The sequence below is a fragment of the Psittacula echo genome, assembly GCF_963264785.1.
Source record: "Psittacula echo genome assembly, chromosome: 16".
Lineage (NCBI taxonomy): Eukaryota > Metazoa > Chordata > Aves > Psittaciformes > Psittacidae > Psittacula > Psittacula echo.
This window is the reverse complement of record NC_137752.1, coordinates 1,077,184-1,148,867: the sequence shown is the minus strand read 5'-3', so window position 1 is coordinate 1,148,867 and position 71,684 is coordinate 1,077,184. Positions and strand designations below refer to the sequence as shown.

The window sequence follows — 71,684 nt, the reverse complement described above, 5'->3', positions numbered from 1 at the left end:
TGTCAGAGGCATAAATGTTTAATCAATTCTTGCTTAACTCGGCAAGCCTTTCTTGGAGAGAAAGTTTGCAATTATTACCTGGATCAAGACAGCTTAATTAAGCCATTAGGATGGAGACTTAAGAGCCCTTGCAGAGTGAGTTGCAGGGGTTTAATTTCAGAGTTACTCATGCATGTAGGAGTATAACGGCTCAGGAAAAGACAACTTCTTTCCTCCTTCTCCCCACGACCATGAGATGAAGAGGTTGGGCCACATCCCCAGCTGCTGACAGGAGTTTTGCCTGGATTGGGATGCAGTAAATCACTGAATAAATCCCTGTTCTCAGCCTTCACCAGCCAGAGACCATGGCTCCATGGCGAGCTCACTGAAGATGGGACATCTCTCAGACCATCCTGTGGCTTCCTGGGAGCCACACAAGTGAACAAGCCAGTGTCTGGCTCCAGGGAGTGCTGCTCCGCCTCCAAAATCCACTGAAATGGGGCTGCAGCTCTTTAGTGATTTTCAGCCAGCACCAAAGTACATTCAGAAGGGGCAGCCAGGGTTGGCATGCGGAGTCAAGGGGCACAGGACACAAGCACTGGACCTCTGCATAATTTGGATGCTTTCTCCATCTGTTTGGGGAGATTGTGGACATTTTGGCAGCAGAAACACCCTCCATCACAGCATCATGAAATACTATTGGAAGAGAAATGTCATTGCGAGTTCCCTACCTCCACCTTGATGGACTTGACTCAGTGTCCTATGAGTAAACCATCTCAGTGTCATGGCCAGCAGTGCTACACAGCACCGCTCCTCTTGCTGCTGCTTTGGGGAAAGCCTGCCTTTCACAGGATAAACCTACCAGGTTTGTAAGCTCCTTAACCTCCATCTCCAGTGACCTAGAAACACCACAGCTCCTTTGGTGTCCCATGTGCTCACATCCTCCCCTGCCCACGGATGGATTTGACAGCTCCTGATGCTCAGAAGGTAGGCTAAGCCCGAGGCTGAGCTGAAGGAGTGTAACATGTCTGAGGAAAGTATAAAGCTGAGTGATTTTTGACTTGGGTCATAAAATCTTTATGGTAAGTAAGACAAAACCCTTGAGGCTTGAAATTGTAAAATTCTGGTTCTGGGCTGCTGGTCCTGGAAATTAAATTCCCATTCTGCAGTCTCAGATGTGCCTTACACAATATTCAGTGATACCATCCATGAGCTAGAAGTGATGCTCACCAGCCTACATCCCACTATGACTACCAGGAGGTAACAACAGGGGTTTGCGTGGTCCAGCATTCGTTGGTCCAGAGCAAACACAACAGAAATGATGGGTTTGGAGCTCACAGTAAGAATGATCAGGGAAGCGCTGCACTCTGAGAATAAGGATGTTTCTCCCCTATTTCCACTCCTGCAGTTAATAGCATGAATCCTCCAACAATCCATCTAAATGTGTCTGACAGAGAGGGCTCCAGCTTGGACCCTGGCCAGTGCTAGTGGTGCTTTCGTTGCCTGGATGGCTTTTGAGGTTGCCCTCTGCCTTCTGGGGTCTGATTGAATGGCAGCTGAAGTCAATGGGGCTCTTACTAAGGACAATTCCGCACACAAGAGATGAGCAGAAGAACGAGGAAGGAAGTGGGTTTCCATTTCAGAGTATTCATTTAAACCACTCCCTTGGGGCTGCTCCTTTAAGGGAAGCTAGAATCGTATTTAAAGACTGCAGGCACAAAACACAGCTTTTTCTTAATATCTTTGGGTAATTAAAACCTGGCAGTGGGGGAGGACGAGCACAGGTTATATATAGCATTGCAATTTAAACTTCTCCTGTCCCTTGAAGTTTCTCCTTATTATTTTTTTAACAAACTTTAATCTAGCTACCATAGAGCTGCAAATTAGACTTAGTGAGGCCCAGCTCATGTGAGACACTGCTGACATGTTTGATTTGGAAGATGATGGGTTGATGGAATAACCTGAGCTGTGTGGGCTGGCCGGAAAACCACAGATGTGGGAAAACCAATCTTGACTGGAATTAATGCTTTGAAAGCAGTGAAAATAAGGCTGAATTAGCTGAGATTTCCAGCCAGAGATGCTCAGACTTGGTCTTGCCTCCCTCATGTGCCCAAAAGCCATCTTCAAACCATGCCCAGTGCATGGTCTAGACCTGAAGCAGGGTTGTGCTTCCCTGTTGTGGGCAGCGAGCAAAGTGGCTGTCCCAGGGCTTGACCATCAGAAAGCTGAGAGATTCAGACAGGGGGGAGACAGAGGGTTTAAGCAGAAAATTGAGGACTTACTTCAGTAAATAACAGCACAGCTCAGAAGCATGAGCAAGAGCTCATGAAGCGACCACCGCAAGAGCAAACAGAGGAGGCTGGTTCCCAGTCACACTGCAGTGGATGCACTCCCAAGGGATTCCCAGAGACTTGTGTGCTCCAGGAGGGGATGATGCAGGAGCTTCCCTACCTCAGTCCCTCCGTTTCCTCTGGCCTGACTCACATGGGAAAGACCAGCACCGAATTCAGCAGATAATGAAGCCTCTTTAGGCTCCCCTGACAGGAACCCGCTTGAATAATCTATGAGACATGGTCGATTCAATAAGGGAAAAGGCAATAACAGCGCAGCAGCTCAAATCAATGCTCAGTGGCTGCCTATTGTTTGTTTCCTTCAACAGTCCTACAGGACAACCCCTTCCTCATGGCTCCATCTCACCTTGAAAACCCCACAGACCTTGTCTACAGGGAAATCTGAAAGAGAACACTCCGACGCCCATTGACTACCTTGCGGGGACACCATCACACCCGTGTATTTATCGTTGGACATTCCGACTGGAAATAAACTATCAACTGTAATTTGTCAGGCTGAAAATACAGCAGCGCTTTTTATTCTCCTTTCCCCCTCCTTCCACTGACAACAAAAGTGGGTGGAAGTCAGAATTGCTGAGCAAAAATATAATGTATGGACAGAAGGAGAGGAAGCAACCGGCCGGGATCACAATTTATTGCAGACACCGTAGGCGGCGGATGCGGCTGCACACGAGGAAGCTGCCAGGGATGCAGCTACTGCGCCGAGCTTCTCATTTACTTTCCTTTTCACTTTGTAAGTAAATAAGCTATTCAGTAAGAGTTGGCAATTTTCTCACATGCAGCCTCCGAACAGCATTTTTGATGATGAGTAGTAATTCCAACGTTCGCCTTGAAAAACACTGCACACAAAACCACCCAATCTTCCACACTTTATATATGACTAATGGAAAAGGTTTATTCTTGTAAGAAATTGCCCTTAAAAATCACTCCTGCACATGCTGAGCTGTACTGAAGTGGGCATTGTATTGCTGAAACACCCTGGTTCATTTTGAGATCACTTGGGTATTGATATAAGCCAGATGACATCAATGAGTCGGAGAGCTCGGGAGAACTGTGAAATCTCCATCCCATTGGCATTTGTCTTCCTAATCTGCATTTACTGGAAATATCAGATGCAACTTCAAGAGGTGGTCTGGAATGACAATGTGGAGGGAGGGGAGGTGGTGAGAGGGGTGAGATGTGAACCCAGCCATGTGGATTGCTGCAGGAGAGGGTTGTGAAGCATGGGCATCCCTCCCAAACTGCTGCTCAGGGATCAAAACCCTTTGCAACATACGATTTCCAGATGGTATAGAAGCAGGACACAACCAGCACAACCCACTGTGGTGTGTTAGCAATGAATATAGATGGTGCTGAGCATCACGTTACCAAGAGGAGCATTTATCCTCATAACCAGTGGCATGTTTTGTCCTCTCTCCTCCTTGGAAGAGACCTCTAAGGAAGTGTCTGAAATGCTTCCGCATCTGCAGACAGCTTTTGTATGGTCCCAGCTTTGGTGATGGGGGGCAAATCCAAAAGCCTGCATCTCATTCATTCATTCATTCATTTATTTCAGGTATGTAACTGCCATTGGAAATCAATGGTCATTGGGCTGTGAGTGCCAGCTTCCAACCTGCCCCTCAGCTGAGGGAAAGGCTGCAGGAGCCAAGTGACCGATCCTGTGTTGCAGTTTGAAGGATGGCTACATGTAGGAAGGGGAGACGCAGGGAGAAGGGAGACCTTTGAGAGCAGGTATGAGACAAATGAACAGCTTCACTCCTGCACCTTAATAGTTTTAGCCTAACAGAAGGAGGCTTGCATGACAGTGGCAGGTACATGTGAATGTGTGCATTCACACGCTTTTCCTTTTCCTCTCCAACATTTGAGAGGCATAGAATCACAGAATACCAGGTTGGAAGGGGCCTCAAGGGTGGTCTGGTCCAGCCTTTCTTGGCAAAACATGATAAGCATTTGAACCCGTGGTTGCTATCAGCTGATGCTGACAGAAGCTGAAAAGCTCCAAGGTATTTAAAGTTCCTGAAAGTTCTGGCAAAATAAGCAACACGTCTGGATTTTGGGACATCTACAGGGGATGCTTAAGTCCATTCATGGCCTCATGGACAGAGATTCCCGAAGTTCCCTGCACACTATCAAAACCCAGGTCATTTACGTGGATGTGCTGCCATCAGACATGTCCCGGGTACCACTTCCCATCTGTGACCAAAAAGCCCAGGCAGCAGAAGGATGGGTGTTGAAAGCAGTGGTGTTAAACACGTGCAGAGGAGCACATGGCTCAGCTAGCGAGGGTGGGAGGCTGGAGCCAGCCCGCACGATGCAGAGGTGGAAGCGTGCTGAGGCTGTGCCTTGCGGCATGGAAAACTCTTGGGAAGATGCATCTCACACACTGAATTTGCTCCCTGCAGCTTAAAAAGGAGTGAATAATGTAGACAGGAAAACAAGCACAGGACAATCTGGCTGGCATCCAGTTTATCCAAATATTGCTATTTTGGGCTTTGTTTGAGTTTCTTTGCAGCTCAGAGGCACATCCCAACATCCCAATGCTTTTGATCTGGAATGTACTGAATAATTCCCTTTAAACAATAATAGAAGAGGAATTTTTGACACCGCTGTCATAGCAACAACTGATGTCATTGGTGTGGGTGCGTGACTTCATGGCAGGACCTGAGGTCACAAGGAGCTTCTGCTCAAGAGCAGATATCACCCTCACTAGAGTGGGGAATACAGAAAACTGAGTAAACAACACATCATTGTGTTGCATAAATGTCCTTTTACCTGCTGAGGATGACCCCCATTTCCGAGGCATCCAATGGGTCATTACAAGTAGAGCTCTCTTCTCACAGACAGCGCTTGGAGAAGCGGTTCTGCAGGTGCTAAACCCCATTCCCAGCCTTCCCTTGGGCAAGCCTCCAGCACTGCACTGCACAAGCTGTGAGATCGCTAATAATTCCAATGAGAGAGAAGATCCCTCTAGTTTGTCTTGGTGCTCACAGCACAACAGAGCTGTGTTGAGCCTGGATCTGAGATTGCCACCCAGCCCCTGCTCCCCAGGACATCCCACCTGGCTATGGGAAAAGATCTTCTTTTAGGAGGTGCTGGGTCATGCTGGGTAACTACAAGCTATCTAAGTAAATACAAGCCATTGTGGGTGAATACAAGCCATCCCAGTGAATACAAGCCATCACTAATGGCTGCTGCAGCAAAAGGTTCTGCTGGAAGAGCCTCTTCCGCATCGTGGGGACCGCTCGCTGCTGCTGAGCCGAGTGTCCTGGGTTCAGCAGTAGCAGTCAGTTTTTCTCCTTTTTAGTAGCTGTTGCAGCACTGTGTTTTTGACTTTCAGCCTCGGAACAAAGCTGATAACAACTGATGTTTAGACTGACCAAAGATTTTGTGAGTCTCATGCTCTGCCAGGGAGGAGGAGGGGCCGGGAGGAAGCAGGGACAGGACGCCTGACCCAAACTAGCCAAAGAGGTATTCCATACCACAGCACGTAATGCCCGGGGATGTAACTGGGAGCTACCCGGAAGGGCACGTTCTCTTTTCGGTCGGGCTCTTTTCCGGCGAGCGGTATCATATTTTCTTCCCTTGTTATTTCTCTTATCATTATTATTATTGGTGGCAGCAGTAGTGATTTGTGTTATACCTGAGTTACTGGACTGTTCTTATCTCAACCCTTCGGGCCCCACGTTGGGCGCCAAAAAGAACTGTCGTGGTTTAAGCCCCGGCTGTAAATTAGAACCACGCAGTCTACTTCCCCCCCCCACTCCCCAGAGGGATGGGGAGGAGAATCGAAAGAATGTAACTCCCACGGGTTGAGATAAGAACAGTCCAGTAACTCAGGTATAACACAAATCACTACTGCTGCCACCAATAATAATAATGATAAGAGAAATAACAAGGGAAGAAAATATGATACCGCTCGCCGGAAAAGAGCCCGACCGAAAAGAGAACGTGCCCTTCCGGGTAGCTCCCAGTTACATCCCCGGGCATTACGTGCTGTGGTATGGAATACCTCTTTGGCTAGTTTGGGTCAGGCGTCCTGTCCCTGCTTCCTCCCGGCCCCTCCTCCTCCCTGGCAGAGCATGAGACTCACAAAATCTTTGGTCAGTCTAAACATCAGTTGTTATCAGCTTTGTTCCGAGGCTGAAAGTCAAAAACACAGTGCTGCAACAGCTACTAAAAAGGAGAAAAACTGACTGCTACTGCTGAACCCAGGACACCGAGTGGCTCTTAAAAGGCATTCTGGACAAAAATAAAATGTACTGAGGCATTTTCAATTCAGCCTGGAGGCAATCTGTGTCTGCAGCCCTTGGTTCACATCACCATCTGGCAGGAGGAGCTCAAATCCGTTTCCAGGAGAGTTTGCCAGCAAGCAGAATAAAGCGAAGGTGGGAGCTTGTTTCTCAAGCAGCAAGGACTCTTTCAGAGCTCCCGCTGCCTGGCAGCCTCAGACCAATGTCTGGGGAAGGAACCGTGTTGTCATTGCCTAAATCTGCAGTGAAAAGCAGACCCAGAGATGTTTTTTGTCTCTCCAAGTCCATGATACATGGTCTGGAGCACTGTCCAAGGCTCAGGAAATGCAGCTGCTCCTGAAGTAGCTTGTCAAAGGGGCCTTTCTTCTGGTTTGTACTTGTATAAAACAAACAGCTTCTTGGGAGGGTCACTTATGAATAACTTGAGGTGTGAGGGTGATGACCAAATCCCAGCATCCCACTGCAGCGCCCTGTGCTTGCTGTTTGCAGACCTGGCATCCAGGGACAAGAAGAACCAGGAACACGCCTGGGCATCCTGGGTGTGCTTTAGCCAAAATCAGGCAGGTCAGGTGAGCCTCAGTTCTCTGAGAGTGTTGCATGTCTATGCACATATTCCAAGTGATATTTGGTCAGCCAGCACCATACAGCAGAGAGGACTGTGTGTGGAGGGGTCTGGTTTGCCTGCCTGTGATGGCTCCTGCCTGCCAATAACAAATAGATCCATTTACAAAATCTCTGTCATTGTCACCAGGCAAGTTTCTCCAGGGCTACCAAGACACAAGCCTCAGGCCAAGCGCTGCTGCTCGCTTCATCATCCCACATTGTTGCGTTGCCTGCACCAATTATTCACATCAGCCTGGGGGGGTTGAGAAAACAGGTTTCCAATAGTTTGCAAACATCATATTCAGAGCAAAACCCATTTCCCTTCTGCAGGAAAACCAAAGGAACGCGCACCCGAGGCCTCAGCAATTCTGCTGCTTTGGGAGTTCTCCAGTCTGAAATCTTGCCAACTTCTCCCCACACCCTGCAAGTGAACTCAGGAGGAGCTGGGTCCTCTGCAGGGGCAGGGCTGGAGGGCTCAGCACGCTCCCCTCACAGCCATGGATTTGCTGATGGTTTCCCTTCTTCAAAGACATTTCCATTCCACGAGCCAGCACTCCTGCTCCCTCCCTGGTAATAACAGTGCTTCAGCCACTGAAGTGGGACCCACGGCCCGAGGGTGGTTTCATATTTATTTGTTGTCCTCGAGATTAAACATTCTTAAACAATAGCACCAAAGGCTTAGGGCAACAGAGGAAATTCGTCTGATTCCACACAGCGAAGAGACAGGAGATTAAAGGGGGGGCTCTGCCCATGGGAAGGGGCAGGATTTGTGTTTCCTGGAACCACGGGGTTTTCCTGAACCGGTGCCTCCATGGTTTCGCATAGAAGCTTAAAGTCTAGGGAATGTTAATCTGCCTTTACGGTCGTTGCCTTTAATCAAAGGCTGTTGTAATTAACGTGCACTCTAATAACTATAACTGTGGGCAGATTTAGTGACAAGAGTTTGCACAAGAGGAATCACAACCAGGAAATGAAGTCCAGGCTGTTTCTGGCTGTGGGTTCAACCCGGATGAAGAGCACCCAGCAACTTGCCTTCACCAGGGTATATGTGCCCTTGCAAAGCCGGTTTGCCAGAGCCCTGCCTGGCCATTAGGTATTAAATACTTTCCTCGAGAACAAAGCCTTTGGTTACTGGGCAGAGAGGAAGAGGGAAACTTGTTGAATTAATCCAGAGATTTAATGTCCAGCTGTTGTGGAGTTTACAGGCATAAAAGATTGTTGTGCTTGGAGGTCCTGTGCTACAGAGACCAACAATTCGTGCTGCAATGGGACTATCAAGAATTGGGTTTGTGTTTTATGGGGCTGATATATAACTCCATAAACAAGAGACAAGATCTCTCTCTGTTCTCTTTGAGTAGTTAGTGATTCACGCTACAAAGCTACAATAAACTTAATTGGAACATTCAGGGATTCCAATGCAGCAATGCCACAGTCTTTGTTTTATTACTATTAATTATTACTATTATTACATTAATTTCTAAGGCATCAATCCCCACACTATCTTGGTACCGTGACACAAATTTAGAACAAAATTAGCATACATTATCTAAATTAATGTAACGTACCATATGTGGCAAAACCCAATGTAACATAATGTGGAATAAATTACAATAATTTAGCATTGACTCTCAGGACTTGATGAGACTGTAAATCTTCCCTAAGAACAAAGATTAAAACAAGAAACATTAAAAAGTAGATTCATTTTACAAAGGAAGAGCCTTTGCAAATGCAGTGTTTTGAAACACAGTTCATTTAGTGAAAGGTTTCATCCAATTTGCCACTTAATAGCATTGCTCTGCAATTACAACCTTCCCTTTCACCCAAAGCACCTGCAGCACTTCACGGGTAATAATTCACTTGCACTGTGCCTTGGGAAGCCAAAGAGTGCCTGTCACCCTCCCAGCTTCACACAGGGGGAAAACCAGTCGTGGACAAATGAAACCCATGGCCAAGTGTGGCAGAGGTGGGATCCCCGCTCAGAAACCCTGACTTGCAGTTCTTTGCCCTGGTCATCCATCAGCATCCTGCTGCTGCTGCTGCTCGTGGCAGTGATGGAGCCTTTTCCCAGCTCTTCCCCATCCAGCTCCACAGGGTACCAGCCAATAACTGCACAACACTGGGAAACTCTCCCTATTCCTTCATCCTCATGAGGTCTGCGCCTTGCTCAGCTGATCAGAGGAACACAAGCAGCACATGGAGCTTTACTGCAACTTGGGTCTGCTGGGAGGAAAATCTACTGCAATTTCCCCTCCGTGTAAAGCAGTTTGCTGCTGTTAGCTCTGGAGAGCCGTGCTCCTCTGTGCCTCGAGGGGAGGAAGAGAGAGGGGAGAGTCAGGACATTGCCCTTGAAGAATGCAGGAGCAAGTATATTAGTCATAGAAAATCCATTACTCAAGCTGATGAATGCCCTTCCCTCCTGTGTTGCTGTCAGTTTCCAGAACTAAATCCCAGACACATGGTGCAGCTCATAAAGACACAAATTTGCATGACAAGAGCACAGAGCACACAACAGGGGGTTTCACTGGATTGCAAAGCTGGTCTGGCCATGGGAGAATTGCCCCTTTACAGCTTCCACCATCAGGAATCCCACCAAAGAACCCTAAATCCCCCATGGCACATGATGGGCCATGAGCAAGGCTAGTGCACATCTTCAGCCCCTTCCTCTCTGCAAAGCCTGTATTGCCCCATCTGCACAGGCCAAGGGAAGGGGGTGCATCTAGGAGAGCATTGGGGGGTACCTGTGAGCAGAGCAGAGATTTGTTCATCAGAGACAGCTCAGGGGTGGCCACAAGATCGAGAGAGATGCTTAAGGGGAAGATGAAGGGTCCGTGGGAAGCAGCAGCCATGGCTGGCAGTGCTGCACTGGAATGATATTCCCATGGAAATTGCCATCTTCATAAAGGCAAAAGAGACAGAAAGGAGATTTAAGCTGGGCAGAAGGATGACGAATGGCTCAAGGTCCCGGTCACCACCCTTGGCAGGAACCTGCTGATGGAGGGGAATGTTATTTTTCAATATGAAACCAATCTCAAACTGCTTCAGAACCTGGTGACAGAGGAGCAATTTAATCAAGTGCTCCCAGACATTTCACCCTTGGAGTGAGCAAACATGCTAGTGGAGAAAAATCAAACCAAATGTTCCAAAATGGTTGTTTCTTACACGCCATCCCCTGAGATGTCATCACCCGGTGCCAAAGCATGGAAACACAGGGGCTTTCTGAGGAACAAACACTCCGGATTGGGCTCATTCCTGGCTGGCTGAGAGTTCAATATTGTGAAGCAGGGTTTAAAGCTGTGGAGAAGATGATGAAAGAATGTTAATGATATTCTTAGATGAGCAGTAAAACACACTGATGCTGCTAATAAATTGTGGCTGCTCTTTTCCCCGCTGGGATATCGGGTGGATACAAGATGATCTGAGACAGTTTCTGTTGTGCTTTGCAGCAATGCGTAGGGGAGAAGGGTTAAAATCTGGCTGTACCAGCAGGACACTACGAAACCTGATGGTGCTTCATCACCTCAGGACACAGACCACGACTGAAGGAACCATTATGAACCTCCAGACTATTCACCAGTCCCCAACCCAGGGCTCTGCTTGTGCTTTTTGTGTTACAAATACGATGTCAGCTCTCAGGAGGTGTAATTCAGTCTCTGCTTCCCCAATTTGGTGGACCATCCATAACGATTTGCCATTAAATATCCCACGTTCCCACATTTCTACATTTATTGGCTTCATTTTAAACCATCGTGGCTATCTTTTTATGTCAGCAGAAGCTATGACAGAGCTCTTTGATGAAGAGAACTGACTATAAAAGGTGCTAATAAAGAAATCAATCTAACATTATAGCACATATTTAGAATTAATTCTACCTATTCTCTCCCCCTCCCCCAAGCAACAGACAGCACCTAATAACAGCAGGATCATCTGAAAAGGTCCATCCCTTGATTTAAAGACTGATGTGTGTCAAGGTAATGGGATTAAAAATGAATTGCAGTTTCTAATAGCTTCCCACCAGCATTTATCTCACTGTCAGGGCTTCCCAAACAACAGACCATGAATACGCAGCCTGGAATTAGCCCATCACATTTTAAGACTCTTCCTAATGATCTTCTGAATGAATTCCTGCTATTTGGCAACATAATTTCAGAGTTAAATATCAGCTAATTATTTTCTTTTTTACATACTGATAGCACATGATGGTTCTTCAATTAACAACAGTGCTTTGCAGAATAAAACAAAGTGAATTATTGGGTGGGGGATTGGTGCTTTGGATGCTCTGCTAACAAGGAAGATGAGGAGCTCCTCTCCCTGCTCCCAGGCACGGGGCAGAGCCCAGCCTCAAAGAGTTGGTATGGGCTTGATTGGTAGAAAATGAAGCTCCCACTGGGAGACCATCCAGTTTCTACCCTTGGAGAGGGTACAAGAAGGGCTGGAGCAGAGGCAGGGGCAGGGATAGGGTTGTTGCTCAGGCAGGCAGTGCCAGGCCCAGATTTATCTTCCTGTGCATCCTGACAATTGCCAGCCGTGTCCCGGTTTTAACTGCAGCCCTGACACCGCTCTGGTTCCTGGGTGTACAAATCTGTCAAGGGCGCCAGCTGAGGGAGTACATAAAAGCAGGTTGGTTTTTTCTCCCTTCCACTGCTCGAGTCTCAGAGTTTTACACATCCAAAGAGACATAAACCGATGACAAGTCTTTGATATTCCACGGAACATCTCGTGCAGAGATCACGGAGTGTCTCCGTGGTGTCACCACCCAGCTCACGCTATTCCGCCTCCCTGGAGCAGATGCCTGGCAAAAGGTGTGGGGGGCAAACAGACTCATACATGCAGGGCTTTTCTTTATCTCTTGCAGGACAGGCTTACAGCACACAGAGAGCTCAGGCGCAGGGTAAAAGCGTTCATACATGGAGGTGGACACCTCGCAGGTACCAATGGCTGAATCTCCCCATGCAGCATCTCTTCACCAGCAGATTCAGCTGGTGAAGCGGATCTAACTTGGTTCCAGCTCTGGGAAAATCCAGTGGGGATTCTTGCAACTGTGAGGACCATCCCTCTGGGTGCCAGAGAAGACATTAAAGAAGTTGATTTCAATTTCCATCTTCTAAGGGGTTTATTAATAAACAGAGCAGGTAAATATCCTCCTTCCAATTATGACAAATACCTTGAAGGTATAGTGTCCTTTTAAACAAACATTAGGTGCCTTATTAAATCCAAATTAAATGCTCGCTAAGGGCCATTCATTGACAAAAACGTTTCCAAAAGTAATGAGCAGGTCACCTCGCTGGTGTATTACTGCTCGACCTTGGCTTCCCTGGGAGACAGCCCTAGATAATGCACAGAGCACTTGGCTGATGAATGGCTCTGACAAAATGCTCTTGACCTCAGGAGGCACTCCAAAGTGATGAACAGTTAATGATGAAAGCTTCCAGAAAGAGATTGTCTTAATTTCTGGCCATAATATGCAATTTCCAGGCCATTGCTTGGTGGAGAAGGGAGGGGAGGAATGTACAAGGAGCAGAGGGGGAGGTTGTATTTCAGTATTTAACAAAACATGGGTCGACAGCATCCCACTGTACCTGTGGTTCAGTGATGCTGTGAGGGAGGTAGGACGCACAGTGCTTTCCTCAGCCACCTCAAAATTCACAATGGATGTAGTCAGTGAACCGTCCCTGAAAGTGTTTGGTGGGTGTCACTCCTAGCACAGCCCACTGTCCTCCCTGGCTTACAGCATCCTCTGAGCTGTCACTTTGGTCTCACAGCAAAAGCCTCCCCTTGTCCCTCATGTCCAAAGGGACACCAGCTGATGACGCATCTCTCCCCATCCCTCTGTGTTCTGCCACCTCTGGTCCCTTCTTCCCAAGCTACAGCATCAGCTGTGGTGCCGGAAAGAGTCCAACACCAATCCATCAACCTGTGATTGCTCCAGCCCCTCAAGCACTCACTTTTCTCCATTCTGAAGGCAATAAAAGTAATGAGAGGAATGATCGTGCCATCTGCTCCCGAAGCTTTTCACCTGCCTTGGCAAGGCAATTTGTTTCCTTGACTCTGTCAGACACCATCCCCTGGGCAGCAGCAGGCAAGCCCAGCAATCTGGGTGCCTTTTCCATCCCATATGGGCTTTCCCTGGCACAGGGAGCTGTGCAAGGGTCTTGCAAGTTGAGAAGGAAACATCAAGATGCATTCTTTCTCTTTGAGGGACAGAGTAAGGGGTAGAGGAGTTGCTTCTGAGCTGGTGATGAGAACCATCAGAGATATACCCCAAAAGCCATGGCAGTCATTCAGTGTGGCACCATTTATGATATAGCAGTGCCTACAGAAGGATGTAGAAATTTTACTACCCAAAAGAAAGGATGAACAAAAAGTGAACAAAAGGTAAGGGGAAATGAGAGAATGGCTTGAGGGATGCTGTCTCAGTGTGCTGGCAGGGAAATCAATAAAGGAGATTAAAAAAAGGGAAGAAAGAAAGATCTAGCTGGAAGTCAGGCTGAGATGCACTTGGAAAGAGTGACTACAAGCATATCAAAGCCCCCATGGAGCAAGGCTGCAGCAAGGCTTGCCAGCAGCTCTGCAGGTCCCCACAGAGCCGGGCTTGGTGACAACAGCAATCCGTGTGTATCTGGAGCACTTTATACTTGGAGCTAAAGTGCGCTTTGTCAAATGACTCCAAAACATCACAACTGCCCTGTGAATATTAATGCTGCACACTTGACACATGGACAACCTCAGATGCTGACAGCTTGAGGCCAGAGAGAGGGGCAGCAGTTGATGATGGTGTGACCCTTCCCGTTAGCTAACAGCATTAGCTACCAGCTCACACCCCTTCGTCCACCTCTCAGAGGAAACAAGGGTGATTTGCCCCCCCTCACTTGTAGCTGGGTGTAGAAAGATGCATCAGTTCAATCTAAACAGTCACCAGGCCTTGGCTCCAGAGGGGTTTTTTGTCCTCTTTCACACCAACTAATTACATTTAAACAAATTCTCACTGTTGAGCTTGTTGGAAAGTGTCAGCTCCTGGTTCTGTCATCCGGCCTCATGATGCTCATTGGGGCTGACTTTGCCTTGCATTTTCATCAGCCTTTCAGGCCATTTTACTTACAAAGCAGTGAAACACATGAACAATGTGCCACTTTGAAGCTTCAGTTCCGCAGCGCTTTGATTTGCCTGAGTCCTGAGTTTTAAAGTGGTCCAGTCTCCTCCATCCTGCGTGTTCCTCTATGTCCACTCATCACAAAGGTAACACTGGAGAAACAGATGCACCGTACACAACATATGTATATCTATATATATTTTTATTAGATCAATCTCCTATGCTTTGACTGAAAAGCAGGACTTCATCTTACTCCAAGGCATATGGTCTTTCATGATGGGGAAAAATGAAGTTGTTAAGTCTTTCAGGGGCCTTTCGTTCTTCCTAACTGTAGACATCTAACTAAAATGCCCACTGAAGACCTTAGCCACCTAAGGACAGAGAACAGTAGGGTAAGAGTAAATGGCTCTCAGGGGCTATTCTGAATTACAGGACAGGGTGGAAGGCTGTTGCTTCCTTCCACCTGTTCCCACTGCCTGTTGTCTGCCTTCGGTGGTCATTACCTTTTGCTGGAAGGTGCCCATTTTTCTTGCTCTTCCTTCCAACCATCCACGTTTAAGTGTGAGGCCTTGAACAAGACACAGCAGCAACACTCCCTCAAGTGTGATCTGAAATGTGTCTGCCTCATCCAGCCAGGAGGAGGTCAGAAAGAATTCATGTGGGATTTCACTCTCATCTTCTCATCCAAGGGGAAACTGAGGCACTCCAGAGCCAGAACCTTTAAAGGAAGCCTTCTCAAGATGTCTGGCCTCAGGTAAGAGCTGCTGATTCCAATCTCTCATAATTGACCCATCCATCACTTACCTAAAGACAACGCACATCACGGGAAACCTGAAGGTGAATGGCACTTTCCCAACCTCTCCTTTTGGAACGTGTTTCTCATTAACATCACCGGCTGCAGCTCTACCAGTAAGTGATTGCACCCCAAAAGAAGGGCTACAGTCTTGGAGCATTGCCATAGACAGCATTCATCTAAAGCTTAATTTTGGCAGCTAAAAATATGTAAGAACTGAATTTCTCCTACCTGGTTTTCCCCTTACAAGGCAAACCCCCTCCTGTTAATGGCTTGTAATCTCTCTGCCATTCCTAGTGGCAAACAACCAGCAAGTCTCAGAGCGTGAAGGAGCCGACTTCTGCTACTTTTGTTCTTGCAGAAGAGAAGCATTAGCACTGACAACTTGAGCTGCACAATATGTTGTGCTCCGGGAGGAGAGAAGATGGTGCTGCAGGAACAGAACGAATAAAGCTGCAAAGCAGCGTCAAACACAGACTGAGCACTGAGCGGGGCGAGAGCAGCATCCCTGCTGGTGCTGTGCAGTGACCTGCCCCCCCCTGTGCCCCGACATCCACCCCATCCCTTTGCCTTCTCTTCTATAGCAGGGAGGCTCCCAGCCCAGCAAAGGCTTCCCCGAGGGCTGCAGTCACCTGGAGGTGGTGCTGGGCCATTCCTGCACAGAAGGATGAGCTAGAAGGGAGCTACTCCAGCTCAATATGGAGGCAGAGTTCTGGCCGGAATCCAGGCTTGTATTAATATCCCAGGCTGGGGGAAGGGAAAGCTGCTCCTCCTTTCACACAGAGAGGAGGAAGAGACACATTCCTGTTTAAACCTCCTGCAGCCTCCAGGCTCTTGCTGCCCTCAAGGGTTCCTTGTGGGTATGTTTGCGGGTCAGCAGGAAGGTGCAGGGTGGTGCGGATCGACTGGGGTAGGACATATGTGTAAAACTCCTTTTTCACTGTGGGCACTGGTAGGTGGAACCGAGAGGATGGGGAAATGTGGTGTTTGCTTAAGAATGTATTTTTAAGCCTACCTTGTAGAGATAGGGCTTCCATCAGAAATGCCAAGTGCAAAGCCATTAGTCAGAAAGGAAGGAATTGGGCATTATCGGAGACAATAACAGGAGGCTGGAAATGTACAGTCCAACTTCTGAGGGCAACAGCTATTTTTAGGCCTTCTTTCTAACCTTTCCTCTGATGGTGCAGGTAAGGCTCTAGACTCTCACAGACGACACCATTAATTTGGGTTTCAGGAAGCCTTCAAGGAAGATCTCAGGTGTCAGCTCTGCTTTCGGGGCTTTTTTTAGCTACAAGACAAGCCAAGGAGGTTTAGGAAAGCCCCGAGGGCAAAACAGGGGCACAGAGCTGCTGCAAGATGGAGAGCTGGGCAGCCAGCTTGGGATGGGAAGCTCATGTGCATGTCATGCAAAGAGCACTCAGACCTGGGTCGTCTCCAAGGAGCATAAATTGGGCTGACACCGGGCAAAGGAGGCCTCCTACCTTGGAGAAATGTCACCCTCATTCCAGCAGCATCACATCAGCTTTCCTCCATCAGAGACTTGCCTTTCCCATGGCAGCAGCACCACTGTTTTGGAAGCAGAGAGGTTGCTTTCCTGCTCTGGGAGCCAGCAAGGACAACACAAGGAGGCATCTGCTCCATCTGCTCCTGAGAGAGAGGAGCTGCCCCTTCCCTCCTGCTCCCCCCATTCCCCATCCTGCCTGCTCCTCTTTGTAGGACTTCTGTGGGCCATGAGATGTGATTTGCTCTGCTGGGGACCAAGTCTTTCTTTCCTTTCAGGAACTTCATACAATTAACCAGTCTGGGTTTTCGTAATGCTGTAACTCACTGGGCTGAAGCATGTTATCAGCCCTCGTGCTGACCCTCAAGATCACAGGCTGGGGGAAAAGAATAGGGAAAAAGAAAATGAAAAAGATCTTCTGTTATTCATTAACCACGCTTTTGAGTTTATTCTCACCAGGCAGCATCTGTGCTCAGAACAAATCCCTGTCCAAATACAAGTAAGATGTTTGGCTTATAAGGCTTGTTAAAGTGATAGAGCACCAGACAGTTCAAATGATACAGCCTTGTGTGATTGTGATACTTAAGAACTCCTGTTCCGTCTCTATCACAGGCTTTAGCAGCTATGATTCCCAACCCATCTCCTGACATTTACATGGTGCCATATATATACATACACAGGCACACAAAGTTAGTATCTAAGGCAAAGCCCTGGAGCTGTGAAGCAGCAGCTCCTGGTGCTAGAAAGATCCCAGGGTTTATCTTAAGCATCAAGCTCCATCAGAACATCTTGTTATCGACCAGGTTCTGTGTCGAGATTTTGTTCAGCTCCAAGACCAGGAAATAGATGGAATCCTTCCTGACCTGCAGCTCTGGCACAGGCGCCTTCCCAGAGCAGGCACAAAGCTCTTCCCTGGCTGCAGGGAAATGCAGCCCTGCTTGGCAGGAGTCAATTCTCAAAGCCAAAGTTCACCCTGCCTTTGATGCCTCATGGTACCAGCAAAACACTCCTGTGCCTGCCAGGCTGCAGCTGCCTGCAGCAGCAGAGCTGCTTCCCTTCCCAAGTAGTGGTTGCATGGGAAGTCCCAGAGGGCCAGTGTAGGCCAAGAGCTTGCATGAGAAAGAGTGGCCAGTTTGATGACTTCTGCTCCGGAATAACCCCACAGCTGGAGTGCTCTGGTCCTGACAGGAGTGTGCAATGTCCTGGAAAGCAGCGCCATGAAGAGAACAAAGTATGCAGGAGAGAGAGGCTGGGAGAGAAATGCACAGGGAGCGGTCTGTTAATACCTGCCTGTACTGCCATTGGCTTTAATCAGCACTAATAATCCCTCACTGTCAAGAACATATCCATTCACCCTCTAATTTTAAGTTATTATTATAATAAGGGTTCTGCTACGAAATGCTGTGAGCAGCATCCTTGTCACTAAACCTGTACCTCGTAACAGGAAACAGACCAGCAGAGGATCTATCACCAACACACGCAGAAGCACATGAACCACTGCACTGCAGAGCCCTTTGCTTGTCATAACATATCAGGTGTTTCATTACACACCCTGCCAGAGCTGCAAACACACCAAAACCCAGCTACAGCGTGAGGGAAGAGGAACCTAAAGGGCCAACATCTCTTAGGGAAATAAGGTTTGTGTCACTGTTGGCCACTCTCAGGACTGGAAGAAGCTCTTCCCTGTGAGGGTGCTGAGGCGCTGGCACAGGGTGCCCAGAGAAGCTGTGGCTGCCCCATCCCTGGCAGTGTTCAAGGCCAGGTTGGACACAGGGGCTTGGAGCAAGCTGCTCTAGTGGAAGGTGTCCCTGCCCGTGGCAGGGGTTGGAGCTGGATGAGCTTTAAGGTCCCTTCAACCCAAACCAGTCTGGACTTCTATGAACGACCTCACCTCCTGCTTGGAAACTTGACGGTCATTTTCTTGGGTGCCTGGAAAACCAACCACCCAGCTGCCACACAGCTCACAAGGTGTGGAATCCTTGATGCACATCAGCACCATCCATATCCGAGTTAATTTTGTGCATTGTTTTTCCTCTCATCACATTAATTCCATCTTACAGAGGAAACCACCACATCCTTTTCCTTTGAAGCCATCACCACTGTAATGCAGTTCTCCGCTTCATGGTGCCGGAAACTCCATGCCAGGACCAGAGGAGCAGTGCAAGTTAATTAAGACAGAGAGGAAGAAAGACTGTTATTTCCCTGGTGAATGAATCAATTTCTCAGTTACAGCACACTGATGGGTGGGCAGAGGGCTGGCGAATGGGGCAGCGCAGGGAGATGGATGATGAGCTCAGGACTTCATTAAGCAAGTCAATGGCCCAGGCACTCACTGCTTTCCCCAGGGTGCCTCACACAGCCTCGACCTCCCCAATGAGCATCTTTGTGGATATTATCCAGCAAAGAAAATGAGTGTGAGAACAAAGTGTCTCTGGGTTGAAGTAGGAGGGAAGAAAGGGTTAAAACCCTCCGCATGGCCACCTGAACCCCTGTACCAACCTCCCTCATCCCAGAGAAACCAACAACTCACTTCAAAAGAGAAGGAGCTGGGAGAAGAGCACAGACATCTCAGCTCAGGGTCTTTTTGGCCTTCCACAAGCTCAGTTCTGTCCTAAAGAGCTGCTGTTTACGTGCCACCAGCTGCTTGTCCTCTGTGTTTTCCTGTCCTCGGAAGAGGAGACTCCGAGCTTTGGTTTAAATTCATTATTGATAGTTAAATAAATAAGCAATCAGTGCAAAAAGCCCTAAAACACTTTCAAGCTTAATTTAAAGGCCCTGACATAACGTTTGGAATAATCTCCTGACTAGATGCAGGAACTAAGCTCAAGTCAAACAGCAGCAGCAGGTTAGCAAGTTGCCAACACACTTTCCTGATGATAGAAGGCAGCTCAGGACAATTTACCATTGTTTAACTTGATTTATTTATCTGCATATAATCACAGCGCAGCCTTAGGGGAAACGCAGAGGGGAAATAATTGGAGCTGATTTACTTGAATTTGTTTGCTCTAAATGGGAACAGAAAATAAAAAGGTGGAATATTTTACAGAAAATCACTCCAGAAAATAAATAAATCTCTTTTGGGGGAGCCAGATTTCAACTCCGTGTTGCCCAGAAAGCAAAGCAGGCAGCAGCCATCCCCAGTGGCACCAAGGAACTCTCATTCCCATTCCCCCACTGGAAAGATCCATTCTTTTGTTCAATAAATCCACTTTACTGCTGCTAAAAATGACTGTTTTTACTGAAAGGCCACTTGCCAGTTAAAATGCCAACCCGATCTGGAAATAACAGGGCAGACCCCACTAGTGAGGAGTTTGAAAAGGTTAAAGTCTAAAAGCTATTTGGGAAACACATGGCCACTTCTATGGGAAAGAAAATGCATCATTTTAGAGGTGAAATGAGAACATCTGGACCACACAGCCAGCCAGGCTGTTTGTTGGAGGCAAGCAGGGAAGATGCATCCCTTTACCTGTAGCAGGCTCAGCAGGAAAACAAAAGGATTCAGGAGAAGCATGGAAAAGCTCATAATGCATCAAATCAGATGTGTTATTTAAACGCATGCTTTCTCTAACAGGTGCTGCTGCACCTCTGAGCTCCCTGAGCCCCAGGGGGCTGCCTGCACACATCCTGGCATCGGAGCAGATTTTCTCAGGGAGGGATCTAGAACGGATGCACCAAACTGATCAGTTTGGCCTTGACTTGCTTCTAGCCCAGATTAACCTTAGACTGAGAGAGACTGGGATTCGGCAGAAGCCAGGGCAAAGCAGGAGGCGATGCTCTTAACTGCGAAGTTGGAAATGTGATGACAAAACCATAAAAAGAATAAGATATGACTTGTAATTTTGGATTATAACTTGTACTGAGCTCCTGCCCGCAGGAACCTGCCATGAGAGCGTCTCATCGCACCTGAGCTGGAAGAGATGCTGTCAAGTCTGTCACCAGAATTAAGAGGAGGACCAGTGCAGCAGAGCAGCTCTCATCTCCCCCAAGCCCTCCTGGATTTGATTCCACTGCCACAGCAAAACCTGCATGTGTATAACAGAGCAGGACTTCAGGGGAAGCACTTGGCTTTCTACACAGAAGTAAGCCAACCTTAAATAAATAAACCAGACTTCAAAACCTGATCATTTTACTAAAGCCTTTCCTTGCTGCTCATGTAAAGAAGATTTCAACCCAGAAGCAAGTTTCCTTACTTAATTCCCATGTCACTGCCGATCTTCCCTCTATCCCTTATTCAGCCCCATCCCAGCAAAGCCAGGATTTGCTTCCAGCTTCTGGCAGGGTCCCGACTCACTGTCCTCTCCCACAGCTTCGCTGGAGCTTCACTCCTGCTGCTCAGCCCTGCATCTGGGACCACGGAGCTGTAAATGCTTCCAGTGTTTGTTGTTGTCCTTCCTTTGTTATCCATTTAACATCTTTACACATCAAAGCAGCCTATTTATAGTCGAATTCTCCAGGAGGATCGAGCAGCTCCTTTGGCTGTAGCAGGATCTCTCAGCCATGGGCCACATCAAGCAAACACACAAACTGAAAGGGATCTGTCTTTGTGCTGCAAATGAGGCTGCTCTTTTAACTCAGGCTAGAGCTAAAGCTGAGCACGAACAAGGAGCCCAATTCTCCCAGGGATTCTCCTTGTCGTATGTGAAAACAGAGAGTGCCTTGCATCTTGCTAGCGCTAGACTCAGCTTTCAGCTCGTTCTTTGGCAAGAATGGGAAGAAGCATCTCATCACCAGACTGCAAGGCTGAGATTGCAGTTAAGGACTTCCTTTGGGTAGGGTTCCTCGGATTGTCTGGGCCTAATTATTCCACAAGATGGACCCAATCCCATCCCCAGTGTCAGGTGCCCTGTGCTAGGAGCAGTTAACGGAGCCTCCCCTGGGACAGGTCTATCTGAGCAGGAACACACCAGCCGCACAGCATGGCCCTGAGCAGTGCTGCCATGTGGGATTACAGCATTCCAAAACGTTAAGTCTCGTTACAACTTCTTTTGTCCCACACCGAAGTGAAGTCTATAGGGAAACCATTCCCTCCGGCTCTTTGCTTTAATGGAATGTGTGTATCAATAATCTGTTTGAATAAAGTTCTAGCAGGAGAGCAGAGCCCTGCTCAGGCTGTGCAAGTGCTGCCTCTCGCCCGCACGTTATCAACTGTGGTAGTCACAAACACCGGGAAAAAACAGGAATGCAAATCCCTAGCAAGCTGCCATCTGTCATCCCAACCATCTGATGCGTGCTTTTCCTGGGAACATCTCCTGTGCTGCAGGATGGGCGTCCATCGGAACAGGACAGCAGCCTATCTCCTGCTCTTGGTATGTGGAAAGCTGCCCAGCTGATATCCCTGCTCCATCCCAGAGTTACAGCTGGCATGGCTCTTCAATATTTGATCAACCTCTGCCGCCATCTCCAATCCCCAAGCAGTTGAATTCCTGCTTCCCTAAGTCTACTGAAATGGAAAGTTTACCCAGAGTGATTTCCAGCCAAGATGACTCAAGACGGAGTCCTCAACTGAACTCACTCCACTCAACAGTAAAGCCAGTTTGAGCTCCTTTTCCTGCGAGTAGAGATGAAACAAAAGGGCTGTGCTCTCAGATGGTTCAGTTGAGCACAGTTGATCTCTACCAGCGGGGGGCCTGGCCCCAGCCACAGAGACTGCTGAAGCTTTGCCAGATATTAATATGTGCAAACATACAACTGATGCTTGTGGTAGCCCAGGGCCCAGCAGGAGAAATTAGTGGTCCAGGGAGGATGTGCAACCTCCTGAGAGTTAACACCAAGCTGCTTTTGAGTGTCTGAGACAACCACTGGGAAAATAGCATCCTTTTCTCCAAAGCATCCACTCCAGCTAATACCCAACACTGTGTCCAGGGCAGGAGTTAAGATATCTGTATTTAGACACATTAAAGGTGGGTTTAGTAGCCACTCTTAGTTTAATGCTGCCAAGAGAAGCTGGACTGCTGTTAACACAGGCTGTCACTTGTGGGCTTCAAGCCTGGGACTGCACAGACTCAGGACCCTGCCTGGCTGCTCAGAGCCTGGGACAGAGAAGCTGTGGCTGCCCCATCCCTGGCAGTGTTCAAGGCCAGGTTGGACACAGGGGCTTGGAGCAAGCTGCTCCAGTGGAAGGTGTCCCTGCCCGTGGCAGGGGTTGGGACTGGATGAGCTTTAAGGTCCTTTCCAACATAAACCATTCCATGATTCTATGATGGAGGCACCTTCAAGGAGTTCCAGTTCATTCCCTACCACAGCCCCCACAAATAAACCAGGAACCCAGGCTCCAAACAGCAACTGCTGATGAAGTTGTGCCCTTCAGACAAGGGCCTCCCGTGTTTCAGCAGTGGTGGGTTCCCAGCCTCCTGTGAGGCACACACAGATGGTCAGAGCTGCTTCAAGGAAACCGAGGAAGGGAAGCAAAGCGAAGCGATGCAATCGAGGTGATGCAGACAGCGAGGATGCTCCTACTCACCGGGATGCAGGGCTCCTCCCAGCAGCAAGTACCGGCCTCAGCTGGTCCCAGGCACTGCTCCAGGTCAGAGGCTCCCTCCCCCCAAGGGAGCCGCTCTCCTCAGCAGGGGGGTATTTATGGGTTTTAGCTGATGGAACCTAATTAGCTTCGTTCTCACCTGGTTCACTGCTAATCCCTGGGCCACTCAGCCGGTGCAATTAGCACCTTCCCTGCGGGGGTGAGGGAGAAGGAAGCCTTGGCGCTGAGGTTTAACCCTTTCCAAGCCAGAGGAGATGCTGTGAGACCACAGCCCTTCCCTCCCCGTGTCCTGTAGCACAGTGGGTTTGGCACTGGCTGCAACCCTTGCTCCTGAGGATGGCTTCCTCTGCTCCAGAGCAGCTTGAGTAGCTGCATTCACTGCTCAAGGCAATGCTTATTTTCGTACAGATTCACCCTTTATCCAACAGGGGCAATTACCTGCATTGTTGGGTTTGTGTTATGTAGCACAGAGAAGGGTTGATCCAGAAGGAGCTGGGGGGTTGCTTGCCCACCCAGACCTTCTGCAGATGACTGCCCAAAGAAAGGAATTGTTTTCTTTCATTTAATTCAACCCTGACAGTTCCAGGTTCAGCATAGAGGCTGCTGAGAAATGGTAACTCCCCAAGCCCCCATAACACCATCTCCTGCAACCATCACCTCACATCTGGAGCACTGCCAATAGGCAGCAAGGTGTCTGATCAGCTCTGGCAATCCATAGGGATACTTTAGGGCACCCTCAGTCATCTAATCTTTAGATGCAATTGATATGCACATTTATACATGTATAAATGTATATGTACCTACAGACAGCACCTTTGTCTCTTCAGCTGGATGTTAAAGTGGCAGAAACAGAGCACCCAGAACCCATAGCAAGCAAATTCCCTGGTTCCTCTTGACAGCTTCTGGACACTGGTGTTTACTGGGGCACCTGTAGTGCCTCCTGTGCTGCAGTGTTTGCTTGCTCACAAACAGGCAGATCACAATTGGGATTCCCTGGGTGGCAGAGGGAGCTGGCTGGGAATGCTGAGCTGGTATTCCAGCTCCTCAGGTTTTCCCTGAATAACCACTTACAGTGTAGAGGTGATCAACAAGCAGGTGACATGGCCCGAGAAAAACACACAGCTGGAAATGGACCAGCATGTCTGCCTTCCCCAAAGTGCATTATCATCCCACATCATACTTTATAATGACTTAACCCTCTGGCTATGTTTTCACTCCTGAAATACATCAGCTGCTTTGCCTGGTTCCGGGCATTAAAAGCACTGCTGGATTTGAACTGTAATCCTTGATGCAGAAGTGTAATCCAAGCAGGACTAGTACGTGTGTGTAACTGCCCGAAATACCAGATTAAAGGAGCAGCATCTGCCTCAAAGCAGCCGCTGGAATTCCCGTGCCGTTCAGTGTGAGGAAATGAAACGACTCCCTGGTTTAATTCTCATTTCAAACTAACCCAAATCCCCACTTCTTATCTTCTCCCTGAATACATGGCGGATGACAGGGAACCTTTTGTCTGTGCTCTCCCTGCCCAGCACACAGGTACTTGCAGGATGGGCAGGCAGGTCCCATGCACCCATGGACATGAGCCCACATCCCCAGCCTGGCTCTCATGGAGGGTGCAATGAAAAGCACCAAAAATGAGGGGCTGGTTGCTTGGCACTTCCAACACCTCCCCCAGGTTTCAGGTTGACAGGAGGAGGAATGCGTGAGAGGAGCATGGGGAGGCTGCAGGACTGAGGGGAACAGCTTTCAGTCATCACGAGCCTCAGACATGGTAATGAAAATAGCATCCTGCTGAGCTGCAGGCGACCAGCAAGGACCAGCAAGGACAGCAGCTTCCCAGCACACAGCAGCCTGTGAGTGCGTGTCCTGCCTGCACCCAAACCTCACTGGGCTGCAGAGGAACAGGTATGAAAAGGACAAATTCCTCGAAGCAGAAGGAATGAGACTGATTTAGGGCAGGTGAGGATTTGGCTGCTGGTGGTGTCATGCTCTTGCTGGATCCAGATGCTGGTGGATGTCACCTGGACCGTTAGGACCAGATGCCATCCCTCACTGCAGGCATTCACATGTAGCTCGCATTGGAAAGCTCACCTTGGGAAATGGCAGGGATTGCTGTCTGCTCCAGGTTTTATTTCTCCCAGCCTGGAGGTTGTAAACTGGGGCCCTGGAGCCAAGCTGCTTGGTTGTTGGAACTCACTGTCCTGAGCACCGTCCCCTCCCAGAGGGTAGTGGGGAAAGGACCCATTCGCACACCCTCATCACAATCACCTCGTGTCTTCTTGCCTGTGCTCCTCCCAGCACCCTCATCTGCAATTTTCCCATGTTTCTGCTCTGTCTCCCTGGACCATAAATCATACACTGCAGGAAGGCGAGCGGGGCTGACAGGAGACATCAGCAATAAGTCAGACAAGGCAAAAGATACCATGGCAGCAGAAAACAGGACAGTGCTTTAATAATAGCATCTATTTTATTTATCATGTTATCTAAAAGTTCTGGCTGTCTGTGTCTCAGTACTCTGTGCCAGGGGACAGGACAACTGAACATAATGAGAGCTGACCTGAGCTGCTGTGGAGAACAACAACAAAAGACAATGAGGAAAGAGCCTGAACGTTAAAAAATCGTCTCAAAATGCAGTTGTTCTGCTATTGCCTTCTCTTTCTCAAATCTCTCATGGATGATGCACACGAATCCAACAACACTGCGGATCTGTCTCCCTGTTTGGGGTTAATACCTGGAATGGGGTTATTGGGTTCTCTGTCATAGCTGGTATTGTCATTTGCACTGGGGTCAAATGGGTGTGAGATGCCACCACTGTGATCAAGCGTGCCCAGCACTGGTTTTGACCACCCCAAGTGCTTTGTGATGGCAACCAGACTCCTTAAGCTTGCAAACCTTCCTGGAAGGACATGCTGTTGTGTTAACCCCACATGTCCTTCCTCAGGCTGCGCTGCTGTCTGGCATGCAGCAAAGTGGAACAGGACCTTCTAAATATAGAGGGTTTTTTTTAATGGCTGCAAGAGTTGAAAACATCCTGCATTTATCTTTGCAAGGGAGCACCATGGGGATTTCATAATTAAACTGTGCACATCCAGTTGCTATGGAGCTTTTACCGGTCCCTGTATCCATCATCCAGAGGAAAATGGGTCAGTGTAGCTCTCTGCAGTCACCGGTTCCCAATCTGGTTCCTCTCTTGCAGACCATCATTTGAGCTCACTGTGCTGGTGGAGGCGGTCATGGTTTGCACCAGCAGCAGTCTGTGGCTCCTGACTTCGCATCTGAAACATGGCCAAGCCCATGGACGTCTCCACCACGCCACAGCAACGTGGCTGCTCCAAACTTGGGCCCTGCAAGGACCCATTACAAAAATCTGCCTTCATTTTCCATACCTGCAGCAGTGTCAGTCCCAGATTTCAAAAGGGAAAAAGCAGAACCCGGCCTTGCTGAAGCCCAGCGAGCAGGATGCGGGGCAGCTGCTGCACCTTTCCTTCACTCCTAGCCATAGAATTCCAGTTCTGAGTTTTGACAAGGATGCTCTACCTGGAGGTAGCCTTTTTCTACTTAATTCTCTGTGAAAACCAGCCAAAAGCCCTGCCATCCTGCGAGGGACCCTTTGGGAGGGCTGGTGTGGCAAATAAAACACAGCCCAGACACTTCCTCCCAACTGCTTCAGGAAAAAACCTTGTGTTTCTTGATCCCCTTTAATAGCTTTATGTAAAAGGTCAGAGCAGTTGTGTCCTCCCTGCATCCGGGAAAGGAAAAGGCAAACCAGACAGCCCAGCAGCTGTCCTCAAGGTGGTTTTGACCTTATCAAATGCAGGCAGTGCAGGGAAGCACATTAAAAAGGTGCAATTAGGCAGATGCCTCTGAGACTGGGACAGTGAGAACTCCTGTGCAGCCAGCATGGGCCCGTGACACGGGCTGCAGCAGCATCACCTCCACCAAGTGCTGAGTGATGGAAAGCAGTGGGGTGTGTGCATAGATTACAGGTTTAATTATAACCTCCCAGCCCCCTGTTTGGAGCAGGCAGAGGGAGATGTTGTTATTACTCAAGTTCAGCGCAAGAACTTTCAGGTCTTTGCTTTTTTAATCAGTCAGACCAGTGGGGATCAGTGCTTTGAAGCCGCGGAAATACGGCTCTTGGCAGGCAAGGTCATCCCGGGAGCAAGTGCACCAGCTCGCTGTCTCCAGCAAGGGACAGCACCTCCTCCTCCCAGGCACGGCCATGCACAAAAGCCAGCATCCCCAGGGCGGCAGAGTGGGACCCACACGGTCCCTCCACAGCAAGGCAGAGATGGGTGAGGATTATTCCCATTATTTCACCATTTGCTGTGCTAACCTGAGGACAGAGGCACTGTAAAAGCCCTAACGAGCACTGTGCGAAGAGGGGAGAGGCCAAGGAAGCTACTGACTGACAAACACCCAAAGCTCCTGGCAAAGGTGGTGATTTATCAACCTTTTTATGCCATCAAAAGAAATAGCCGGGATGCTTCGGAGGCTACAGCTTAACAGGCAACAAAGACATCTCTGGGGACGTTAACAGCAACCTCTCGAAGAATGAAAAGGGGACATAAAAATAATGACTGTAGTTCTATGGGAAGGTGAGAGTTCAACAGGGACGAGGTGATGCTTCAGGAGAGACTTAACCCGGCCTCAGCCCCTGCTCCAGCTGGGAAAACAACTCCAGCAGCAACCAGTGGCTGGAAAGATGCTGGGGATGGGCAGAGGGAGAAACACCGAGGCATGGGCTCTCGTTAGCTCCCTGCTCACTCCCGCTGTAGGACGGAGGCCGGAGCTCTCTGCAAAAGTCCTTTTAATGAGCCTTCATTAAAGGCAGGGACTGGCGCCGCGTCCTGCAGCTGCAGACACCTCAGCTTTGCCATTAGCACCAGAGGGCGCCGGCAATTACGGCACCGCCGGCAATTACCTGCTTACTGGGTTTGCTGGGCTTGGGTTTTGGCTCCCTTCTGAAGGGGGGTGCAGACCCCACACAGCCTTTGAGGAAGCTGGAGACTGGGCCCTGCTCCGAGTGAGGTTATCAAAGACTTCATGTACCCCAGACACAGCCGAAGCGCAGGGAAAGAGAAAATCACCTCATGTTAATGTAAAAACAAATACTGCACCAGAGAATCTAACCCCGTTCTCTCTGATATTTTCTAACCAAAGGGGCAGCCCCAGAGGTGAGAGGAGGAAAAGCACGTTGTGCATTTCGGAGATTTTCCAGTGCTGCTCCGGGCTCCTGAGGTTACACCTTGCACATTTATTTATACACGGGTGACTTAATTAGATGTTCTTTTGTCTCAAGTGGTAGCGAGATGAATCAGCACTCTGTATACATGCAAGGTCTCTGCTCAGGACCAGCTCTCAGCACCTCACATCCCCATCATTCCAAAAGGTCCTGGCAGGGGAAGGGGCTGCCCTGTCCCCAGACCCCAACCCAAAGCCTCCAGTGCTGTCTTTTCTCAATGTGCCCTTGATAGCCAGTGGTTCCAACCAGAGACATTCCCACATCATCAGTTGCATCTCAGGCTGAAGAGACCCAAGCCCCTGGTGATGATGGGCTCAAGCAGAGGCAGAGGGTGGGGGCAGGACTGGAGCTTGTCCTGCCTATCCCTCCCCTCTCATCCGAGGAGCTCCATAGATCAACTGGAGCTTATGTTGCTATAACTTGTCAGGCAGAAAAGCCAGAGAAAGCAGAAGAAAAGGCTTCTTGGGATTAACTTTGTTTTTCTCCTGCCTTTGCATGTCCCAGCTCCCCAGCCCTGCAGGCACCAAGGAATTGCTCTCACCTTTCAACATGTGTCCTCTGAGGAGCTGGGGAGAAGCTGCTCTTTGCAGAGCTGAAGTCATTTATCCAATACCTCATTAAGAAACCCAGATAAGCATCTGTAACCAGTCCATCCCACAAAGCCCCCCTATGGACCTGAATGCGGTGGATCCAAGGGACATTTGAGTCCTTCAGGGCCATGTGTGAATGCCCCATCCCCTTTGAGCAGGACCCTGGGGTGGCCCATCACACCACAGAGCATGGGCAGAGCCTCCAGCACGTGTTGATGCTGCAAAGGGGCCCTAGCTTCTACACTGACTTCTGTTGCACTGATTTTTATCTAGCAGAACTGGTCCCTGCTGTTTTATAAGCGAAGCCCACGCGGTCACGTTCCAAGTGATGCAAGGCTAAATGACAAAGTTTTACACCCAGAATCCGGCTTCATTTCTCATCAATGTTTTCATATAACGTTGCCAATATCATATTATAAAGAAAATGCATGATTCTCTCAGCCAGATGTCTGCGCTCCAGCATGTTCATTGGCAACCAGGAATTCCTCCTGGCTCCGGAGAGGTGCTGCCCACCTATTCCTGCTCCAGCAGTGCGATGGGTGGGAAGCACAAAGCAGGTGCTGATGGCCAGGGCACGGTGCAGGATACAGGGATTCTTCCCAGCTTTCTCTTGCTTTCACTTGGACAGGATTCTTTTGCTGGCAGATGGGAGTGGGTTGCAGCATTATTTGATTACTACCTATTTATGGCAGTCCCACAACATTCTGTTCCACCAGGGCAAGAAGCCATTTGCAGGGGGTTGGACATGTGAGTGGGAAGTCGTCATGAGTTGCTTTTCTTCAGCCCAGGGATTATGCAAGAGAAGATGGAGTGTCCAACCTGCAGCATTCAGCTGCACGGATGGGTCTCTTAGAGGGGCAGGGATGGGACGTGCCATCCCCAGCAGTGTCTGGTGGGACAAGGTGTCCTGCCTGAGGATGGAGGTGACAAACCACCATCCCTGCATCACTCAGCACTTCATGGGAGTTGTAGTCTGCTCCCATCTCTTCGCTGAGCCCAGCTTGCTGCCAGACTTTGCTACTCCAGATGCAGATGGGTTTAGGGCTTGGAAAAAAAGCCTCTTTGCATCGGTATTTTCAGTGAGAAACTGTGATTTAGCAAGGAAAAGCAGAGCGATAAAAGCCTGGCTAAGCTGGCATCACAACCATTGCCTGCTGAACTCACCTTGCAAAGCAGCCTTCTGCAAACAAACAACTCCATTACAAGCAGTTAAATGCCTCCCGGGGGTAAAAGCTCCAAGAGAACAGTAGCTACTCCAGCACAGGAGTGAATTCAGTAGGAAAAGAGCTTCCCAGGCCTTTGCATGGCTCTGGATGTCCCCTGAACTCTCAGCCCAGTGACTGAACCCTGCTGCCCATGGGAGCAGCTGGGAGGGTTTAGCAGGGACTCGCCTGGCTCCAGACGCGACACTTCAGAGCAAACCTCTCCCTGTACCTGGGGCTGCCGCTGTTATTGCTTCCACAGCAGAGACAATGTGATTTATTGAAGGTTTTTTATTTCCCAGTGGTCCATCCAGTGCTGTTTGTGTGGGGAAGATAAACTGTGTCATCATTGCCCTGTCTCCAATCGGATCACATCTTCAGTTGCTCTGTGGTGACGGTGACACGTTGACATTTTGGTCTGCTCTGATACAAAGATAACAAGAAAAAGGGGGGAAAGAGGAAAGGCACCAAGTGCAGCTCTCGTGCTAACTCCAAAATAACATCATCCTGGCCTTTCCTCGGACACCAACACACACACATGTAACTCTGGAGTCACTGGGGGCAATGTGATGGCAGGTGTGATGTTATCTGCATGCATATATGAAACTGTGGGGGTTCAGAATGGTCCATGCATGCTCCCAGCTTTGCCTGCCAGGGGCTGCGCACCCAGAGCAGCATCTTCTCCTCAGGCTGGGGGTGCTCGGGATGCAGTGATGGGTGTGAGGTGGGGTCACACACAGCCACGACACTCTGTTACCTGTTTGCAAAGTGGCACTTGGTATGTAGGGCATAAGCTCCCCAGAAAACACTGGGAGGTTTTGATGCTGTCATTAAGCACAGGAATAACATGACCAGATGCTCTGAAAGAGACTCCTGGATTCATCAGTGAACAACAGAGAAGCCACAATGATTAAACATACGAGATAGTGAAAGACAACAGAGGATTAATTTCAGCACTTCATTAGGGTACCTCTAATCTTCCCCTTCACCATGATCTTCCTTCTCTTCCCCTTCCTAGATTGTCCACATGTGCTTCCAGAGACCATCCTTCAGGGAAGAGGGAGGTGTGAGATATGCCAATGTTTATTTTAACAGCTCCTTTTTTAGGGCTCTGCTGTGAACACGCTCCTCCTCCTCCTGTTGAATGGGCTTGTTGCTATGGGATGAAGTGATCCACGTTCCCAGTTCTGGACTGTTTCTCCTCTCTACTTACACTTAGCTCTTGTTCCTTGTCAAAGGACACCCTTGGGTGCAACAGTGCCTTGGCTGCGTGGTCCCATGGAGTGTCCTACCCTGCCCCGACATTCCTGCTTCCAAGGAATTAACTAGCACCCACTGGATTGACGTTCAGGCTCCTGCAGTGAGGAGGCAGAGCCCGGTCTCAGGGTTGGGTCAGGTGGGTGTTTAACAGAGCAGAGCACTTATGACATTGATGTAATAGATGGGAATTACAATATTAATTCCGCATTTAATAGTTAAAATACAAACCATATCAGAGCAATGCTGGACTCAGGCCTGGCAGCCTGGCTCAGCAACAGCAGTTACTGCTGCATGCTCTCAGCAGACAGCATTACAGCTCCTAACACAGTCCATTGGATACCATCACCCCCAGGACAAATGTCTTCCTGACCCTGAGCTGACAGCCACTGTGTGCGAGGGCCGATGGCCCTTCCGCAGGTTTTATCCCATCTGGTTTAGCTGCAGAAGCTGTTTTTATGCCAATGGCTGGAACGTTTTACAGCTCTTTACCCAGCCGGGACCAGCAGCACCGCACTCATCACCACTACAGTGAGCGGGAACAGGAACATCTGGCAGTAGCAGAGCAGCTTCTTTTCACTGGCACTATGCTAACACAATAACCATGGCTGGTAATTTAATGTCTGACAGTTTCTCCTCTGCAAAATGCAGGTTTATGGAGTTTTCGAAAGAAAATGTTATGGCTAAAACCTGGGCACAGAGCCCTGCTCACTTAGAGCAGCTCATCCTCTGCCTTACTGCAGCAGCAGCTCTGCTCCAAGCACCTGCACTTGAGTGCTAACATGTCAGGTACTTCTGGGTGCTCAGCAGAAATCCAGGATCTCCTCCTGCAGAACAGCCTGTGCTTCCAGAGCCTGGTTTCCTTCCCAGGGATGGGTGGGATTTTGATCCTAAAGTCTGCCGAGGGCCAGCACCCAGACCTGGGTCCAGCAAAGGAGACAAGCACTCAGACCTGGCCTGGTAGCATCATCACCATCACTGCTGTAGTAGAGGATCACAGCCCTGGTTTGCTCCATTCACTGCGAGTCTCAAATGCCTCTGGCCACTGCTGCATCCATGATTTGTGCTGATTCTACAGGGGACATGATAAAAAGAAGAAATGTGGAAGTCTGGAAACATCTCTCAGCTCCTGTCTGAGCATCACAATGTGCTGGGCCACCTGTGCACTGACAGCTGAAGGTTACCAGCTCTGGAGCACTGTGTTTAGAAGGATACCTGGGTTGAGAGCACAAATATTTATGCTCAAAGACAGTGGGCCTGGCCTAACACCTTTTCCTCAGGTTGACCTAACACCTAACACCTGATTGCAGGGCACACCTGAGCCTCATGCCTCAAAGTGCTGTTGGAATCCCAGCTCCCAGATCCCACTCCATGTCCTTGGGTCCTCACCATGGCACTCCAGGTCTGGCCTTTCATCCTTCCCTGAATACATTTGCTCCCAGGTTATCCCATGCTTCTGCTTCCTCATCTTGCTTGTCTTGCAAAGCAGAGCCAAGTGTGTGATGCCACCAATGTTCTCCCTCCTGCAGCTGAGCTGAGCTGAGCTGAGCTGAATGCCCTATGCCCACGGCCAGGATCACTGGAAGTTCCTCCCCAGCTCCTGATTTCAAGTCCCAGCACAGCGATCCAGGCTCACCCTTGTGGCTTCACACTGCAGAACCGCAATAAAACTTTCATTGAATGCCTCCTTCCAAAGGGGACCTCCCCGAGGGGATGTCAGCCCCTCTGAGAGACCCTTTGCAGCCCCACTATGTCTATTTTATTATGGCGTGCCATGGGCAGTGTGATGGGGAAAGGAGGCTGCTCAGGCCACGGAGAGGAAGCGTTTTAACAGTCATTCAGAGACAGTGCCCTCGTGCAATATGGCTGGTAAATGCTAAATTGCCACAGATGGCAGATTCATGTTTCCTGTCCCCGAGGTCCCTTGCTTGTGTTGCTGGGGGCTGGGTGTGCGTGCTTGAGGAAGGACCCACATTGCTGCTGCAGGTGCTCAGCTGCATGTAGATACCTTGCTTTTTGGTGCTCAGAAAGTGCAAATCATGGGGAAGTGTTCACAGAAGGGCAGGGAAAAGTGATGCTGAATTGGTGAGGTCTGTAAAAGCCAGCTCAAGAAGCCATAAGAAGGGTGAGAAAGAGCTCAGCCTGCATGTGGGGAGAGGGAGCTCATTCGCTGCAAAGCTGCCCCGGAGCTTGGAGGGTGCTGAGGGGCAGGAGGAAGCAGCATTCTCTGGACCACAGTAGCAGAGTGGCTGGAGGTGGCCCTAAGTCCCTGTCCGGGTGTCAGAGCCAGTGCTCTGGGATGCTGCTCTCCATCCCAGACCAAAGCTGTTTCTCAGGGTCACTTCAACCTCCTCTTGGAGGACAGCAGAGCCCGGTGCCTGGAACGGCCGTGGAGAATTCCTTATGTAATCACTCCTTTGCATTTCTCTTTCCATTCCTTTTTTGGTTTTATTTGACAGATTTGCTTAAAAAGCAGCGTGGGAATACAAATGACATGTTCAATACAGATCAGCTCATGGCTTTACAACATCCCAAAGAACAGAAGCACCACATTATCACAAGTCATTGGTGCAGGCTGAGATCACAAAGTCCAGCATAGGTCTCTCTGACATGGTGCTGTTTGTCATGGCTTGCGCTGATCCCTGCTCACAGCCCTGTGCACACCAAAGCTACTTCCCTCGGTTGGCTCCCCTTGGTGATACATGTCCTCCTACAATGCTTATACAACAGACCCTTAATGGCTGTGAACTCATACAGCCTGGTGGACCTGGGGACTATTTTACAGGAGGAGGAAGCTGTTTGGGGTTAGTTAAAGCTTTGTGAGAAGGTGCCTGTTCTGCTGCAGATAAGCTGCATCCTTCCTTTGCACTCGTTGGATGTGATATGAAGGTGGCCATCCCTTCTGAACGGCTTGGAAACCATTTTTAAGAAGCAAATCCCTTAATCCCCTGCAGGTCAGCAAAGCCATTGCTGCTCCCCTTGCTTCCCTTTGGCTATTGCAGATTTCAGGGATTGCTCAACCCTGGGGCTGTCAATCTGTCAATCAACCAGCCTCCTCCTGGCTTTGGCCACTACAGCAGATCAGGCCATGGGCTCCTTGAGGTGGATCCTGTATGGCTCCGTGCTTCATAGGAGGGACCCATTTTTCTTCTGTGTCCCTATCTGGGAGCTGCGTTCCTCCAGCTAACAGCTTGCACAGCACAGTGGATATAATCCGTGCCCATCTGGCTTTTATTTATTCATGACAGGCCTAATCCTGCAGCGTGCTGTTGGGAGGAGCTGAGCCATGCAAGCTCCTTATTCACCCCTGAAGAAACAGAGGGACTCAGCACCTACCATCGGCGGGTAGGAGCACATCCAGGATAAATTAATACAAAGAGAGATGTGTACATTTGTTTTTACAGTGCTGTAAAAGCAGAGTTATTAGGAAATCAGCATGTAATTGCCCTCTTAATGACTCATTCCCTTCTGCACTCATTCAGAGGCATCTCTATTGTATCAGGTATAAAAAGAGCAGCTTCATTGGCATGGTTTATGACTTTATTAAACCCAAGGATTGTACATGAGTAACTACCAGCTCCCCAGCCGTCCCTCCCCAGTGAAGGAAGCGCGTGTTTTGCTGCAGGTCCAAGGCGATTCGTCAACACAAAGGATTAAAAGGCTCAACAATTCTAAAAAGTTTTAATTGGAAACTCAACCAATTGCTTTGCCGTGGTTTAATGCTCCAATATGGAGCTCTCAGATAATGAGCAGCTAATTAAGGGGCCAGGATTCATTTTTTCATGATAACTGTCTCCATATGGGCTCTGCATTTGGTGCTTGCAGAACTAATGAAGGTCACAGGAGGAACAGCAAAGGAAGAAAGGAACGTTTTTAGCTCTCGGTGTGATGATGCTAAGCAACAGCCAGGATTGCTGCCTGGCTTTTGGGCCAGGTGCTAAGCTTCATTTAATTCAACGGGACAGTCTGTGTAAGCACTGCAGCTGCATTTCACGGCCCGCTGCTGCTCCCATGGGCTTTGCCACCTGGGGGGGGAAAGATGAGCTTCAGTTCCTGTACGTGAGCCCCAGAATCCGGGGTCTCCCCAGTCACACACATTGATAGACATGGGCTGGAGAACGACAAAGTGCCACACTGATGAGGTGCTGGGAGCTGCTTTGCCTGTGGTCTGAGCTGACACCATGCATAGCCATGCTGTATTCATGTCCCACCATGCCCAAAACCTGGGAAAGGGTCCTCTGGGTGGGCACGAGGGCTCCAGGGAATGGGGTTGTCTCAGAGCAAAGGGTAAAAAAGGACCATGGTTTGGTGAACTGCAAGAATGAGAACAAGCCCCAACAGATACCTCGTTCATCCCAAGGCAGGTGTGAACCGGCTGGAGAGCATTGGTTCATCTGACTCAAAGGATAAAGGAGCAGCAAATCAAATCTCTCCACTTACAAATGGTTCTTGTTTCAGCTGGGATAGAGTTAATTTTCTTCCACAACAGCTCAGCTATGGAGCTGGGACTCAGCATGGATAATGGGGCTGGGAGCAGAACCTGGCTCCTGCATCAAACCAGAAAGCTCACAAACATCTACTGCAGTGCTTTCAAATTAATCCCTTGTAAAATATTAACAACACATAAACACACATACAAAAGTGTGGTCAGATGCTTCTCTGAAGTAACTCGCTGACTCCCATGGCTAAATTTGCCTCATGCACCAAATAGGTAAATCACAGGCTACAGAAAGCAATCCTCTGGGATGTGCTTGTCTTTGAATGGCTCATCCACTTGAAAAGTAATACATACTATTAAGTATATGACCATATGGCATCCATTTATAGAATATTGCACTACAGGCAAATAGGAGCAAGGTACACCCCTTAAAGTGCTTTTCTCATCTCATTAACTTTGGGTCCATGTTACAGAAAAGCTTCTCTGTCTGTTGTGTTCAAGGACGTTTTGTGCTGTTGAGTCTTGTCTTAAATGAATTGCACTAGGAAAATGAGAATCTAAATGTAGCAGTGCCCTAAAGCAAACAGCATTATTTTGCCTTTCTGTAACTCAATTTATTTTTGCAGATCAATGTTTTAAAGCAAACCTGTTCTTTTGTCCTCAAATCTTGCCTAATGACAAAGCTGACTTTGGGTATTGTGGCACAGGGAGTGCTTCAGTAGCAGCGTGCCTGGCTGGGCTGGCTGCACATTCAGGTGATGCTCTGCCACATCTACGTGAAACATCTCCCCAGAACCAGACAGATGAGCTGGGACAGTCCCCATAAACACCTACAGAGGTCTTAGAGAAGAACCGTCTGCTGCTCAGCGCAGTCAGCACCGCTCCATGGATAGGGACAATAATCTGCACCAAGAAACAATTCAGTGTGTGGTACCTGACACCAGCCCTGGTTCAGAACTCCAGCAAGACTGTGTGAGCATCACCCCGGTGTGCTTGAGGTTGTGGGCACTTCCAGTTGCCTGCAAAGCCCAACCCTGCTGTAGGCATCGGCTCCTGTCCCATTGACTGCAGCAGTGGCTGGATCCAGCTTTACATCTGACAAACCCAGCGTGCTCTCCTTAAATGAGTTGGCGCTGAAGAAACACATTAATTAAATAGAAATGACTGCAGGGGCCTTACAGCTTTTTGGCTTAACAGATTTCTCACGTGCATTGAAGATCAATACTGCTGCCAATTACACCATGGGTCTCTATCCCCCTTTTTTAGCTTCTTGGAGGGAAAAGCACTGCTATATATTGAAAATCTCCACAAACCTGGCAGTCCAGAGCTTTGGAAACATGATGTGTAGCACAGAAACAGGTCCTCAGAGAGCTGTCCCTATTCCGGATACAGCCAACATTTCAGGAAGAGGAGTAATGCTGACACAGGGCAGGATCTTAAACCTGTGCAACTGGCTCAAACATCTGCATATGGAGGTTCATTCCTTGATTATGGTTTAATCCAGCTGTGGGAAACCACAGATCGGATCATTTCAAGGTGTGTGCTGCTGTACTGTAGCATCCCGCAAGGCTGTGAGGCCCCTGCTTTGGCAGAAACAAGAGGAGTAGTTGTGTTGAGTGCTCAGGCCCCAACAGTGCCTCACCAGAACAAGCATCGCTGTGCTAGCTGCATTAAATGAAGGGAAGTTTTTGCTAGCAAATTCAGGATGAGCAGCACTCTAAGCGTCTGAGAAGGAAAACGATCCGATTGCACCCGGCAGTCCAAGGCTCCATGTCTCCAACTCCAATGAACATGACAGACAACACCATTTCCTCCTGTTGTAGCCCTCATCTCAATCGCTGTCACCCCTGACCCCACTCACAAAGGGAAGAGGCTGAGCAGAGCAATGCCAGCAGCCGCAGCCCACATCAGCAGGCAGCAACAGCACAAGGATCTTCTCTCCTTGAAGCAGTATCCAAGAGGCAATCCCACTGCAGGAGCCCTGCAGAGCAGAGCCAAACCACAGTATCACAGTATCACAGTATCACAGTATGTTAGAGATTGGAAGGGACCTCAAAAGATCATCTAGTCCAATCCCCCTGCCGGAGCAGGAACACCTAGATAAGGTTACACAGGAATGTGTCCAGGCGGGTTTTGAATGTCTCCAGAGAAGGAGACTCCACAACCCCCCTGGGCAGCCTGTTCCAGTGTTCCGTCACCCTCACTGAGAAGAAGTTTCTTCTCAAGTGTAAGTGGAACCTCTTGTGTTCCAGTTTGTACCCATTACCCCTTGTCCTATCATTGTTTGCCACTGAGAAGAGCCTGGCTCCATCCTCGTGACACTCCCCCTTTATATATTTATATACACTAATAAGGTCCCCCCGCAGTCTCCTCTTCTCCAAACTATAGAGACCCAGCTCCCTCAGCCTTTCCTCATAAGGGAGATGCTCCACTCCCTTCATCATCTTAGTTGCCCTGCACTGGACTCTCTCCAGCAGGTCCCTGTCCTTCTTGAACTGAGGGGCCCAGAACTGGACACAATATTCCAGATGCGGTCTCACCAGGGCAGAGTAGAGGGGAAGGAGGACCTCTCTCGACCTACTGACCACCCCCCTTCTAATACACCCTAGGATGCCATTGGCCTTCTTGGCTTTCTCTGTATCCTGGACTCGTGGATGAGCACCAGGTCATGCTTTCCTAATTAGAGGCCTTAAGGGATCCATTTTAGACTTCTTCCCTGGCATCTGAGTGCCTGTGGTAGATTTACACCAAGAAAGGAAACACCTTCTTGGCCACAAGGGCACAGTGTTGGCTCATGGTCATCCTGCCGTCCACTAGGACTCCCAGGTCCCTCTCCCCTACACTGCTCTCTAACAGGTTGTTCCCCAACCTATACTGGAACCTGGGGTTGTTCCTGCCCAGATGCAGGACTCTACACTTTCCCTTGTTATATTTCATCAAGTTTCTCCCTGCCCAACTCTCCAGCCTGTCCAGGTCCCGCTGGATGGCAGCACAGCCTTCTGGTGTGTCAGCCACTCCTCCATCCTCCCAGCCCAGCTCCTCGCTGCCCGCCCCTCCTGGCAGCCGCTGCCCATCAAGGGGTTTGGAATGAGATGATCTTTAAAGTCCCTTCCAACCCAACCATTCTGTGATTCCATGAATACTCAATTCAAGGTGTAAAGGAAGTCAGGATGACTGCTTCACCGTTACCCCCAAACCCCTGCACTAATCCCTGTTACCACTCTCGGTACAGAGAAGACAGTGATCAAAGCAGGGAAGTCTCCTAATATTTTTATTGTTCCTTAGATAACTGTGGATAGTACAAAGTTTTCCTCTTAAAAAAAAATTAATTACCTTCACGTTTCCATAACCAGGGCTTCCCACGGGAACCTGATGCCACAGGATTTCCACAGAAGCCATTTCCAACCACCATAATGCTATGTAGATAGTATAACAGTAAGAGAATATTCCTGTAATTATCAACATGAAATTGGTTATCTGTGTATAAGGGTGAACACTGATCTTTTTTTTTCTTTTTAGAAACAAAACCATCATTTATTAATCCAAACTACATCATTGCATTTACAACATTCATTGCATAAACTGGACATACAAAGTTTTGCCACCTCTGGTAAATAACAGACATACATTATACAATATATTTGCTGAATACATAAGTTCAAACAATATGGGTACAACAACTTGTTCATAATACATACTTAAACCATCGTGTTTAATAGTTACTAAGACACAGATCCATGAGCTACTTCGGGTCTCAGCACAGTTAATCTAAGTGACAAGAACACAGTTAAGAGACAGCAGCTGCAATGGGAGGCGAAGAAAACTAACCTGTGATAGGTCTTGTTCAGACAGCGAGCGCTCCTCACGGGTCAGCTTCTTCTGCTTCGAGATACAAATCACGCATCCATCACAGCTGACCGGGACGTCGGGGGAATGTCCATGCAACCCACACACAGAAGAGAGCGAGTCTCCCAAGGATAAACCTTCAACAGTCATTGCCTTACTTTAGTATGCACTATAGGTTTGCTATCGGAACAGAAACAAAACAAAACCCAAACTGAAGTGGTTCTTTAAGTGCAGTTCCAGCTGCAAGTACATGGTTATTTGTGAGTCTATAACACAGGGCCAGACTTCTAGAAATGTAGAGGTAATGCTGATCTGTTGGGTGTATGCTGAATAATCCTCTGTGATGTTGGTCTTAATTTTGGCAGCTGTTTATATGTTTACTTATTTAAAGAGTGTTTTCTTGACATTAGTATTTCCTTTCAAATTCATTTCTCCCCTTTCTTTCCTTTTTGTTTCCTTTTCTAAATCAGTTTCTAAAGAAGGATGGACTACAACTCATCAGACCTGATGACGTGGAAGAGCGTGACATTGTAAAGTATTTGGTGCCCGTTGTTCCAGGCATAGAGGGCCCGATCCTTGGGGTTGTAGTCCAACATGGAAATGTGTGAGTACTTGTTTTGGAAGGGGATGTCGATGTACTCGTAGGTGGAGGCGTTGGTCTGGTAGGCGTAGTGCACCTTGGTACCTCCTGAGTAGCCGTTGGTGACATAGAGCGTGCCGCAGATGATGAAGGCCTCCCCGGCGCTGCGTTTCGGGTAGCTGGTGTTCCAGGTCTGGAGGCTCTGCAGGGTGTTGGGGTCCAACTTGCTGATGACGATGTTGCCCGCATTCTGGTTGGTGGCGTAGACGGCCCACAGCCCGTTCTCATCCACCATGAGGTCAATGTCCGAGTGGCCACCCCAGGCATAGTGGTACATGTTGTTGTAGCCGGCATAATCCAGGCTGCGTGTCTTGAGAATGGTCTCTGTTTTCAAGTCAAACCTGATAATTATGTGGCTTTGGTATTTATTGAAATAGATGGAGCCATTGTAGACCACTTGACCAGTGCCTGACCAGGGGTGAGGGAGACGGTGGGAGGTAAAATTATCAGTATTCATGAAATCTGCCATGGATTTATATTCACGGACAAAGCGGTTGTTGTGGTAGCTGTCCATGTACCAGACCTGGGCAAGCAGCAGAAACACAGGGGGTTAGAAAACAGCAGAGACCCACTTGAGCCCTTTGCACATCACCTGAGAACTGAGTGGGGAGCAAAACCCAGAGCAAGGCATCCAACCCACTGGAAAATGCTTTGTCAAGCGCCTGCCACCTTCACCCAGAAATAAACCCAATTCTTGGAACCCCAAATTAGCCAAGAAATCAATGGAACAGCGAAGCTTCCCCAGGGGTAACCTGGTATCTCCCCATAACACTAGAGCTTTCCTGGGACCTGCTGTGTGACTGGCACCATCCTTCCAGAGGGCAATTAGCATCTTTGGCGAGACCCAGCACATTATGCTGATGCTGCTCTTGCTTCCTGCAAGCCCCATTGTGGCAGCACCCAGTGAATTATCCCAGCTGCTGTGCAGAACTCCATTAATGTGGCATGCAGAAGCAGTGGATGTAATTGCTCATTGTCAAGGAAATTCAGGCAAAGTCCATATTGGTTTAAAAATCATACACTTCTGCATCAAAAGCTTAAACCAAGGCCGCTATGAGAGACAAAGCCATCAAAATCCTGCTATCAGGAGATGGGGGAGAGATTTTAGATCATCATTTAAGTGCCAGTTCACTAGGGACGCTGTCTAGACTCCTGAAAGAAAAAGCTTTTGTCATATGAAACCAATTCCGAGGCAAATGGCCAAGCTGTGCAGTTAATATCAAGAATATCCATTCAGTGAGTGACATTCTATATGCAGTTACTGCCTACAGATAAAGATAGCTGCTTTCCCTAAAAGCTGGTTAGGCAGGAGGAAAGGTAAACGAAGTAGCAAGAGGGAAGCCTTAAAGGATGCAGATTTGGGTACTGCTGTAGCCCAAACTTCTTCTGCAAATAAACCCATTGTAAAAGCCAATAGTGTTGTCTCTGCAGTGTGGCTGTCTCCAGGGTCCCTTCGGAGAGACATTAGGAGACATTTACACGCTGTGTGTGTGCATGTAAAGACTTTTGGCTGCTGTATTTGAAAGGCCAAGTGGGGTCTGCAAAAACTTTGTAGGGAACTTGAGCCCTCCATGGTTGCCCCCTTGGGAACACTGCAGGGGGGGAAGGAACACCTGGCAAAGGGCTCTGATCCTCCCACCTCCACTGCGGGCCGGAGGGTGGCTGCAACAGCACCAGAGGAAACCCATGGGTTCCAAAGCCTGCAGCAGGAGACGTGCCTGCAGCCTGGGAGAGCTCCTGCTCCAAGATGTGGTGCTGGGGAGTGTTCCTCACCTAATGAGATGCCTTCAACTGAACCAGCCTGGGAAATAACACAAAACCCCCAAGAAAACGGATTGTCTCTCTGCTGCTCCCATTTCATTACCTGGAATTAAAAGAATTACACATGCCAGTGCATTGTGCTCGGCTTTTAGAGAGGCAAGGAAAAGCTGAAAAGAGCAGAGCCTCATGTCAGAATGCTGCGGCTGCAAGGTGGCAGGGCCCAACAGCTTTGGAGAAGCAGGGATTGATGGATAGCAGCATCTCATCACACAAGCTGGCAATGAGCAACCTCTTCCTGCCAATACCCGTCAATCCCAGCACTCAGCATCCACTCTCTGCCATGCTCCTGCAGGATCACCATTCCCCCAGTTGTGTTCAATGATCTCATGACATGAACAGATTAATCTATGAACCGTCAACCACCTCCTAGGGCTTGGTGACCTAAGATGGACACGATACCCTGCCCACCTCTCCTCAGGCCCAGCTCCCCACTCTGCTGGGCAGCCAGTGAAGTTCCCTTAACTGTGTTTCTAATAAAATTCCCATACATTTATATATTCCATACACAGATGCTTGTGAAGCCTGAGCTACAGTTCTGAGCAAAGTGCCTGTCCACTCTCAGGACAAAAATACCCTGCAGAAAAAGGCATGGGTGAAAAATCCCTATTAAATATAGTCCTTTGAGACAAAACTCTCTGAAGATGGGAAGATCTTTAGCATTTGCTCAACCAGCTCCAGCTGCAACAGGCCTGACTCTCCCTTCACAGATATATAAATCACATTAGTGACAAGGGATGCAGCAAGCACAGCCTGAAGGGGACAGGTCTGTCCCCTCTCTTGAACAAGACAAGATACAATGTGGGTAAAGCCTTCCCATCCCACTTCTGATCAGGATATTATTGGTTTAATAACTGTAAAATATGGATGTGTCATATTGGGAACCAGTGCCAACCAGTTTGCTGCTGGTTCAGAGAAAGAGCCCAACGCTTCAAGTCACTGCTACTTCATTGCTGTGCATCCATGGGCAAATGGAGCCACCCTCGGGATGGCTTCTCCAGAGCATGCCTCATCCAGAGCATCCCTTGTCCTCTGATAGCTAAAGAAAACTGATCACAGGGCAGAGCTCTCAAAATAGGTGCCCCAATACAGCCCTTGCTGGTGCCTTCATCTTTTGATGAAGGATGCTGCATGCAGGAGGGAATTACCATGCAGCCAAGCTCTGAGGTTTCTGTTTTGTTTTGCTGCCTGCAAATCCTCAGCAAACACTCTGAGATATTTTCCATTCCATCAGTCATGGGAAGCCTGGATTGATTTTCAGCCAGTTATTGGCCTCCTACCTCCTTGGGATCAAAATTGAATGGTCTGAATGGAAAAAAGAGACCCAAACAAAGCAAAACAAATCTCTCTCTGGCTGCAGTCAGTTAATTCCTCACAACAATGAAGGAGGAGGATGGAGAACAAATGCAGCCAGATACATTACTGGAGGTGCTGGCAGCAGAGGAGCAGCAGGGACCAGGTCCCTCTGCTAAGCCCTGGCTCCCTCCTGGCTGCCAAACTCAGATGAGAAACCCAGCGCTGGACTTCCCCCTGCCATAGGGGGCGCAGACCTCGTGGTGACACTTCTGAGACCATGCACACTCATCACTGCAGTGAGTTTTACCCGCCCTGAGGAGGGACCACTGCACAGGGCTGCTCAGCCCCATCCTCATTCTCATCCTCCCTGTGGGATCCTCAGCCCCATCCTGCTGCAGAGGAGGCCAGCAGAGCCCTATGAGATGGACTAGAACCTTCCACAGGTTTCACAGGGCACAACCTGGGCTTTGCTGCTGGGATGTGATGAGTTTTCAATGACCTCAGCCACATCCCTGGAGGTGGAACACAAAGATGAAGCTGTCGCGGTCTTACCTTGTTCTCTCCCTCCGGAGCAAGAGGGTCTGTCATCCACGATCCGAACCTGGACCCCGAGGTTTTAATTGTGATGGGATCACTTATTCCCGTCAGCTTGCCACAAGCTGAAAAAGAGTGCAAGGCTGGTGAGCACCACATCAGACCACACGGCTCCTTTGGCGGGGGGTCTTTGCCAGCCAGCCCCGAAGCCCCGATGAGGGGCACCAGAGCCGGCCATCACTCACACCACACCACTCTGCCCCACTGATGGGCAGCTCTGGGTCTATTTAGTTAGAGGTAATTAGGCCAAGAGCAACAGTGGGATGCTTTTGTTTGTCTCATGCCTCTCAAGAACCAACTGTCCTTATCACCCAGCCCCAAGAAGGAGCCTTCCTGAAGCAGCCCTGCTGCTAACGTCACAGATAGCAGATGATTCGATGACTCTATGAGACATGTTAGCCAGGGTCGAGCAGCCAGGTAGGGAAATTAGCTGAATGCTCTGCTCATTTCTGCTATAATAGAGTGGGTGCAGCTGACATAAAGACAGACGTGTCCCTTCCAGCCCTGCTGGAAACATGCATTTGGTACAGGTTATGCAAAGGAGAGAAAAAGAAAAGGTGGGAAATGATGTGCAATAAAAGCTCATCCCTGCAAACCATTTACCAGCTTCCTTCCCTATCGTGCCTGCTCACTTCGGAGACAAGAACGAATTCACCAGCCTCCTCCTGTCTCCTGACTTCTTCCTGAAGGAGAAGCCTCTGGCAGGCTGGGGCAGGGGGAGGTGGTGGTGGGATGGGGTGGCTGCTCCGGGTGCTGGGTGTGCAGGATGAGCTGTGCCATGGCATGGCAGCACACACGGCCCTGGGGCTCAGTGCCAGTACCCAGGGCTGCAGCTGTGGGTGGGAGCCCCTGGAGGTGCTGCTCAGACAGGGGTAGAGCTCTGCCAGCTCACGGCAAGGTCCTTCTGCTCTAAATCACCAACTTGAGTCATAGAACGGTTTGGGTTAGGAGGGACCATTAAAGGTCATCCAGTTCCAACCCCTGCAATGAGCAGGGACACCTGCAATCTGACTAGGTTGCTCAAAGCCCCAGCCAATCTAATCTGGAATGCTTCCAGTACACACAGGCCACAATATCTCTTTGCTGCCTTTCTCCTTAGCCTGTTCTCATCTGACTGTTTATATTCCCAATCACAGCCATGGGACACATCCACCTCCCCCAGCTCTGAGCTGTGGCCAAAGGGATCACCTTAGCCTGAGGCATAAAATAGATGACGCTATTCTTGATATACACCAGCACAACATGGCCATGGGGACCACCAGAATTCCCACAGCCTTCGGACACCAGGCAGATAAAGAGAGATCCCACTGGAGAGCAGGGAGCTCCCCTGGCCTCACTGAGACAAGACGTTTGGGAGCTTATCCTCGTGCTTCGTGCATTCAAAACCTCCCAGCTCCAAAGGAGAGCAAGGTACTGACAAAGGGATGCAACGGGTTACCATAATAAATGCTTCACGTCTTGCAAATTCCCCTAGCAGAGGATCAGCCTTGCTCTAATCACAGATCTGCTCAGCGCTGCCTGCCGCTATCGCAGCCCTGTGTTGCTGTTACTTTATCTCTTCTCTTCCATGTCCCTGGAGAAAAACGTTGGATAAAAGCTCATTGATTTAAAACCAAAATGTTAAAAAGCAGCAGCAGCCGCTGCTGAGGGTGAGCTGGTGTCTGCAGTGGTGAGGCTGCAGCTCAGATGTGTTTAGCTGGAGGCACATTCACAGCAGCTCTTCAGCAATGCTCTTACACAGGGCAAGGTGTTTCCTTTCTTGGTGTAAATCTACCACAGGCACTCAGATGCCAGGGGAGAAGTCTAAAATGGATCCCTTAAGGCCTCTAATTAGGAAAGCATGACCTGGTGCTCATCCATGAGTCCAGGATACAGGGAAAGCCTGTGAGCTTTCGGGGCATACATGGGGGACCCATTCTCATTCCAGTTTCCCTGGACCTGTGGCCCATGAGGGCCTGCATGTCCCTGCTCCTGGCAAACAGCACAAATCAGCCTCTTCCCAAATGACCCTTCACAGCCAACCTGCCCCCAGCAGCTCAGCACTCTGCATGCACAGCATCTCCAGGCACACAGCCCCTTCCTCAGCCACACCAGGAATTTTCCATCAGGAGAAGACACGCTCTGCTCCAGCCAGTTAAAACAAGCGCTCCATCCTCCCGGGATACCGACACCTCCGCTCCATGTTCCTCCTCAGATCCAGCCCACAAGCAATGTTGAGCAGCTCGGCAGCAATTTATCCACCAACGCAGCCACCGACACCAGCACCATCTCCTTCTGGACTCCGTGGCTCTGCTCAGGCTGTTGCTGCTTGCAGCCAAGCACCTTCCCTGCTGGGGCTTCCCATGAATCTGAGGTTGGATCCCTCCATTACCAGTCCTGGTCCCATCCCTGCACCAGGGCTGTGTGCTGGGATCACCTGCAGGAGTCAGGGAAAGCTCCTGCTGTTAGGTTGAATTCCCCCTTCAGCCAAACAGTGACAACCTCCTGGCTCCTCTAGAGAACACTAACGGAAACACTAAAATCCCTGTATAAATAGTGATCTTTAAGAGTGTAAATAGAATAACAGATTGAACATGCCTTTATCCCATTCACACACGTCAGGGTCAGGAGATGTTTTCACTATTGATCCATCAATAACGCTTAGGAAGCCCAAAATGCAAAAAAGGACCATCCAAGGAAGATGCTGCTGCACTGACAGGTTCTGGTGCTTCCCAGAGGATGGGGAGAGGCGAACCAGATGGGAACACATCCTTTTCCCTCATCCCATGCTTATTGCAGCAGGTCCCTGATCCTGTTCTGGGCACATCAAGCTGTACCCTGAACTCTAGAAGGTGAACACGCATCAGGTGCGCAGCGCTGCTGCCCATGCAGAGCAAATCTAAGCTAAAACGTTCCTCTTGAAACATCAGTGAACCTCTCTGAGCAGATAATTTGCAGCAAACAGCAATCCCCAGCAAACAGCCTCATCGTGCAGCAGCCAAGTGTCTGTGAGGTTGTTATCCCCATTTAACTCAATTAACCACCATTTGCACTGGTTTACACTCCGGAGCCATAAACAACATTGGAAATTCAATCTGTGCTGTTTGCTGTCTTGTGACCAAATAAATCACCCTCCCAGGCGAACCCTTGTGAGACTCAGCATCCATCTCCACCACCACCCAGGGGTGCTGCAGTGCCCCAGAGGAGAAACACTGCCCAGACCCCATGGTCAGAGAGAGAGGAAGAGCAGAAAGAAGGGTCATGGCCAAAAAGCCCAATAAAGCCTCAAAAAGACTCCAAACCCTCCCAAAAGTTTCTAAAAGAAAGTTCCCTGCAAGAGCTCACCATCAGTCCCCTGGGCTCCTGCCTTGCATGGAGGATGAGGAGGCAATGAGGCAGAACATGCTCCAGAGCAGAAGGCGCTAACGGTCCAAGAGCAAACTCTATTTATTTTGGAGCCCTAAATGGTTTGGGAGCTGTTTCCTACAGTCTGCAAGGGGATCATCACAGCTCCCCTGGCTCTGGTGGAATCAGCCTGGGCCGGGCAGCTGCACTGAGGCTGCTGGAGAGGGGCTGTGGGGTCCAGGGTGGTTCTGTTTACAGAACTATCCCTGGGAAGGTACTTTTACAGCTCAGACTCAGCCCCCTGCTCCTGCTGCTGTTCCCTCTACCCATCACCCACAGCTCCTCCTCGTCTCCAAGTGATGGGCTGAAGGATACGGATGCAGCAGCAGATGGTGCCCAAGGAGTGGGCACCTCTCCTCCCATCACACCCACCTCTGCCTTCAGCAGGGGAGGAATGAGAAAAGCTGTTTGCAGGGCTGTGGGGCTGCCGGGGGGTTGCTCTGGTCAAACAGGCACTCCTGGCCATGGTCTCCATCCTTCCTTATCCTACCCACTGCAGGACTGTCATTCCTGAGGTGCCTGTACAGCCCCCATATGATAAACCTCCAGGTATCAGGTACTGCTAACACAGAAAGCACCACGTCATTACAGCCTCCATCATTTCTGTCCCCAGTAAGGCTTCAGGGTGAAATTCAAGTGGGTTGAGGACAAGGTCAGGACTTTCCTGCCACCCCCCAACGCTGTTGCCTTCCCCAGGGCCATCACTTCCCTGTCCCAGGTTCCAAGTGAGAGGCAGCTTATAAGGACCACATCAGGTGGAAATACAGGGGAGGCATCTAGAAACAAGCAAAAGCAATCCCACCAGCAGAGACTAAAGAGAAACAAAGCGTTACCTTGCCAAGGATATAAAGTGCTCAGGAGAGATCTGATCTTCCATGAAGTTACCTGAGAGTGTAATTTCATATGTGCTACCAGAATAGACTGCGGAGCAGTTCATGTGTTTAGATTATCTAAACTGCGTAACAAGAAAGTCAATAATGTGAGGAGAAATGAAATCAAGTCAGAGCTGGGTCAGTGACCAGTGGAGAGGCTTCTGCAGCTGCAGGAGGCAGCACCCACCTTCCCCTTCTCCACTTGTGCTTGGGGTGGGACACTGGGATTAGCTACGGCTGTGTCTCCCCACAACAGACCCAAAAGGCTTCAGCCAATTAATACTCTCTAACTGAGATTACAGATGAATCTGTCATGTTTTAGCATCGCTGGTGACTTGGCCTGGTGGAAGGGGCTCCCCTGGGGAACAGAAAGGATGGGGAGGATTTCTATCCCGCTCCACTGCGCCATGCTCTTCTCAATGGGGATTTGCAAGATGCAAAAGGGAAAAGGGAAACCGAGTCACAGCCTGCACGCACACACACACACACACACACATACACACCGCTCAATGTGGTGCATGAGACCTCTGATGTGCCAGGTCCAGTTTGCAACAAGATGGGGCATCGATGCACAAGCCACACGGGTGCATGTGTTTGCTTTGCATAAGCGCATGGACCGCATCTCACTGCCCGCTTATGCAAATGCTGCAAAACGCCACATGCCCAGCCCAGGGCCTGATCCTGAAGCACTTACACCATGAGCAGCATCGCTCCTGCGAGTAATCCTCAGCAGGACTACTCCCAGGATGGATGTTACTGATGGCATAAGGATGTTCAGGATCAAACCTGGCTGCACGAGCTCATCCCTTACAGCCAGGCCCAAGGAGATGTCCAGTCTGGCATCTCTGCCTCCAGACGGGATGCGTGGGTTAACACCGATGGTGTTCAGCCAGTGCCACCATGTTGTTCTGAGCCTACCTAATTTTTGCATGCATGCACGAAGCCTTTCTTCAAGATTTGACACTCTGTTCTGAAGCTCTTCGTAGTCATAGGCGCCAATCTCTTCCTGGAGTTCGTTTAGAACTGACGTCAGATTCTGGACCTCCTCTTTAAACTGCAATACCAATTTTGCATCGGCTTTGTACTCTTCCAACACTGGTATCAAAGGCCTAAGTTCCTCCATTTTCGCTTTTATTGCCTGCAAGGTTAAAATAAGCTTGGTTCAGTGCTATGCGTGCAAAAATCTGCAACCCTCTGCCTTGACCTGGTTGCTTCCTACGTGAGTGCAAATGTCCATATCCCACAATCATTATCATTTAAACTAGTTTAATTATTAGTTTGGTCCAAATGATGTATTGGAAAGAACATATTAAACAGGCTGCAGAACACAAAAATATTTGGGAAAGGCCTTTATTTGTCATTTTTAGAATGCAACATCTTAGGGTTACATGCTTCAGATCACATACACAAAGAGTTGTTTTTTGTCGGTTCTTTTCTTTCCAAAAAATAAAAGAAAATAATAGATATATATGCATTGACAAGGGTTTCAAACTAGTCATGAAATGCATCTACAATTGCATGCAAAGGAAGATCTCGGTTGGGTGGTTCAAGGTTCCTTAGTGAGATATGGTGCTAATTTGGAAAATAATCAAAAAAATCAATGCATGGTGCAAAATGCTCTGTGGCCCTCTTTTCATGGTTACATGGGAGTGAACTGCTTCTTCAGTCACTGCAGCATTGAAAAAACTTGCTTTTAAGTTAGCCCTGTAAGCAAGAAAATGAAATACTGTTGAGGATCTAGCTCGCTAACCTGCCTTATATAGATAGCCATTCATAGACACATACTCTTACGGACTAGAGAGAGAAAAAAACAACACGAGAGCTCCAAACCACTCACAGTTTAATGCTGGCATTAGCAGAAACAAAATGCTGTGGCTGGTATTTCGAATGGTGCTTTGGCAGCAAATTAGACAAAAAGCCTTTACTGTTTTTCGGCATACTATAAGGAACATCAAAATCAAAGCCATGATCAAATGTACTTTGCAGAAATGGAGGGGTTTTATATATCTTTTTTAATGCAATGAAGGCCTCATTTAAAGGCACGCTACACAGCATTTTGTTGAGGATGCTTTGCTCCAGCAGCTAATGAGTAGCCATAAATATGCATGCACCTACCCTTAATGAAGCGTGTTCGATACACACAGCGTACCTGGTGCTGCTCAAACTACTGCACACAGTGGCCAAGCTCCCAGCGGGCAGGGCTGGGACGTGTGCCTGCCTGCTGAAGCAGCTGGGGCAGAACGGGTCCACAGACTGCTCCTCAGCCTCACCTCTGGCCTTCCTTCCCATCCCCTGCTCTCTAAGTCATGAGGCTTTTCCTCCTGCGCTTTGCACTTGGGGAATATATTTACTTTCTTATGTACTTGCATTTGCTGGTGCAAGCTCCCTGGCTGGCAACGGGGAGGATTTAACTCATCGGGATGGAGGGGGAAGAAAATGAACAAGTGAAAAAATAGAAAGGAACTCATGCTTAAATTGGAAAGCTGGTCTTTCCATCCAGACTGCGCAGCTATATTTAGGGTCCTGTGATAACCGGAGATGGGGAGTGGAGGAGGTGGAGTTGGTGAAAAGTTCTAAGAACCTTTTCCGCAGTTTTTGATGATGTACTCTTGGTATTTCAGTATTGAACTGAATTTTTCATTTCAACTAAAAGAGCCCTGATCTGCTTTAAACCACCAGCTGCTGGGGAAGTGCCTGCAAACCAGGGTGAGGATCAGTGGGTGCCTGAGCAAAAACATCCTCAAATTTTACTAGAAATCCTCTCCATGTGGGATTTTCATATCTATTAACCCAAAGCATTACGAAGATTTATGATTCCAGATATCGCCAACAGCCTCTTTTGGGCAATTTCATTTGTTCCCAATCAATTTCTTGGAAGTTTAACCACTGTTCCCAATGGTAGCTTCACTGATACCTTCTCATTTGTCGGATGTCAGGACGAAACACACAGAACCCGTCAGAAGGTGCTGACCCTGCTGCCAACACCATTACTTCAAACTTGGATGTTTGCGCATCCTTGAGATGGGCAGCTTGCCCTGAGGACAGCTACAACAGTGGCACTTTTGGGGTTGATGTTTTGATCAGTTGCCCCATTGCTACAACCGCTCCTTAGAGGGAGGTGATGTGGTGACAGCCCATTTGCCAGAACTGGAAACGGAACCCCAGGTCCTGGCTCTTCCCAAGGAATGGGTCCTGGACATGCCATGGAGAAGGGCTCCCTAGCCACAAAGGCGAACCCACCTCACTCTGACCTCCACCACCCCGGGGTCTCCCTGCAGACCCCCGCTGCAGGGAGATCCTACATTGCTGATTGGGCACCCAGGTGGCTTGTAGGTCTGGAGATGTACAAATGTAGGCTTTCACCCTATAGAAAAATGTATTGCAGATGATGGAGGATGCGATGCCACAGCCTGGATCTGGCTGTGCTTCAGATGGGGGAGAGCTGGATGGGTGGATGATGGCCAGCACTGTGTACAACCAGACCAATGGCCACGTGAGCTGATGAGGGCCACGGCCACAGTCCTATGTGCACCCACTAAATCCCTGGCCACAGCTTGGGTAGCAGTTTAAAAGCAGACATACCTTAAACTGCCTTGCCAGGTGCTGCTTGTGGCTTTCTTCCACTTGCTTGAATTTTGATTCCAGTCCCCTCATCTGGTTTTCCATCTTCTCCACGTACTGTAGGTCTCTTTGAGTCCGCCTGTCCAACACCTCTATCGACTGGGACATGTTTTGCACCTGCCAAATGAGAAGGGACTCAGTTAGAAGGTGCTTCCCCCACAGTGAGGCAGTCCCATCACATCCCAATGCTGAACCCTTTTCCTACACAGTCGTCAACCTAAAGAGTAATGCACCTCTGCGTTATTTGCTAGTCAATCAACATGACCCATGCTCTAAACCGGAGCAAATTGGGTTCAGAAATGTCTATCCTGCCATACTTCAGAGAATAACAATCACACATGCAGACATGGCTTATAGCCAAGGCTAGCACACATCCCTCACGATGGCCTCACCATCAAGTGAGGAGAGGCTCTCAGTTGAGCAGAAGCACACCTGACTACAAGAAATACTTCTGCTGAGGTGCACATTACCATTTCTCCATGTAAGTGACACTGATTGCCTAAATGCAAACTTTACTCCCAGCTAGTAACACTTCATTAGCCAAACAGCCCTACTGCTTATATATACAGCATCTGCCATCAAATCCAGCTGCAGGTGAGGGCATCCCAGAGCTGGGAAGCACCACAGGAGCTCCTACTCTGGGTGATCCCACTGCAGCCTGCCCACCCGGGTGGTGCTGCCGTGTCGGCATCTTTCCTAGCCGAGCGACGCTGCATCCCTGCAGCGCCCATCTGGCCCTGCTGAAGGAATGATGCAAGAGGGTTGGCTGGGCTCATCATGAGAAAGAGAGCTGAAGGTGTAAGGAAGGGAGGGAAACCATAGCTGGGCTGACCCGATTCTGGAGGCTGGCTGCCATCCCATTTATTAAGATATTCCCTTCTCTCATTTTTCAGCCTAAGAGAAGGTAAAAGCAGCTCTGACATAGGCAGGCACCTGAGCGCCTTTTAGCATTAAAGAGTGGTGTAATTTAAGGTGTTTACGTCAGGGATGGTTGTATTCATACATCACAGGGTTCAACCCACGACTGGTGCCGCTGCCACGTTACCCACAGGAACATGAGTGCAGGCATCCGTAGGGATGACGTCTGTTTGAAATGAATCAGGCACCCCAGCATGCAGCTGCGTCAGGGCCTCACGTTAAAGGTGCCCTGGTTCGAGTCTCTTCATCTGTGGGTGTCTGAGCAAAACCTAAACATGAGCCAGCACCATCCCTGCAGATCCGCTCTGAGACACATCCCATAGCCCTTGCTGCCACATCCGCTCCTGTCTCCAGCCTCGCCAAAGCCAAGTGCAGGCAGGCTGGGATGGGGAAAGAATGGTGCAAGTGCAGTATTTCCTCCAGCAAATCCCACTGGGCTGCTGTGACTTACCTCAAGTGACAGAGCAAGGGGACGGCAGGACACGCGCACGCAGCCAGGTCTCGGAGGCTGCTTGCTGCAACCAGCACAGGTCAAATGCCAACTTTGGTGTCTGCATCTCTGAAGCGATCAAAACGCCCATTGCTCACGCACAACGACAAGCAACCTATTACAGGGAGCTATTAAAAATGAATGGACAACCCCTATTCCAAAGGCCAACAGTGAGGAAACATTTCGAACAACTGCTCCGGGGCTCTAACAGTCCTGCTGAGCAAAGGTGAAGCTATTTCCAGCCTCTAAGTCCAAACACATCGCTCAGAGATGAACCAGCACCCATCCTGCCTACCACCAAGGACCTGCTCAGGGACGTGTGAGGAGCAGGGAAGAGCAGAACAAGACCCTCTTGGTTTGAACAGGAAAAGAGCAAACCTGAGCTCAGCCCTGGGGTAGATGAGCTCTCAGCAGATACAGCTGGGTGCTGAGTTACCTGGGCTGGATGGGGAGGAGTTTGAAGACCTCTCTGCACCCTGAAGCAGGAGAAGGGAAGTTTTACATAAGCGTGACTTGTCTGCAGATATTTGTATTCTGGTAATCCAGCCTATCCTGCTGTTAGTCAAGCTGCATCTACACAGCAGAACTGTTCCGATGGGTTGGAACAGGAATGACTCACAGGGATTATACAAAATTGATCTCATTTATTCCACTAATGCCTAACCCCAATTAAAGGACAAATTGCAAGTAAGCAGCAAAGAGGGCTTCCGGTATCTGACCCCACAGGGGCTAAGCCAGGCTGGGGGGGTCCTTCCACTGCCTCATGGATGGTGGGGAGGCAGAGACAGACTCTACTAGGAAACGAATCAGAGTATCTCACTCAGGTTTCTGCTCTGAATCACCTCGGAAGGAGTCAGCCTCTCCCCTGACGGCAGAGGAAAACAGCATCCTCACATGTCTCCAAACAGAGACGCCTAAAATAGGCTGCTGTGCTATTTCGGGTGTGTTTTTCAATTCCAGACTCTCACTCTTTGTTGTCCATATTATTTTCAACCAGGCAAGATCCTGGTCAGACTTACACAGAGTCAGTCTCCACCATTCCTGATCCCTGACAGTAACATGTGCTTCATCAGCTGAAGATCTACTTGTTTTCCTTCATTAGCACATACTGCTCTTGATCCAGCAAAGTACTTTGGCACATTACTAGATTTCAGTAAGGCTGTTTGAGCTTAAACTTACACGTACAAAGTGCTCTAATGAGCTGAGACCCAGCGCTATGGGCTCTCAGATTCCCTCAGCTTCAGCCATTAACTGCTATTCTCAAACATCAGCTAAAATGCTTTTTTGCCTCTGTTGGTGGAGCACACACACACAAATGAAACCTCATTTTCCATCAGGCTAATGTGAAAGAGATACCTGTGATTGTCTTGGGGAAAAGAGGTAATTTTAGCATTTGAAACAGAAAACCAACACAAATGAAACTTCCAGCACTGTTCTGCTCATGCTGTTTGGCACCGAGTTGTTTCAGAATTAAACCAGCGTAACAGAGGGGAAATACTGGCCTGACGATCCTAGAGAGGTTTATATTGTCAAAGCCATGGTTTAAACCCTGCTCAAGCTTCCCGGTGGATCAGCCTTTCATGCCAGCTCAGAAAGGGCTGTTCTAAGCCCATCTTTGTGGTTTGAACTGGGATGAATCTTTAGCTTTGAGTAGCTGGACAAAACTGGTGGAGCAATAGCGCAAAGCATCTTGAGGGAGATTCTCATGGTCTATGTGAAGGATTAGCAGAGAGATGGGCTAAGAAGAGATGCTGTTGTCCTCCCTATAGACACCTTGCAGTGAATATCAAAGGTACAAAAAGAACTGTTTAATCTGGAAATCAGTGCTGGCAAAGAACAAGAATTGGCAGGAAACCAGAAATGGGTTAACCATCGGAGGAGGAAGTCCTCACAGACAGCAGAGCCCCCAGAATTGTATAAAAATCTGTTTGAAGGTAAACCATAATCTGTTTATGGACAGGATTTGGATGATGTCTTGGTTTGGATGCAGGCCAGGGTCTGGACTTGGCACCTGGCACATGCCAGGCTGGAAGGACTCTGTGTACTCCTGCCAAAGATGAGCTCAGGCTCCTTGGTGTCAGAACACAGGCTGGCAGGTTGTGAGTGGTGAGTGGACCTGGCTCACCTCACCTCACCCAACGCCTGCTCTTTAACCCAAAGGGGTACCCAGGATTCACTTGCAAGCAGCAGGAGCTGCAGGTTCTATGCACATGCCTGTGCCCAAATGTTGAGGTTAGATGGAGTCTTAGCAGCTCTGAGCCTCAAAGTACATTCAGTGGCTGAAGCCTCTGTGCAGAGATTTGCACTGGAGATGCTGTAATTGGTCTGTGTACTCACAGATACACACACACACAGACACACACACACACAATGCCTTATTATTTCCACAGGTAACTGGCAGGTCTCTCCTTTGGAAAGCCAAACCTGGTTACCTCTCTGACACATTCTGCTTCTTCATCTGCTGGCAGAGAGAAATCAGGAGATGTGAGTTTTCCCACCCCAAAGCTAGAGTTCAGATGTCAGACGAGGGAAGGAGTTTTCAGGTCTGAAATCCTGCCTGGGAAGCTGGAAGCTCTTCTCTGCAGTTGCATTTTCCTACAGGGATTATCATTTCAGCCTCCATCAAGATCAGATGTCTGGCACTAAGAGCCTAGTCTTTATTTTGGGATTTTCATATAGGTTAGCGTAGGAGTGAGATGCAGACAGATTAGCAAGCAGGTACCATACCCCCAGAACACATGCCTTGAAATATACTGCTCCTCCCTCACTTTATTCATTGGCAGCCGGAGAGCTGCAGAAGGGAAAAATCCCGGAGCACTTATGCCCTCCACATGGGAGCTGATGTTATCGCAGGTCTCATAGACCCATTAGCTGAGGGCATTGGGTCAAACCCTGCTTGTTTAATGCATATGAGTGGTTCTAGGAATGCAAAGGCTCTCGGATGCCGGTGTCAGCCACTAATACAACACGCGCTGCCTCTTAAATGTGCTGCTGGACTGACTGCTGCTATTGCTTAGAGAAAGAAAAACTGGGAGTGGGATTATTTTTAGAAGGCTCTGACATATCAAAGAAGTCATTTAGGGCTAAATGTTTCCTGCCTCCCTTTATTGTCTTCATCGCGCAGGAAAATCAGTTAAGTGTAGGTTTAATATTGTTTTGAGTGACTAATACAGCAACTTCGCAAAAGCAGCAGGATAAAGATGGCTTTGTCATGCACAGCGCATGCCAACATAGCATTAGGGCATGAGGGATGATTAAATACCCAGCACAGGAGGCCACTTATGTTTTAAAGAGAAGAGCATTTCACATGAAACAGCATTTCTGCAACAAAATCCATTATCTGGAAAATTTCTTGTTATCGGGAACGCTTCCCTAATGAGATTCTTTGATCTCTCTGGACAGCAGACTATTAAAAACTAATCAAGTGGATGTCAACATTAGGAAGAACCCCACTAACTGTCATTTCTGTGCTATTTGATGTCAACAGCTTGTACTGTTTTATTCGACCTTTTTAATATCAGTTTGGCCAGGAACGCACGGGCTTTGGGGTTTGAATTCGAGCTTCTCTCATCCTGTTGAAGCTGAGCCTCTGAAACTGCTGGTGTCAACATAATGGGGGGAAATGAGTAAATTACAGCTTTTTTTAAGCGATACGGTTCAATATTGTGGCTTTGATCTCAGCAGTTTTCACTTGACTTTAGGCCACGCTCCCTTTTCCTCTGTGCCTCAGAAACACTTAAGAGATTCATCCTCCCAACTGCAGCTCATGATTCCCCACTACACACATGGCGTGGGATCCAGGGCTCCATCTTCCCTGGAAACCAAGGCTCAGCCCAGTTCACTCGGGTTTTTACCCTCAGCATCACCCCAAACCATCCACCTTTCCCAGAAGGGCTCAACCATTACCTTTTCTAATAGTTGTCTCAGCTGCTTTGTCCTGGCATCGCGCGAGCACATCGTCTGTTGAGGTGCCACCACTGTGCATATACAACGTCCCTCGCTATCCTGGGCAGAGCTGTAGACCTGCCAGCTTTCCTCTGGGTTGGTAGGCAGCACCTAATGGACACAGCGAAAGATGTGAAGTTAATGGGGGGAGGCCTGGCAGGGGTGCAGGAGGTAAAGGGGGACTGAGTGGAGGAAGCAGAGGGGATGTGGCTGATCCTGGAGCTGTGCTGGATGTGGAGGGAGGCTCCTCCGAGGGCCCAGCTGGCAAAATTCACTTGTAATGCAAAAATATGGATTGGGGACAAATGGAAGGAGAGCAAGAGCTGGAGCAAGGAGGCAACACAAGGGAGGAAGCGTGGACATGAGAGAAACCATGAAGCAGCAAGGGCTGTAGCGTGCTGAAGGGCACTGAGCACATCAGGATGGGGAACTGCTGCCTGGTTGCTGGTACAAAGCACTTGACTTCTCCTTGACACCGTGGAAAGGATGTGCCCGAGCTACCAGTGAGGATACAGTGTCCGGGCTGAGGGCTGAGCAGGGATCAATGAGCTGCTGCAGAGCTCTCCCGGATCCGGCAGCAGGAAAACCAGCTCTCCTGAGTAAATGGACACCAGGAGTTAGGTTTCCCCCTCCTCTGGCAGACCCTCCTGGGATGGGGACGGTCACCAGACAACCACGTCCCTGCAAATGCTCTGCGGTCAGGGCACGCTGCAGTCGGGAGCCCAGCCCCGAACACGTTCCCCAACTCCCCTCGTGCTCCCTGTGCTGGTCTTCATTTTCCTTTGATCTCACAGCACTTGGCAAAACACATTCTTTAACCACAATTCAACCTCCGATCACTGTGGAGGTACCACCGTGCTGCCAACCAGCATGGAAAGGCTCTTTCTACTGTTTCCATATATTACAAATCACCTTGCAAATCATACAATGGTCAGGGTTGGAAGGGACCTCAAAGATCATCTAGTGATGAAGCACCCATGTTGTCAGATGTGCACTAAGAGGGACAGCGACGCAGGCAGAGAATTTGATTCTCCAGCTAAAACAACCACGAAGGAAAAAACACAATGAAAGGGTCTCATAATCCCTGGTAACATGGAAAAAACCCAAACCCCGGCTTCATTCACAACTAGCAGAACCACTACCTGAAACACTTGACACAGCGGAGCTCTAATTCCTCCGCTCTTTCAGGAGGCACAAGCATGCAGCCTGGAAGCGAAAGGTGCCCGTTTTTCCCTGCATACAAGGATTGTTTTCTCAGCCATTCCCAAAGTGCCGGGATCAGGCACGGCACCAGCGCTCCAGCAGCACAGGGACAGGGAACATACGGCACGACCGGAACACACCGAAACTCCGCCGCTGCCTTTCCCACCCCGTGACCGGCTCCGGTGACGGGCGGGGACGCGGAGGAGACCCCGGGGACCCGCACCCGCTGTGCCCGGCGGATGCGAAGCGGCCACGAGGGAAACTTCGCAACCCTTTGGCTGAAGGCTCCGGATCGCCCCAGCCCTGAGCTAGGGACGGCAAAACCCGAGGAGAGGAGCTCCCCTCTCTGCATCCCAGCCCCCCATCACCCCGAGGGGCGCTGTCTCTCCTCAGGACGCTGCTCTCTGCAGACGGAGGGGTCCTGTGGGGTCTGGTGAAGGGCGGCTGGGAGATCGCAGGAGTGCGGGGATGGGGGCACCGGGGCAAGGAGGGATTTGATCCCGAGGAACGGGGCGGCGGAGCGCAGCCGCTCCTGGAAGCAGGGATACTCCGGGAAGGAAGGATGCTCCGGGAGGCCCCCCCGCTGCGCCCCGCACTTACTCCCGTGCTGCGGTCCAAGGTGCCGCCCGTGGCCGCCGTGAGTTTGGTGGTGTTGAGCCCCACGAGGGAGGGCAGCGTCTGCGACATCCAGTTGGTGATCATGGCCATGGTGCTGAGGACGACTCCAATCTTGAGTAAAGGCACAGACATGTCTGCGGGGGGGGGCGCCAGGCACCCTTCATTCTGCACCGGCGCCGGGCTCCATGCCGCTGGGGACGGGCTGCGCCACCCGCCCGGCCACCGCCGCCGCTCGCCGCCGGCCCATCGTCCGCCGCCGCCCCGCCGCGGCGCTGCCCGGCGCTGGCGATGGTGCTGCCGGTGCCTCTACCTCTACCGCTGCTTCTACCGCTGCTTCTGCCGCTGCCACCTCCCTGCGCCCGCCGCCACCGGGCGCGCCCCAGCCGGAGCGGAGCGAGCGGCTGCAGGAGGCGGGACGGGGATGGGAGGGGACGGGGAGAGAGGGAGGAGCGGCGAGGGGGGCGTGAGCGCCGCGGAGCGCCCAGGCAGCCGGAGCGACTGCGGATGGAAGGGGCGGGGGGGCAGAGAAGGAATTTGGGGAGGGAAGGGGGGATCAGGGGAGGGAAAGAAATTTGTTTTGGGCGAGAGAGCGAGATTTGGGGAAGGGGGAGCGGGGGGGACGGAGGGGAGAAAAGAACTGGGGAGACGGGAAGGAATTGTAGGGAAAGGAAGAGATTTGAGGAGAGGTTTGGGGAGGGGAGAGGAGGATTGGGGAGATGGGAAAAGACTGGGGGGGGGGGTTGGGGAAAGGACTTGCGTGTGCTGGGGGAAGGTCTGGGGAGAGCGGGGACCCGGGAGGCGGCGGCGGAGATTTGGGAGCGGGAGAAGGGCGCGGGCGGGGCGGAGGCGGCTCCTCCGCTGCGGCGCGGCCCCGCTGCGGTGCGGCCCTGCCGCGCCCCCTGCTGGCTTCCGAGCGCGGTGCGGGACCGGAACCGGGAGCGGTCTCAGGCTCAGGGACCGCAGCGAAACAGCGCCTGTAGCGGGGACGCATCTCCACGGGACGAAGGGGAGAAGAAGCCAACAGGGCGGAGGGAGCAGCACTCCCTGCTGTAGCGCACGCAGGGGCTGCACCGGTCCCGCACAAACCCATAACGTGTGGGACCCAGGCGGGCCCCCCGGGCCGTCAGAGCATCTCCCACATCGCTGCTTGTCCCCTCACTACAGTCTGCAAAGAGCCCTCTGTCAGCACACAGGGTCCAACACACCTGAGCTGAATCAAATCACCCTGTCCGCTTCTGTCCCTTTCCCAGCAGCCAGGGCTGCACGGTACCTGCACGGGCAGGAGAGCTGGGGCAGTGTCAGACACTGCCAGGACATCCCACCCCAGAGCTGGAAGAAAACTCTTGGCTTTGGGGCCCACAACACAAGAGGGACGTTGAGCAACCTGGTCTAGTGGTAGGGGGTTGGAACTCGATAAGCTTTACAGTCCCTCCCAACTCAAACCTTTGTGGGATTCTGTGGCTGGTGTGGCTGTGGGGCAAACTCTGCTGAGGAACCCCACTGCAGGCTCTTACACTGCAAACAGTGTACACCCCATCTGTACAGGCCTGCAATATAGTCTGCAGTGAGCTGGAGTGAACACAACTCAGGTTTCCTGAAGGCATTTGCAGAACTGTCCTGGTGACTTCAGAACCTAAGTCTCTGAACAACTGATCTGCAGTTCCCTGCACAACCTTCCCTAACTGAACCTTTAAACACCCTTTGCAAAGCCAATGATGAAATCAATCCCCTGTCCCTCTCCAGAGGATGGAAACAACACCCCTTGCTCCACTGGTACAGCACCAGTCTCAGCATGTTAGAGGAGCCACCACGGCCCTGCTCCAGGACACCCTGTACACCAGCCCCAGCCAGGCCGACTCTTGGGAGCCACCATACTCCTGCTGGTCTCTGACCAGCCCAGACTCAAACCTGCCACCTCCAGAGCTGCTCTGCCGATGCCACAGCTCCTCAGGGCTGTGGGTCCCAGTGTTCCCTTCTCAGGAGCTGGCTGGGAGCTGAGGGAATGCCCAATCCTTGACCCACAGGCACTTCCCTGCCATACAGCATCCAAGTCAGTGTATGGAGCAAGTCCCTGCAGGGAAGCAGGGAGCTGTGCCCTGAAATGCCATCCCTGCTGAGCTGCCTTCTCCAACCTGAGCAGGACCCTGCTCCTGGCTGGGTACCAGCCCTTGGTGAGGGACCATCCCAGTGCCCAGCACTGCTGCTCTGGGCAGAAGCAATGGGGACCAGCGAGAGCTAAGTGGGGCTGCTCCTGCAGAGTGCTGGGGAGATGCTACAGAGCGTGAAATGAAAGTGCAGTGAGCAAGTCCACCAGGTGGAGAGATAGAGATGAGGTAGAATATGAGTGCTGGCACTAGGTCAGATCAACAAGAAACCACCCCTGCCCCCTGAATCAGACACTGCCTTGCTTGGGGCTCCTAAACCATTTCCAGCTTCACCCAGCCCAGGAATCAAGCATCCTTTCCATGGCAAAACCACTGCCAGGTCATGCCCAGGGAGGTCAGCACCAAGGAGGTGTTTCAGGCTGTGGCTGTAGGACCAGGTTCATCAGGGAAAAGCCTCAGGTGGCTTCTATCTGTGAGAATAAATCTCAGCTCCCCATTCTGTTCCTATTCAGCCCCTTCTGCTCTCACAGGTGCTTGCACTGTGCTCAGCACTGTGGCACCTGAGACCATGATTGCTGCTCTGATTTCACACCACACTCAAGTGCTGCACTTAAATCACTTTAATGTTCATTCTGAAACTCAGTTTGTAAGTAAAGTTTATCCTTTATATTTGTCTATGCCAAACACATACAAAGGGAATTAGACCTACAGATAATTTACTATTTAAAATGATATTCAGTGGGGTAAGAAGCACTCCTTTGCCTTGCTCTGGGTTCCACCTGCGCTGAAAGAAGACTTATTTCCTACCAGTGCACGCAGGTAATTTCACTCTTATGCCCTTCAAATGTTTTGTTATGATTAAGGCTTCTTCAGACAGGCGCAGCAAGGCACAGAGAGAGGAGCAGCAGCCACAGGTCCCTGCCAGGGCATGGGCATCAAGCAGGAAAAGGCAAATGACCTTGGTCATCTCAGAGCCTGCTGCAGGTGATGTGCAGACACAGAAACTTCTTCCCTATCCGAGTGACTTTCGGAAGCCCAGCATAGCAACAAAACAAACACAGCCAGCAAAATACAGTAAGGACATGAACTCGATGCAGAAGACCTGGCACTGCCTTTACTCAAGCTCTAGCAAATCAGAAGAAAGGCTCCTGAAATCAAGAGGGAGGAGACCCAGGTGACTTTTTGACCTGACAGCATCCACTGATGGGCCTTTCAGAGCAAAGCAGGACCTGACCTTTAAAGAGCACCTGGCTATTGTAACGTCTGCACAAACCTATGGTACGAGCTCTGCTGAACCGGTTGAGCCCCACTTCCTCCTGATCACTTTGGGGTTTTTGCACGAGGTGTTGCTTTAACCCCCCCCATGTTGTCACCCAGTTTTTCTTGTCCCAGGAGCAGGAGGTCCCCTGCTGCAAGCAGAGAGTGAACCCCAGCAAAAGATGGGCTGCGACAGGCAAAGCCCCTGTGCTTGTGTTGTGAGCAGAGAAAGAGGAGCAGCAATAGATACAGCACAGACCCAACTCTTCCACAATAGCTGTTTATAGTGGAAATACCATCACTGGGAGGTGACGGTGCCAGACGTGCCGCCTGCCTAAAGGAGCCCCGCAAGGGTCACGGCTTGCAGATAGGGCAGATTGTGTGTGTGTGTGTGTGTGTGTGTGCAGGACACGCCGGTCACTGTCTCCCTCTCCTGGCTGGTTCAGAGAAGAGGTGCTGAAGTTCCTGTTGCTCCCAAGCTTTTGTGGGGATGGGATCCACGGACCCCAGCGAGAGGATTCCTGTTGACTGCACGGTGGGAGGAAGGGAGCTACTTTAGAACACACACACCCGTATTTTAACAGCCTCAACTCCTGCTGCTGCTCCAAGCTGCTCAGTAAATGCTGCAGGCATCTCAGCTGACACCCATCTCCAGCGAGGAGGATGTGTGCTGCTGAGGAACCAATGGAGGCACCTTCCTAGGGCCAGCAGCTCCTGTCCTAGGAGCACGGAGCTCCATCACGCAGCAGGGCACCCAGTCCTGCCCTAGGATTGCTGTGCTGCGGGGCACAGCCCATACTCCAGCTCTTTCCACCTCCTCTCTGCACGGGAAACCCATGAGAGGCTGCAGGAAAGGTCTGTCCTGTCTGGAAGGACCCTGCTGTGTAACATCAGGGATCCTCTTTAGATACTTGGACCAAGTGACTTGTCTCCAAAGCTCCCTCCTGAGGCTCATGGAGGTGCTCTGAACCAGCCTCTGGAGGACTCTCTGCCTCCATTGACTCTTCACATCCTTCCTGGAGTCTCGAACAATGCTGTGATGCCAGGCTCCCTGTTACAAAGGAGCATGGGCTGCATGAGGCAGGGGAGCTGCAGGGTGGAAGGACCCCAAATCCCTCCCCACCAGCCCATGGCAAGGAGAGGGCTGGGAACAGCAGCGAGCACAAGAGGCACCCACCCTGGCAGGCAGTATGGGCAACCTCGTCCTCACTAAGGAACATACACTTTGTACCCATCACCTTTGGAGCGTGGCACATTCTGCTGCTGCATTTGCTGTGGGGCATCTGTCCCTCAGCAGGTCACAACTGCCACACAATGAATGACACCAGGTTTTCCTGAGTTTGGGTTTGACTTCCAAAAGTCCTTCTTTTTTCCTGTCACTGTCTGTGCTGTCATCACTCATACAGCCTCAGTCCCGGAGCTGCACCCATCACTTCAGCACTGTCCTAACTCAGAGCAAACCCTTCCCCTGTTCCGGGGAGGGTGTGGATGGACAGGAAGGGAAAGTGAAGGAAGGAAAGAAAATGGCAATTAAAGACCCCAAGTGCTTAGGAAACAGTGCCCAGGATGCTGCAGATCACTGCCAGCTCCCGGTGGGATGTGGTGTGACAGTGCCTGTGCCTGGTGCTGCACCTTTTGGGATCAGGCAGCCCAAAGTGCTCCAGAAAGTTAAGCCCAGCTACAGACACTGGGACTACTCCTCTGCAGCAAACCCTGTGCAAGCTTCCCTTTAGCTGTCTGCATGGTGAGCACAAACTGCAGCAGAAAGATCGTGCTCTTTGTGTTACACTGGACACAACAACCCCTTTGCAGGTCTTCCCTTCGCTAAACCTGTGTTTAACTAAAGCTGCTCCTGACATTAAACCCAGGCTCTAACAGCGAGTGCCAACAGTGTCAGAGCCTGGGGGCTGGAGCAGAGCCCATCACAGCCAGCACAGGTTTCCTGCCACGTGGATGCTTTGCTTAGGGATGATGATGTTTTGGGTGCATTCCCCTGGGTCAGTTGTCCACCTCCAGTCACAAAGTGTACACTGAAATCCTGCTCTGTACATTGCTTAAGAAACACGGCACAGGGCTGACCGTGCTACTGCCCCTTGTTACCTTCCCACAAGACCTCTGGCATTTCGGATGGGTTTGAATGCTGCTTCCCAGCTGGGAGCCAAGGCCTGGGTCTTGAACAGGGGGAACCCTTCCCAGGGCCAAACCCCAGGACAAACTGGTCCGGAGGCTGGGAGCAGGGCTCCTGGGCTCAGCTCTGGGAACGCAATCACAAGCAATAGCAACAGTCCACAAAAGAAGCAGGACCGGGATTTTTAGGTGCTCTTCCTGCATAGCTGGGGTTTGCTGATGCTCAGACACGTCTCAGACTGTGTCTCAGTTTCCCCAAGTGCATTTCCCCTCCTGGGGGACTGACTCAACCTCTCAGGTATCCCCCTGCCCATGCACACCTCCCAGAGAGCGTGGCCAACGTAACACAGGAAACAAACCCCAGAGGGATGCTCTCTGGGTGTCCCTGTCCCTGCCTTGTCCCCTTTTGTTCACAGCTTCATCACAACAGAGCAAAGCCAATACTTAAAACTCGTAACTCAAGAATTAGCTCCTTCTACTCCCAATGCAGTCTACAGCCTTCGTCTAACTCACTCAGATAGTAATTAGTTTTGTATTACTTTACGTAGCAATGCTAATGCTGATTACAAGGACAGATAGCTGGAGCAATAAATACAACCCAGGGCTGGAAATTACCTTTCTTTTTTATTGGTTAAAGCTGAAGTTAGTGAATAAGACACAAATTGGTTTATGAGATGAGGCAGCTGCCTCCTGTTACCGGCTGCAGATTCCCGGCTTAATCCTACTTCTTCCCATGTGCATCCCTGAGAGGGGAGGGAAGAGCCTCAGCACCAAACTGGGCACTGAGCAGTCCCCATGGGTGGAAAGGAGCCAGCACAGCAGGACATGGGCAGTTTTGGGAAGGGCAGCGTGTCCCTGGCAGCTCTCATCCTTCCCATGAAAACAGCCCCAAAGGGACCTGATGAGCTTTCAGGAAAATCAATGGCAGAATTGGCTTGGTTTCCTCCTTGCAGCAGCCCTACACGTGCACTGACTCCTGCTGCAGGAACTTGCTTCCTGCGGGGTTGCAGCGATCACCGGGGAAGTGGATGTCAGCACCGTGAAACTTTGAGGAACGCAAAGAGGTTTTCACCAGTAACAGCTCAGCAGCGAGCACAGGGCATGACAGAAGGACAGGCTGGACAGACAGGCGAGCAATGGCATCCTGGGCCCCTCTGCCCATACTCTGCCTTTACTACAGCAGCTCAAACTCTCTGGCAGCTATGTCCTTCTGCATGTGACAAGAGCATCCTTAGAGAGCATCAGTTGGCTCCACTCCTCCACAGCCACCATGGGACCTGCCCTGGGTCTCGCTGAGAAGACAGCAAGGAGAGAGAGCCCCACGCTCTGCCCAGCGCTGCATGCACAGCCAGGGCAAGGGTGCTGCACCCCCATCCAGCCACTGCACCCCAAACCCAGCCACTCAACCCAGCCTCAGTACCTCATTTCGGTTATGACCTGTGGGGAGCCAAGGCAAGGTACAGAACAAGTTAGGAGACCTTTGGCACAGGATCAAGGGGCAGGCAGGGGCTTCTGCAAGGGCCTGGGATGGGGTGGGAAGGGGCTGTAGGGGCAGCTCTCCCCTTGCTTCACACAGCCAAAACTACATCCAGGTCTCAAAGCCCCCCCAGCCCTGGGGGTGCAGTCTGCACATCCCCCATGTGCTCCCAGCCAGGCATAAGCATCTTCCTCCTGCCCAGGGGACCATCAGAGGATGCTGCAGCACCAATACCTTGGAGACAACTCCCTTCCCTCCATGAGAAGAGCTTTCCCAGCACCCAGCTGGCAGGAGAGCCACATACTGCCCCCCTCCAGCCCCATTTAACAGCCATCCCTCTCCCCATTTCTGCCTCATGTGCTGGCCTGTCAGTGTCACTGCCAGGAGGGGTGGCAATAGCTTCTGCATCATCAGGGAAAGCTGCCTGAACCAGCAACCTCTCTCCCCTGAACCTCACTCCCTCCTCCCCTGGCACAAGATCTCTGTAAGGGATGGGAGAGACTCCACACGTGATAGAGATGTGAATCCAGCGTGAATTAAACGTGAAGACACTGAGCTGGGCGGTGCCTGGGCTGAAAGGCGTATTTGGGGACTGCATCTGGCAGCTGTGCTTACAGGCATGAGATGCTCAAACTCTGAAGGGGCTCTGCAGTGCCAAGCAAGTCAGCAGGCAAGGAGAGCTCTGCATGGCCAGCATGGGGCCTGGCAGGACCCGGTACCTGCAGGCAGCAAAGCTCAATTGGACACTGCAAACCAGTCAGCAGCCCTTGCAAAGGCAGCTTGACAGAGGCAGGGCTTTAGCAGGGGCTTCCCACCGCCTGGAATGGGCTGGGGGTCACCACTGAAGCCACGCACAGTGCTCAAACCCACCCCCATTTAAAGTTGGTCAGAAAGTTGGAGTGCTGCATCCACAAAACATAAGCAGGCAAAGGAAGCAGCAGCCAGGCACCACAGCATCCTTGGCACAGGAGGTGATAACTGCGTCCTTGGAAAACCCATCAATGCAGAGTGATGGGACCATAACAGCTGATGAGGGATGTGCAGCCCCTGGGGAGCGGGTACCAACCACCCTGGTCCCCAGGCCCTCGGTGCACCTCGGGGCTGGGCATAGGGGAGGCTGGTGGGGCCGGGTGACAAGGGCCAGCCCCACACGCTGCTCGGCCACGCTGCTGCCATGGCCCGTGCTGAGAGCCCCGCTTTGGGGTTCCTGGTCCATGCTGGTGGCCGCCGGGTGCTTTGTCCATCGTGGCGCATGCGCACGCCCCGCGCATCCTCCCGCACACAATGGGCTTCTCCTGCGCGCTCACTTGCGGCTCTGGATCCTTCCCACCCCTCCTCATCCACACAGCTCTTGCATTTCCTTGCTTTCTCCCCATCAAATGACAACCTTCCCATCCCTTCTCTCCATGCAATTAAAGCAGCTCTTTACTTTCAGCCGTTTCTTTCTGGGGGCAGCAGAAATACTCAGCGTGCAAAGCCAAAAGGCTTCAGCTGCTGAAACTTCAGCACTAGGGCAGTGACAGGAGAGAGCATTGTCAGCAGGAGAAAGGGAAAAATAATCTACATAAAGCATCCAGGATGAGAGCCCAGCTGCTAATTGCTCCTACACTAAGAAGCCTCCATTCCCCTCCTATTTATAGCTTCTTTTTCTTTCTTTCTTGCTTCCAGGCAGCATCACAATTAACCCCACAATCTAGAGCATCCTCTTGCAATTACTTTTATTCCTTGCCTCAGTGACTGGGGAAAAAAAAAAGCCACCAAAGACAACCTCTCTGCCTGCCTCCCCCCAGTGATCTTAAAGAAGTCAAATAGAGTTTTATTTCCACTTGCAAGCGATGGCTTTCGTGTCACACCTTCCCCCCCCCCTCCCAGCCTCACTCCTCACTCAGTGCAGGGGCTGGGACAGCAAAGACAAGCATCAAAATCCAGTAATAAAGAGAAAAGGCGGAGGGGGGAGAGGGAGATGAATAAGATGCTCCTTTCTCCCACCAGCCTGTCACCAGTGGAACATCAAGGGACATTTAAATGTCTCCTAAACCCAGCAAAGCGACCCCCACATGAGGAGCTGGGGTGGACGAGGCGGCAGGAGGTGCCATCACCGTGCACTCAGGGCTGGTCCCTGCGGGGACCAGGGACAGGCAGCCCCGAACTCGGCCGAGCCCGGTGGCGAGAGGGGGGGCTGCAACTTTCCCTGCAAGTGGGGCAGCAGATGGGGACCCCCACTCCGGGGTGCCCCTACACCCCCCGGGGCGGCCCCTTCCTTTTCCCCGCGGCTCGGGGTCCGGTGTCCTGAACCCCCCATCCCGCTCCCCCCATCCAGCCCAGGTCTGAGCAAAGTGGGGTGCGGGGGGAGTGCGGGGGGGGGGGGCTGGTCCTCACCCCAGTTTTCTTTTGTGCTGTCGAGGTTTAATAGAAAATGGCGTTGGGGAGAATAGGGAGGAAAGGGGGAAGGGTGGGAAAAGCAAGAGAGAGACCTACTTGGGTGAGTTCGGTGCCCATGAGGATGAGGAGGCAGAGGGTCAGGAGCTTGCTTGCCGGTTGCATGGCGCGCACCCCGTCCTAGGCAGCTCGCATGCAGATCAGCGCCGGCGAGCCCGAGCCGCCTCCCGCCGGCAGCGGGGCTTGCTTCCCACCGGGAAAAACACGGGGGAAAAAAAGGCAACAAAACGCAACGAAACCCAGAGCCCGGCCGGTTTTCCAGGCGGCTCTCAGCACCCCCAGGAAGCAGCGCAAGGAATCGGCTCAGCAGAGCCTGCACTTTGCATATTTATTGGGATCCCGGTTCGCTGCTCTCGGCGCTGGCTCCCGGCTGGAATGATGATTTGTTTGTTTTCAATGGCTCCCCTGATTGAAAACCATTCGCGAGGAGAAAGGCAGCGGAGCACGAAGCGATAATCGCGGCTATCGCCAAAAGTTTGCCTGGAAAAGGGGGGTGATGGGGAGAGGACAGGGATTTAAAAAAATAAAGGAATTGGTAGGGCTGGCTGCGAGCAGGGGCTGGCTGGGGAACAGGATGTGACATCAACTGAGGCGGGGGAAATTTAACTAACCACGGCAAAGGCAGAGGGGGAAAACCGGCCCCGGCAGCGGGGCGATGCTGCGGAGACACCCTCCCACCCCGGGCTCATGGACCCGCGGAGCATCCCCCGCTCTCCGCGGTGCCCTGGGGCAGGGGGGTGCAGAAGGACCCCATCCCCCCCAAGCATCAACCCGCCGAGCAAAGCTGCCTTCGCAGAGCCACCCCGCAGAGGGCTCCGAGCAGCACCCTCTGTAACGTCAGCCCTCAATTAACTAAAGGCAGTGACAGCCCTTAATTAAATCATTTAATTAAAGGTGAGCACCCCCTCGCTCTGCAGGACCCTCCCTTGCACCCACTCCCAGCACCCTGTAAAAGATCCGGCTGGTGCAGGGGGGCTGTAGGCAGAGCCCACTTGCACTGTGGCTGTGACAACCCCAGGTCCATGGGGACCGTTTACCCCCCATTTCTCTCTTCCACACATTGCAGTACCTCCCAAACCAGGGTTTTCTCAGGGCCTCACAAATAGTGTAGAAGTCTCGGGATGTGGCGATGCAGGTGAATAGCATCATCCCTCTTTTCCAGAGGTGAGAAATGTGATGCAGATCTTCTCTTAATATTATTGAATGATTTACTAGAAATCACTTGCCACAGGCCCACCATTAGCAGGGGCCCCACAAGAGGATTTCCCCCCTTGACTGCCTATTGCAAAGGGTTTCTTCTGGGGTCCTCTGGTACCAGTTATTCCCAGCGTGAAGATGGGGTCTTTGCCTTTCCCAAGTCCCAGCATCACAGATTGCAGCATTCAGCAGAAACCAGAAAATCTGCAGCTCAGTGCCTGAGGCTCAGTGGGGACAAACAGCTGAGAACAAACTGGATAAAGACTTCTGGGTGCTGCCATCAGCAAACGTCCAAGGGGAGGTTGTTCCAGACCTCCTGAGAGTGAGTTTAGCAGCATCCTGCAGCTTCAGGCAGCTCTTCCCTAGGGAGAGTATCAACACATCAGTTCAATGAGAGCTCAGACAGTTCTGAGAGCAGCCATGGGAAAACTGCGTCTCTGACCACCCCATATAGAGCTCTCTTTAATATACTTCCCTCAGCACCTCCCTTTAAGGTCAATGCTTTATAGCCCATAAAAGCTGAGGACCTTTAAAAAGCATTGAGCTCCCCTTGACTTTATCAAGAGCAGCGCAATGAGGCCAAAAGCATCCATTTGTATGACAGGGTTTGAACATGTACTCCCCTGATGCCTTAGGTGTTTTAGTTAGCTTTTTAGTTTTGCCACAGACATCACCCAGCGCTGGCAGGGATCGGAGAGGGACAAAAAATTCCCCCAAACCAAGGGAAGGAGGGAGGATGAGTGACTTATGTGTGGCTGTATTTCCCTGCTGGGTGCACTGCTGAAAGTGCCTTCAAAACCCCCCCGAGCAGGTTCCCATTAACCCTGTGAAACATGGTCAATGCAGGTCAGGATGCTCCGTGCGAGGGCCCAGGCATATCTGGAGCTCACAAGGCTTGAAATAGAATCATTCAAGTTAGAAAAGACCTTTAAGATCTTCAAGCCCAACTGCTAACACTGCCAAGTCCACCACTGAGATTCGAGAGGTGCAGGAGAACAGCAATGAGAGCTTCTTTCACACAGAGATTTTCAAGGATGAGATGAGCTTCCCCTTAAGTTGCTGGGACTATGGAGGGTGACTCCAGTTTGGGTGTCCTAGACCTCAGAACGGAAGAGCCCCTCCTTTGATTTCCACTGTGGTACAAGATAAGGCTCTGAAACAGCACATTTTCCAAGTCAGCCACAGCACATCCCCAAAGGGGAATCACTTTTCTCCCCCTGCTTTGCTTTTATACACATCTGGCTCCATTGGCCTCATGGCAATAGTCACGGCTTTCACCTGGGTAAATGACAAAAGCATCAGCTGTGCAATTTGTTCTCATTTATTCCCCTTTTGAAACCTTTATAATTAATGTCAAGAACCTTGTTATTAAACTTGGGCTCCAGAGTGTGAAGCCCTGTGTAGTCTTTCCTCCGGGAAAGAAACCTGCAGAGCTCCATTTCCAGGATGTAAAATCACAGCAATCCAGGGAAATAAAAGGGAAAAAACCACCCAGTGTGACACAGCAGAACCTGGGAACACAACCTGGATCTTTGCATTCCCACAGTGTCTTATCCAGGCTTGAAAAGTACCTCCACAAGCTTGGAAAGGGTTCAAGGGCTGGAGAACCTGCCCATGGAGAGCAGCTAAAGAGGGTCCAGCTCTTCCTCCAGCAAAAGAGATGGGCGGGAGGAGGCTGCCCAGGGAAGGTTTCTGCACATGAAGTATCCTTCCTCTCATTAAAAGAAGTTGAAGCAGGAGTCCATGGTTTGGAGTAGAAATAAGACCTGGTTTTTCCCTCAGGGGAAGATAATCAGACTGTGAAATAACTCAGTTGAAGGCACTGTGCCCTCTGCATTGCTTGGCATAGTTAAATCAGAGCCAAGAGCCTTTCCAGAAGATGCATCCTGACTCCTCCAGAAATTACAGGCGAGATGCCTTCAATGAAGCTCTGCTGTGTGGTGCAGGAGAGGAGGTCAAAAAGCTTCTGGTTTCTCTTCTTGATTGACAAGATATGAATTAGGCCAGAGCTCTGCTCTCCAGAGCATGCTGCTCTCCAAAGCAGCCCGCTGCTGGGATCCAGG

General features: G+C 50.3%; 1 protein-coding gene across 2 annotated transcripts; it reads right to left on the bottom strand.

The window, feature by feature from the left end:
* Positions 1-40,108: 40,108 nt before the first annotated feature.
* On the bottom strand, positions 40,109-68,529 carry OLFM1 (olfactomedin 1; the record flags this gene model as incomplete). 2 transcript variants are annotated; one of them, XM_080630735.1, is made up of 6 exons in its annotated part: positions 40,109-40,783; positions 43,927-44,033; positions 49,143-49,362; positions 51,807-51,962; positions 57,160-57,309; positions 68,464-68,529. In XM_080630735.1, 6 exons carry the CDS (start codon positions 68,527-68,529, stop codon positions 40,109-40,111), a joined length of 1,374 nt encoding a protein of 457 aa, XP_080486861.1. The 2 variants fall into 2 exon arrangements, with proteins under 2 accessions (XP_080486861.1, XP_080486860.1); XM_080630734.1 differs by lacking the exon at positions 68,464-68,529 and adding an exon at positions 59,002-59,151.
* Positions 68,530-71,684: the final 3,155 nt, after the last annotated feature.